This window comes from Phoenix dactylifera, chromosome 1 (assembly GCF_051530095.1).
Source record: "Phoenix dactylifera cultivar Ajwa chromosome 1, Ajwa_hap1_PhDact_Kaust_v1.1, whole genome shotgun sequence".
In the NCBI taxonomy this organism is placed as follows: Eukaryota; Viridiplantae; Streptophyta; class Magnoliopsida; order Arecales; family Arecaceae; genus Phoenix; species Phoenix dactylifera.
In genome coordinates, this window is record NC_143190.1 from 40,158,855 (window position 1) to 40,230,943 (window position 72,089).

Consider the following 72,089-nt stretch of genomic DNA (forward strand, 5'->3'; position numbering starts at 1 on the left):
GAACGATTCCTCGACCAAGGTCGGGATGCCCCGAGGGTCGACCGTAGAGAACCAGACTCCCTTGACCTCGGGAAGGCGCCGTAAGGGGTGGAAAGGGTGGCTCCACCTGGGGCGCCACGAAGTGGACCCCCAGGGGCGGTCGACGATCCCCGATCCCCGAAGCGAGCGATCCCTCGACTAAGGTCGAGATGCCCCGAGTGTCGACAGTGCGTGCCCAGACCCCTCAACACTTCGGGAAGACGGGGTAGTACCTTCGCGGCCCCCCGTGGCGCTCATCATCAACAACGGGGTAGTACCTTCGCGGTCCCCCGTAGCGCCCCCTCGACTAAGGTCGGGATACCCCGAGGATCGACCGTAGAGAACCAGACTCCCTCGACCTCGGGAAGCATCGCAGGTCGGTAGAGCGTGCCCAGACCCGCCGACCTGACGTATGATCCCTCGACTGAGGTCGGGATGCCCCGAGGGTCGACCGTAGAGAATCAGACTCCCTCGACTTCGGGAGGTACCACAGGTCAGCAAAGCGTCCGCGGACCCGCCGACCTGACACAAGACCCCTCGGCCAAAGTTGAGGTGCCCCGAGGTCCGACCACAGGGTCTCAAACTCCCTCGACCTCGCAAAGAGCTACAAATCAATAAAGCCTCCCCAAGCCCTCTCAACCTCGGCGGGTGCTGTCGGGTCCGTGAGAAGCCCGAGCCCCCTTAAAGTCAAAAATGACTCCGCAGGTCGACGAGGAAGGGAAGCAGCCTACTCCACCATGCGAAGCATAACTCTGAGAATGAAAGAGGTACATTCAACTGGACGCCCTCCTTGTCAAATTTTATTTACATATTGCTGAACGGAATCTTAATGTTGAAGCCTTATCTCGCCCCAAAGTCGGGCCTCTCTAACGGGTCGGCTTAGGATCGACCTCCTAATTATATTATGCATGCACCGTTCGTCAAGTCTCCGAAACTGGTACAGAGGATTTCATAAATTAGTGCCCGACTTGGCTCTTCGACGTAAGCTCCTACGTCCGGCTAAAAAGTGGTCCCGGCCACGAATGCGCCAGCCAAACACGGGTACCAAGGCAATCTCTGGAAACCCCAGCCTTGCTCACCGAAGCCTCGGCAGAGTCCGAGAACAATAACTACGAAAACCTTCGGTAATAACCTGCCTATTGGCCCGCGCTCCCTCTGAGGAGTTTGGAGTTAAGTTCGGAGACCCAACTAAACTCCCCGATTAGCGGCACATACCGACCTAGTCCGGTCTTAGTTAAAGGGCTAAGGCCCGACCTCGACACCTTGGGACTTCCCTAAAGGCTAAACGCGATGACCTCCACGTCTCCCAAATCCGAGCTATAGGACTTAGGGAAATTTTCTAAAAAACTCAAGACTCGGAGCTCCTCTTCGTCGGGATGACTGGAACCCGAGAAGGCTAAGACGTAGCCCGGGAAGAAGGGCAACTTCGTTAAGCAGCCCGGAAATTAAAATGCAAAGCTAGGCCATCGAGGCTGTTCGCTAAGGCCCTGGCCTCGGTCACGACAACAGAGGGAAAGATGAACACGGAATGGCAAAAATACTTTTTCATTAACAAAGGGCCGGAAGGCCAATTACAAAATTGGAAGTCGGCCGCTCAAGGGCCGACCTCGGATACAATGAAAAAGAAAGAAAAATACGCTAAGTCCTAAGCGGCGGGAGCCACATCCGGGGGGTCGTCCGGCACATTGATGACCTCAAGACCTTCCTCCGGAACAGGCTCGGGGTCGGGAGCAGGAGCTTCGGGCACCACCTCCGGGACAGCGTCCGTCTCGGCCGCCAGAGCCACCTCCATGACACCGTCCGCCTCGGCTACCCTCGTCGAAGGCTCGGCGGGGTCTTGCTCATATATTCCCGCCTCGGATGTCAGGATGGTGGGAAGGGCTCGCACGTCAGACCCCCAGCCCCGGTCCTCCCTCGGACGGACCGTCGAGAAGTCATACTGAGGGCAGTACAGGCGCACCTGCTCTCGGAAGTTCTCGAAGCCTCGAAGGAAACCGTCGACCGTCTCCTCCTCCAACATGTCGCGGAACTCTTGCGACTCTTTGAAGAGCTCCACGGCGTGCTCGGCTCGTTCGAGAGCCCTCCTCTCCCGGGCCTCAAGTTGCTCGATTCGGAGGCGAAGGGCCCTCTCCTCATACTCGAGGGCCGCGACCCTGGCCTGGACCTCCCCCAAGCGCGCCTCCGTGCCGCGCATGGCTGCCTTGGTCATGGCGTGAGCCGCCTTCTCCTCCTCAAGCGCCCCCACCACGGCAAGGCGCTCGGCCTCGGTGGCCGCCCACGGAGCCTCGGCCGCGGCCGACACCGCTTCTAGCTCGGCGATTCTTTTCTTGGCCGGCTCCAGCTGCTGGCCGAGCTGCCGAACTTCTTCTCGATACCCGTGGGCGAGGAACGCCATGGTGTCGAGCTCGAGAATATGCTGAAAAAAAAAAAAAAAAGGAAAAAAAGAAGAAGCGAGGGTATTGTGAGTTGAAAGGCACGTATGCACGCTAATAACTCAGGAAAATTAAGAAGGGAACTTACCCGGGCGGTGCTGCAGTAAGCACTGCCGGCGACCTCCTCCAGCGAAATCCCCCGGAACGCGGCCCGGTCCGCTGGGAGCACTGCACGCCGCAACATGGAGCGTGCGACCTCGGCGTCCTGAAGGGCCGAGCTCCCCTCAGGAACGGAAGAGTCTGGCTCAACCGACTCTTCTCGGAAAGCTCGGGAAGAGCTCGGCACGATCGGACCCGAGGTCCCGGAGCCGCTCGCCTCGGGGCCTCGGGCAGGCCCGGGTCCTGGCTGCTGCGGCCGGGCCACGAATGATTCCCCCCGCTGGGCAAGGGGGGCAGGGCAAGGAGGGGCCGATGGGCTCGCACCACTGACCACCCGCTCCCGCCTCGGGTCGGCCGCAGGGGCCCCCGCCTCGGGGCCACTCATCCCGGCCGACGAGGAAGCGCCGTCCGTCCTCGCCCTCCTCCGAGGCTGGGGATTAGCCCCCCCGGCCTCGGCCTCCCGCCTCCTCAGGCGGGAAAAAAGCGACGTGTTGCTGGTCGGCATGCGGGAAATATCTGAAATCAAAAATTTTGTTAAGTGTCAGGCCAGTGGCAGTAAAAGCGAAAGACAAAGAATGAAAATAACGTAGCCGCCCTTACCCTCGGGGCGCGCCGAGCTCAGACCCACGCTCGCCAGGGCGCCCTCCCGCAGGAGCTCGGTCAGGTCGTTGCCCCTCCCGAGGGCTCGCACAGAGTCTAGGATCCTCAGCTCCCTCCCCGTGGGCTCGGAGAGTCTGTTGAGGGCCTTCAGCCGTGGGTGTCCCCACCTCGGCTCAAACCCCCAAGGCGCCGCGGACGCCAGGAAGAAAAACTTCACCTTCCACTCGTGGATCGAGGAAGGGGCGCCCCGGAAGAGTGACATACCGCCCCGAAAGGCGAAATATAGCCACCCTGCGTCCGCCGGGTTCTTCTTTAACAGAAAACACCGGCGGAAAAGGCCTACCGTGATCGGGATCCCGTGCCCGAGGCACAGGGACAAAAACCCGATTATGGTCCTCCATGAGTTCGGAGCCAACTGCGCCGGGACGAGCTGGTACTCGGCCAGCAAGCTGCTCACGAACTCATGGGTGGGAAAACGCAGGCCCGCCCAGAGTGTCTCGCGGTAAACCGCGATCCGACCTGGGGGCGGCTGCGTCACCCTGTCCCCCGGCCCTGCGGTTTCAAGACGAAACCCGGGCTGGAAGAAGAAACGGGAGCGGATTGTCTCCAGTTCCTCCTCTGACATATTCGACCCAACTTCTTCGGGACCGAGACTCATTCTCACAGAAGAATGGAGTAAAAATTAAGAGCAGAAAATGGAAGTTGGCAAGGAGAAGAAAAGAGGAAACTCTAGAGAAAACAGGAAGAAAACCTACTGGACATTGCCAGAAATTGCTCCGAGCACCGCCGGCAAAATTCGGTTGAGGGAGAAAACAAGGGAAAAAAGACGACGAAAATGAGGGGAAGCCAAACAAGACCTTTAGGGCAGACTCGTGGGGTTTATATAGACCCCCCTGACGGCCCAGATCGATGGGGTCGGTTCCCATCCCCCGATCGGGCTGCGCCACGTGGCGACCTCTGAGGCCGAGGCACTGCATCCACTCCGGATCAATAAATCGAATACGAAATCAAAGTGTTGTCCCATCGGATCTCGGGACCTCATTATGGGTCCACAGGACCCCATCGCCTCGAAGAATGAGCGGACGGCACCCCCGCTCCCCTCGTTTAATAAAATCTGGGACACGTGGAGCCCCGGTGTGGCCTCCACTCCTCCGAAATTATGACCCGGTAACACGAAATCGGAAGCGTCCGACCCCTGGTCATGCCGCGTGTCCGTTTTGAAACCCAAAATGGCACGCTCATTGATGAGCGGGAATTCTCGATTGTGGGGCCGAGGCGCCACCCCGTCGAACCCGAGGACCCTCATCCTGGGTCCGCCTCACAAACCAACCTCGGTAATCCAAGAGACACCGCCCCCGCTATAGTCGCCTTGAAAGACGTAGGGATATGGACCCCATCATTAATTCGCCGAACAAAGTAACCTCGAAACGCCCAAGGGCGCAGGTCCTACCACGAAAATTCCAAGAAACATGAGGGTGCGGACGAAGTTCGCCCCCCAACTTTAACGATGGACTTTACTTCCTACGTCCGAGCCCACAAGCCGCTCGAACTCGGAAGTCGGGGGGTAGTGTTGGGGGAATAAGGTTTTTCCCCCAAATGACACGAATGCCCCAAAGAAGCCGCACAATCGTCGACCCTGGAAGGCCGAAGTCGGCACCCGAACTCGGAACCTCCGACCTAAGAGAAACCCCAATGCCCGAGGCCTACTTTTGTCAGCCACCTACTACGGCTATACGTCTCCGAGGTCCGGCCAGAGACCGTACTATGACGCCCCTCCGGCATTTATTGCGCATGACCGCTGTGATCCTCCGGCACACTCCACAATAAATATGGATCTCCAGCTTACTCCACAATGAATGCGGATCTCCGGCTTACTCCACAATAAATGCGGATCTCCGGCTTACTCCACAATAAATGTGGATCTCCGGCTCACTCAACAATTAATGCACGTGACTCCTGTCATCTACGGACTCCCAGCTCTCCGCGGCAAATAAGCCCAGCAGAGTCTAGTCAACTGTGATAAGTCTCTGATCTCGGCCATACCTCCGACACTGATGCAATAAATTCGCCTGGTAGCGTGCTAGTTCGGGTTGTACAACGCCCTCATCGCCGACATCAGTGCAATTATTCGCCTGACCAAGCGCCGACCTGAACGACATGCCGAGCCGTACTACGGCTTCGCCCCGTTACATCGCAGGTAAACCGACCCCCGGTCTATAAAAGGGGGTTGGAAAATCGATACTGAAGACACGCACCGTTTACCTCTACTCTACACGATTTGCCCCCTCCCTGACTTGAGCGTCGGAGGGCCGGCGCCGGGAGACCCGGCCACCGGCTCGTGTGCAGGCACCCAGACGGAGGACGCCGCCCACTGTCGGATCGTCGCCCAGCCGCGGGAATCAGCCGCTCCTTCTCGCCGATCGCCCCAGACGGAGGACGCCGCCCGTCGACGAACCACCGCCCCACCGTGAGTAACCACCTCCCGCTCCCTCTCCTCGACCGAAGATTGCCCCCGGGTCCAATTTCCAGCAACACAACCCATCACTATTTTTTTCTAATTGATACATGAATGATGCCATCTTATTGTATATATGCTGCAACACTACATGTTATTAAATCACCTGTTAGATGAGGGGTGTATACTACCATATTTCACTATTTTGCAGAAAATTAATCTATCAATTTTCTTTTAAATACTGAAACCACCATATAGACATCCACAAGAGCATTTGAATAGGAGCATCGATGCCGATTCCTAGTAATTATAAACATTTGAATTTTTAAAAGTAAAGTAAAAAATTTTACCTTGTTTTCTGTTCTTCTTCCATAAAAATAGACAAAGGCATACCAATAGGAGGAGAATCGGCACCAAGGTTGTCACTATGACAATCTTCTTCTTACCAAAATCATCCTTTGTTGAATCTGCATAACATTTCCTTAAAATCAGGGTTCTCACCTGAGTTATGTTTCTTAAATTTTAAACTCAAATTTTTATAAGGCGGAAAAAAGTAAAACGAGCTATGCAAGTCTCCACCTGAATCTATAGTCCATACAAACACGCGGAAACATGCATGCGTGGTGTGCGTAGGTATGCATGTATTTAAATATGAACAATATTACAAAAACTTGGAATCATCTGTTATCAACGTACAAATAAAAAGCAGAAGGTTTACCATAGTGATGATCAAACGATTGACTTTATTATTAAAAGCAAAAAAGAAAAAAAAAATCTTGAGACGACTTGGTTGGTAATAAGCGCTTTGCTAAAAAAAAAAAAAAAAGCAAGGAAAGAAAAACAAAGAAAAAAATAAAAAAAGAACAACTATATTCTTGAATTGCTGAAAGCAATATTGAAAATTTGCCCTGAAATGAACCCAACAACATCCCTATGGATATGAGCTTACGGTGGCCGTACGTGGATCAGTAATTGGTGGTCCGGGTGGAAAATTCAGCAGGAATGCACGAGGTAAACTTACCCATGGGTACTTTGACGAAAGCTTTTCGGTCCACGTAGTCGCCCATCTTACCATTGGAGAGAGGGAGCCTTTTCTTCCAACAATTACGACCTTCATACTGGTAAATGGCTACCGCACAGTTGCAATCGCCCAAGCATCCTGTTTTGCATCTGTCCTCATCTATAGGAGCCAGGTGCTCGTAGGCAGATCCGGGCCAATCGACATTGTTCATCTCCCTCAACGTGAACTTCCCCTTGCAGCTCTGGGGTGCAAAATTTGGAGCACACCCTTTGTACTTCCTATCTGGATCCTGGAAAGAATAGTCGGGCGGGCACACGCAATTCACACTCTGATTCCCACCACCGGATATACAGTAGCTATTGAACCCACATGCACCGCTGCCAATCTTGGAGGTGAGATTCCGGCAGATGTCTGGAGGCTGGAAACCCATCGCAGTCCAGCCGGCACCGCTCTTCGCATTCTTTGGGTAGATATATCACCTGAAGACCCCATCGAAATCGAGGGTCGCCCTCTGATAGAAATCTTTCATGGAGTATATCCTCTCTGGCAAGAGATTGATGTTGGTGTTATTTAGGGCCAAGTAGATTGTTCCGGTGGACTCGTTGAAGACGAGCCGTGATCCATTTCCAGGGGTGTTGGTAGCCCAGTAAGGATCATATTCATAGCCGGTCATGATATTGACCGGATAAAAGGTTAGATTTCCGTCGCTTTGAACGCTGAGCTTGAACCGTCCGGAGGAGTAATCGGTGTCCATTAGACGGGACCGGAGCCCCTTGCCTGCACCCAGTACTTGGGAGGGCAAGATGGTGTCCGAGGGGTGGTCGAAGCTTTGCCATCGGACCGAACCGTCGCTGCTTGCTACAATGAAGTTGCCGCTATTAAGCATGGCAGCATATGCAACAGTGACGTTAATTCCGGCATTCCACACCTCTTGGCCGTCATGATCCGTGAGCGAGAGCTGCCCGTCGGCGGCGAGCTCCACTGTGGCTCCAACTTGAACCGGTTTGTTCCCGTTTGCACACCAAACAACAATTTTGTTATCTGTCTTGTCGAACCAGATGGCGAGGAGAAAGTGGGTGCCGTCAGCTTCCAGGGGCCGAAATCCGAAGGCGAAGTCGCGAGAAGGTGAGAGCCAGGCGGTGGTTTGGCCGGTCCGAGCAGTGAGGGAGGAGCGCAAGCTTATAATATGGCGGTGGGTTATGGTTTGAGCGCAAGTTGTGCTAATTATTAGCAGTATAATTTGGAGGAGCAGCGGCCGGAGGAGGTGGTGGCGGAGGAGACAAGAGGATGCCATTGTTTTCAATTCGAATGTTTTAATTCCACGTTTGCAACCTTGATGACTCGGGCATTTTCAAGCACTAACGGGTAAATGTATGCCAATTCCAGACAATAAATTTAACATTCATTAACAATGGTAACAATTCCAATAACTCTAATGGAATAGTGTATGGAAAGAGAGAGAGAGAGAGAGAGAGAGAGAGAGATTTTAAGAATAAGAGTATGAGGTCGCTTTTGTGGAACTTGAACCTAGGTCAGCTAAGACCGGTCAAAGTATTGACGGTTCAGACTATTGGGCCCCATGCCAGCTGTGATGGGACCCGGGACTGCCGGGCGTGTAGACCTCAGAGTAAACTAGATTTGGACGATACTAATGTGGTAGGTTCAGGGTCGGACTCACCAAAGACTGGGGCGAAGCGACCAGTCTCTTTCAAATACTTGGCCCGAAGTGTAACATAACTGCAGTTATAATGGCTTTTGGTGGCCTTTCTTAGTATATTTATAACAACAAAGAATGTAAATAACAACCATTCCTTGGCCGCTTCTGTCATGTACCAGCTAGTTAAAGTAATCTCTCCAAACTTCAAACTCCATATCAGCAATAATTTTTTTTTTTAATGTCCCTAGTAGTGTCTTCAATGAGTAACATTGCTTTACCAAAAGAATAAGTAACATTGTTATATTTATATAGTAATTAATGAATTATTACCCATTAAAATGATTACTATTACTGGTCCAAGAAAAATCTAGCCAGCCGTTGAGCTAGGTAAATAGCAACAATTGTTTCCTTTATAACTATTACTTTGGATATTAGAATGGTTTGATGCTTCTTTTCAAATCTTTGCTATTTTAAATGAGACCAGAGGGCTTTTATATGGAGGAAGTTGAAAAAATGAGCAGGGAGAGGGAGCAATAGATACGGTGTGCAGTATGGGGACTGTGGTTTGGTGAATAGGAAGGTCGTATAGGAGAATCTATCAAGGGGGGAGGCAAACATGCCTTTCCGCAGATTCCAATCATATTTCCTCCACCAACTTTCTTGGACAATGCGAGTGGGGCGAGCCAGGGAAAGGGGCTGCGGACGAGGGCAGGAGGGGCTGTGGATGGTGGGAGGGACGAGGGTCAATGGAGGACTGCAACAGGGGCGATGGAAAATCAAAGAGATGAAAGAATAGGAGAAGTTGGGTGTTGTTAATTAGTTTTTTCAGAACTATTTAAGTAGGGGAGGAACCTGGATCGAGTTAGAGAGATATTGAAGCCTGATCCGGGTGTTAAAGTCCCAGTCAACATGATTAAAAGTTGTAATCCCAGCCTACCAAAGGGTGGCTATCAATTTGTGCAAAATACTTACACATGGAAAAAGGAGGCCGATAATGACATTTCCACAAAAGCATGACGATGAACCGTCAGATCATGACCTTAATTTCAATCTGCGACAAGAACATGCTGCACCCTTGCATTCATATTTCACTCCTAGCTATCATTGAGCAGGAAGTTTTGCAGCCTCACAGAGCACAAGCAAAAGATCTATCGTGGGGACGAACCAGCCATATATTTAGGGATAATTTATTCACATGAATAAAAAGGAAAATTCGTATTAGATCTAATATTCAATGTTTCTTACCACGACCAAGAAATAAAACAAGAAAGTCTTAAAGTCAGTCTCAAAGAGGAAAATAGGAAAAGGAGAATTAGCATGGATTGCAAAAGTTTCCAAGATCCTATAATTCCAACATCTACGCATTATGGTGATTGAGGTCCCATAGATGGATGGAGCTGCAAACTCCAACTAAAAGTTGATAATCATATTGTATTGCAAATGCTATATTCAAGGATGTTGTAGCTAACCATAGTTGACTACCTATAAGTACATATACATCAACTAATACTATACATAAAAAAGAGGGGACATACAATGATTAGTCAATTATACAGGTTACTGATGGAGAGTTTCATTTAGAAGAGTTCTATAGAAAACAAGTATCTAGTACACTTCTCCCTCTATTACAAGCTTCAAATGTTCGCTCATCGCATTCACAAGAAACTATAGAGCAAGGGAGAAATTAGGCTTTTACACTCCTTTTCTGCAGATGAAAGCAAATCCTGCAATTTAAGATTCAAATAGTGCTATCATAGTCCACCTCTACAATAAAATAAGCTTATCTGTAAATAACTAAAGTCTGTAAATTGCCCATAGAGAAAGAAATGCTTATTTTGATGAGTGCCTTATCGGCCTTCAGGCATTGTAATTGTGACTTCGTTTGGTGTAACTGAATATTGTTCCCAGGAAGATGAATTTTGTCCTCTTAGAGGCATTTCTATGCAGAAACCAGGCCGTTTAGGTTCTCGTAGTGCCACGCCTTCATTGCTCAACATCAGAACCACCTCTGCCATTGTTGGCCTTTCTTCGCTTCCTTCTTGCATGCACAACAATCCAACTTGTATACATCGGAGCAACTTAGATATAGGATATGAACATCCCATATCTTCATCGAGTAGCTCCATGCATCTACCTTCCACCCATAGTCTCCACACCTATAAAAGGCCAAATACATATAAAAATGAAATTTCAGCATCGACAATAATATGAAGAACAAGGAGCACTATAGCATTTGAATGAATACTTACATGACCTATAAGGTTCGTAGAATATCCTGATTGATACACCATTCTATTTTTCTTACCACTTAAGATCTCTAATATTAGAACTCCAAAACTGAAAACATCAGATTTCACTGAAAAGGTGCCATCGGTAGCATACTCTGGAGCCATGTATCCACTGCATGCCATTAATTAGCACTTCAGTAAATTATTTAATGAGGGTAACACATAGATACAATTGCATTGATATGCTCACAATGTTCCAATCACCATCATTGTTTTCTCTTGATTTTGATCTCCTTTGAAAATTCTTGCAGTGCCAAAGTCCGAAATTTTCGGATTATGTCCTTATCAAGCAAAATGTTGCTAGCCTTGAGGTCCCTGTGAATTATTGTTAACCTTGAGTCTTGGTGAAGGTAAAGAAGACCTCGAGCGATTCCTATAATAATGTCGAGACGCTTTTGCCAATTCAGCAATGCCCCTTGTTTTTTATCTGGTCCAGCATTTTATTCTATATTAGGATTGCAATAATAACACCAAAATTCCAATTTAACAAGTTGATCATTATAAAGTAATCTATTTGATCATTCATATGAGTGGCAGATATAACAAAATTTGTTCAGGAAAAGCTACTTCTTCTAGTTTGAGGTCTTGATGTAAAATGAGGGATGACTCGAGAAGTCTGATAGATACGGTTATTGGATGTATACAGTTTTTCTTTAACTAACATTAATTTTTGTATGTCAAGATTCTAATTTAAATTAATGTAGCTAACATTTTAGGGTGTAACTAAAAAGAGTTTTAGACAATTTGATGTCCAAATTTTCCTAAAAAGGAGAAAAATTGGAGTCATGTCAATATTTGTTGCAAGATTGTCAAAGAGTTTCATCATTCTAAAAGATTAGAACTTCATATTACATGCATACATTTATGAAAAAATATTATTATGTTCCTAGCTTTTTATGTAATTATCAGCATTTAGGGTACAATTAAGCTATATTGGGTTGTTGGAGAATGCAAACCTCGTAAAAGTTCCTGGTGCTCGCTTGACACGGTCTCCGTATTCTTGAAATTAAAAGGTGAAAAACACCTCCTACTTCCAATTTTGAACTCATTCAATTGATAAGATAGGTCTATTCTTAATTATTATCAAATTCAAATTACCTCATCATTATCTTCTTTTTTTATTGTACGGTACATCCACAGGATATGTCACGCTCAATTTAGTTCAACATGCAATCAACTTTGCAGTGCTAAGAAGTGTATAAAGGAGTAAAATCATATACGTACCAAAAATGAAGGCATCCAAGCTCTTATTTTGCATGTACTCATAGATCAACATTCTTTCATCTCCATGAATGCAGCAACCAAGAATCCGAACGAGATTTTTGTGCTGCAGTTTAGCAATTAACATAAGCTCATTTTTGAACTCTGTCACACCCTGCACAGAATGCTTGGACAACCTCTTAACTGCAATCTCTTGTCCATCTTCCAATTGACCCTGAAATTTGCTATCTTAAAGATTTAATTTACAAAGAAAAATTTGTTAATTAAATGTATAATGAAGGAAAAAAATGTCATACAAGGAGATGATTACCTTATGAACTGGGCCAAAGCCACCCTCTCCAAGTTTATTGTTAACTGAGAAATTATCAGTGGCACTTTCAATTGTAAACATGTCAAATAAATTCAATTCCACTTCCATTCCTTTACTTTTTTTGGAGGAGATAATTGGTACACCTAACGTGGGAACTTCAAAAATAACCAAGTCAACAATTAGAAAATTGATCAAAGTACTTATACTCCAATTTTGGTTACATAATTTAAATGGAGTAAAAATTTGCAACAAAAACATGAAAATTTTTTCTAATTAATTGAAAACTACCATATATGGACAAGAGCATAGGCATCATTGAATTTTTGGACCTAAAAGAAGTTACAGATGAAATGCCACCATATATAGGCATATATTGACATGTGCATGTGCCCTATGCACATGAAATCTAGTATTATACAAATTTTAAATGGATTGGGTCGGGTCGGATTGGGTCGGGCTAGAATTCAGAAAATCCAAATTCGGTCCCGAAAATAAAACAGGTCCAATTTTAGAACCCAACCCAGTCCCACGGATCCTTTAAAATGGATCGGATTATGTTTAATCGGATCGGATCACGAGTCTACTTGACCCATTTACACCCCTAGCTAGCCCAATTAGCATGCACACAAAATCTAGTATTACCTTGGATTCTATGTTATGGTACTACAATCTTGTAAACGATAATATATAAATGGACGAAATATTTTTGCCTTTGAATGGAAGCTGTTATACTTTAAATACTTGTTTACGGAGGACCCTTAATTGTCGAGAAGGCTTCAACGATTGACATAGGTGATAGGTACGTATTCAATATGCGATGCTATATATGCTTAGGAAATATTGAATTCCTTTAGAGAGAGTGAGAAGGCCCGGATGATGTAATCTTCATATCCGGGTCTTAGAGATTCACCTCACAAGGCTTGAACCTGGAAACTACACCACATGGAGGAGGGATACGACCAGTACGACATTGCCCAGTTTACAATTACAAAATGTTGATCAATAGATCCACGAGACAACTTGTGAAAAGTAAAAAAGAACTATAATGTATAAGCAAGAAAACCTCGTGAATATAATGATAAATTAATCAGATAACATCTACAACATAAGAAGATGTTTTTAAACTAAAAAAAAAAAACTAGCCTTCTGTACTATACTTCTTCAGAATTACATAGGGCACAACTTCATATTAACTTTTAGATTAAGATATTCATTTGTACGATCAGACGAGAGTAACTTTTTCCTTGCTTATTAATAGTGTACACTGCATATAGCATGCCCTGTATACCAATTTTAGAAGAATACTCTCCTGATGGGTTATGCAGAGTAGGTATACCCAAATTAAACTATCTCGCTTAGAAGACGAAGGCTAATGTGAATTGCTAGTAATTGAAATTTAATTGATTTACGTTACTAAAGGCTGATGCCGTATGGGCATCTTATATCTTAAAATGGTTAGTTGATGCACTTTGGTAAGACAACCCATCACTAATTTTTTCTAATTGATACATGAATGATGCCACCTTATTGTATATAGACTGCAACAATACATGATATTAAATCACCTGTTAGATGGGGGGTGTATACTAAGATATTTCACTATTTTGCAGAAAATTAATCTATCAATTTTCTTTTAAATGCTGAAACTACCATATAGACATCCACAAGAGCATTTGAACATTGATGCCAATTCCTAGTGTTGGGGGAAAAAATGGGGTCCCCAAAACACATGGATACGCGGCAGCATGTGATAGCGGGCACGACGGCGGCAGCTCTCAAGGCGCCCGACCTCGAGGCGTTCGACCTCGAGGCGCCCGACCTCGAGGCACCCGACCCCAAGACGTCCGACTTCAAGGGCGCTCGATCTCCGAGCACACAGCCTCGCGGCCCCGGTCTCGGTCAAACTAAGCCCGATCGACCCCCAGTCCAAAGAAGGCCCGATCAGGGGGTGAAGCAAACTTCTCCCCTCCACCAAGAATTAAGCTCCTCCTCTTCTCGACCGGGATATAATCCCGCGATCTCCGCCTGAGCGACTGACAGCAATTAAATGCGCATGATCTCTCCAGACCTCCAGCTTACTCAAAATCTCAGGCCATCTACGGCAACTTGTTGACTCACTCCATCTCGTTTAGTCGTCCACGGCAACTCATTAATGCGCCACTCCATCCCATTCGGTCGCCCACGGCAACTCATTAATGCGCACGATCACGCCTCATCATGACGATAACCTACTGATTCGCCCAGTCACGTCTCAGGTAACCCTATACCCCTCCTATAAAAGGGGAACTCCTTCCCCTTGAAAGGGGCCCCCCTCTACTGATTTTCAGTGACAATATATATTCATCACCTTCTCCAAACTAAGCCCCCTCTGACTTAAGCATCGGAGGGCTGGCGCCGGAAATCCCGGCCACCGGCTTTTTGCAGATCCCTGGAGGACGCCGCCCGCCGATGCGCCACCAACCGGAGCTCTTCCTTCTCAGCCAGTGGTCACCCCCGGGTCCAATTTCCAGCAACATCTAGTAATTATAAACATTTGAATTTTTAAAAGTGAAGTAAAAAATTTTACCTTGTTTTCTGTTCTTCTTCCATAAAAATAGACTAAGGCATACCAATAGGAGGAGAATCGGCACCAAGGTCGTCACCATGACAATCTTCTTCTTACCAAAATCACCCTTTGTTGAATCTGCATAACAGTTCCTTAAAATCAGGGTTCTCACCTGAGTCATGTTTCTTAAATTTTAAACTCAAATTTTTAAAATGCGGAGAAAAGGAAAACGAGCTATGCAAGACTCCACCTAAATCTATAGTCCATACAAACACGCGGAAACATGCAAGCGTGGTGTGCGTAGGTATGCATGTATTTAAATATGAACAATATTACAATAACTTGGCATCATCTGTTATTAAGGTACAAATAAAAAGTAGAAGATTTACCATAGTGATGATCAAACGATTGACTTTATTATCAAAAGCAAAAAAGAAAAAAAAATCTTGAGACGACTTGGTTAGTAATAAGCACTTTGCTAAAAAAAAACATGAAAACAAAAGCAAAAGAAAAGAATAAAAAAAGAACAACTATATTCTTGAATTGCTGAAGGCACTATTGAAAATTTGCCCTGGAATGAACCCAACAACATCCCTGTGAATATGAGCTTTCGGTAGCCGTACGTGGATCAGTAATTGGTGGTCCGGGAGGAAAATTCAGCAGGAATGCACGAGGTAAACTTACCTATGGGTACTTTGACGAAAGCTTTTCGGTCCACGTAGTCGCCCATCTTACCATTGGAGAGAGGGAGCCTTTTCTTCCAACAATTACGACCTTCATGCTGGTAAATGGCTACCGCACAGTTGCAATCACCCAAGCATTCTCTTCTACATCTGTCCTCATCTATGGGAGACAAGTGCTCGTAGGCAGATAGAGGCCAATCGACATTGGTCATCTCTGTCAACGTGAACTTCCCCTTGCAGTTCTGGGGTGCAAAATTTGTAGCACACCCTTTGTACTTTCTGTTTGGATCCCGGAAAGAATAGTCGGGCGGGCACACGCAATTCACACTCTGAATCCCAACACCTGATATACAGTAGCTATTGAACCCACATGCACCGCTGCCAGTCTTGGAGGTGAGATTCCGGCAGATGTCTGGAGGCCGGAAAGCCATCGCAGGCCAGCCGGCACCACTCTTCGCATTATTCTTTGGGTAGATATATAGCCTGAAGACCCCATCGAAATCGAGGGTCGCCCTCTGATAGAAATCTTTCATGGGGTATATCCTCTCTGGCAAGAGATTGATGTTGGTGTTATTTAGAGCCAAGTAGATGGTTCCGGTGGACTCGTTGAAGACGAGCCGTGATCCATTTCCAGTAGTGTTGGTAGCCCAGTAAGGATCATATTCATAGCCGGTCATGATATTGACCGGATAAAACGTTAGATTTCCGTCGCTTTGAACGCTGAGCTTGAACCGTCCGGAGGAGTAATCGGTGTCCATTAGACGGGACCGGAGCCCGTTGCCTGCACCCAATACTTGCGAGGGCAAGATGGTATCCGAGGGGTGGTCGAAGCTTTTCCACCGGACCGAATTGTCGCTGCTTGCTATAATGAAGTTGCCGCTATTAAGCATGGCAGCATATGAAACATTGACGTTAATTCCGGCATTCCACACCTCTTGGCCGTCATGATCCGTGAGCGAGAACTGCCCGTCGGCGGCCAGCTCCACTGTGGCTCCATCTTGAACCGGTTTGGTCGCGTTTGCACACCAAACAACAGTTTTGTTATCTATCTTGTCGAACCAGATGGCGAGGAGAAAGTGGGTGCCGTCAGCTTCCAGGGGCCGAAATCCGAAGGCGAAGTCGCGAGAAGGTGAGAGCCAGGCGGTGGTTTGGCCGGTCCGAGCAGTGAGGGAGGAGGGCAAGCTTATAGCATGGCGGTGGGCTATGGTTTGAGCATAAGTTGTGCTAATTATTAGCAGTATAATTTGGAGGAGGAACAGCCGGAGGAGGTGGTGGTGGAGGAGACAAGAGGAAGCCATTGTTTGATATTTGGTTCAATTCATTCATACAATTCTAATACAAATACATCTAAAAAACTTTAAATATAATAAGTTACAAAACCTCCTAGATAGGTCTTTTTTATCGGTCGAAAAAATCTTCAGAATGATTTATAACAAAAAAGGCCATTGTGGCCTTTCTATAGGTATGCTTTGCTTTCAGAGTAATGCCGTCGAATAGTCCGGACATTTGACGTCGCTGTCATGGATGGGGCCTGAGGTTGGACGAATGCTTCCAAAGAATATGATATGATTTGAATATTTTTTTTTACTTTTCTTACATGCCAAACCAGTTGTTTGCATCTCGAGGTGGAAGGATATGAAGCTTTGTTTAGTCCACTTGCAGTGCATCTGACAACACCATGTCCACAAGGAAGTTGACCCAAAGCCCGTCATTTTCGTTTTTATTTTTTTTGGTTTTTCCTATTGTGTGACTATAACATTACTGAAAAATCATACAAAAATTAAAACCAAACAGAACCGAGCTTCTTTTAATTCCAATTATCCATATTTATTCAGGCTCCAAAATTGTGTGGACTCATTTTATTTTTCAACAAGCCAAAGCCTGTCTCAAATAAGCTGATTCGATGAGCAGCTTGAATCATTTGCAACCTTGATGACTCGGGCATTTTAAGCACTAACGGATAAATATAAGCCAATTCTAGACAATAAATTTAACATTCATTAATAATGGTAACAATTCCAATAAGTCTAATGGAGGGAGGGAGGGAGGGAGAGAGGGAGATATTTTAAGGATAAGAGTATGAGGTCGCTTTTGTGGAACTTGCACCCAGGTCATGGTAAAGTATTGACGGCTCAGACTATTGGGCCCCATCCTTGCTGTGATGGGACCCGAAGCTGCTGGGCGCGTGGACCTCATAGTAAACTGGATTTGGACGATACTAATATGGAAGTCGGTTCAGGTCCTGTTGGTTGACGGGCTCCCGAAAGACTAGCGCGAATCTACTAGATTTTTTTTTTTTTGGTACAATAACTGCTCATATAGCTCTAATGTAAGTATAACCGGTCAAAGAATCTCTCTGGAGTATTGGGCAATAAAGGAAGCGACCCAGTTAGCGGTTCTATTTGCCTTCCGATACCCATGAGCAGCCTAAAAGAAGCCCAAATCCCTCGCCAATTTGTGGATCTCACGAACCAGCGGATGACCATCTTCATACCGGTTCTCGCCCCGTATCCATACTCCAGTCAATCACCATGGCGGAGTCCCCCTCAAGACATACACTGTCCGCACTGAATATGCGTCTAGCAAATGTGATACCCTTCCAGACTGCTATAAGCTCCGCCTCAATAGCAGTCAAACCAAAAGTACGTTGTCCCCTACAGCGATCAACCTGGAGGCGCGATCCTTAATCACAAAACCCATACCTCCATAAGCTCCATCAACCGAGGCATCACCGTCGAAGTTTACCTTAAGATGGTCCTAGAAAAAAAGGACAAACCTGGGCACTGAACTAGTAGAGCGGGGGTCCTAGATGTCTGTAACCATCCCAGATGAGATCATAGTGGTAGCCAAGATAATCTGCACAACATTAAAAAAAGGCTCTCTCCATCACTGCGCGCACTCGGAGTCGACCTTCTGCCCTCGAAAAGGTTGGCATTCCTATCTAATGAAATGTGATAGGTCAGGTATGCACACAAGATCCCCCACTCAGCAGTACTCGGTCTCCTCAAGAAGTCCCTCAGGTAGCAAAGCAAGTCCTCTGTCGTCATCAAGGCCCGTGGATAGGGAAGGGATGCCCATCCCTAAACTTACGTTGCTCTGGGACAACCAAGGAGGACATGGTTGATAGACTCCTCGGCATTTGAGCACACGTCGCAGAAAGGAGTGGTCCGAACACCTATCTCAGCAAGCATACTTCTGGTCGGAAGGCAGCTTCAAGTCATCTTGCAGATAAACAAGGCCACTCGAGGGTGTACCCACATTCTCCAGATCCAACCATCCTCAATCTGCCTGGCCAACTTCCTGCTGATCAGAGCATGAAGAACCCTGACTTGTATCCTCGACCGCCCTATCGGCATCCAGACTAGTCCGTCTAACTCTTCCGCGGAAGGAATAGGTAAGGCCAAAATCCTCTCTTCCAGTAGCTCTCCAAAAACCTCCCGAACCAAACCCTCACTCCACTTGCCCTCTCTAAGAATAAACAGGTCGTTGATCATGCACCCGACAATCCTCATTGTATCCACCATCGTAGGCAATCGACAGAGTGGCAACTCGGTCACCCAACTATCTTTCAGGACATTAATAGAACGTCCATCACCAACAACCCATCTGATCACAGGAAGCACCAACGAACTGTGCACACAGATCTCCCTTTAAATAAAGAAACAGTGGCGCCCAACCTGGACATCCGCCATCATCGAGAGGGCCCCATACCACTACAAAAAAAAGGAGCTTTGGCGACGCTTTTTGAGGCTTTTACCGACGCTTATAAGCGTCGGTAATTTTCTTCCCGATGCTTTTCAAAGCGTCACCAAAGCGTCGGCTATGTCGGAGTGGAAAAAAAATTGCTGACGCGTTTGAAAAGCATCGCTAAAGGTTATTTTTAGCGACGCTTTTAAGCGTCGCTAAAATTCCTCAACCAGTTCAATTAGCGATGCTTTAAAGCGTCGTCATAAATTTTTTTTACAGAAAAAATATAAAAATACCTAAGAAAACCGCCGCCGTCGCCATTGCCGTGGCCGCCGTCGCCTCCTCATGATCCCCACCATCTCCGCCTCTGCCGCTTCTGGATTGTCCGCCGCCGAAGCACTCTGCACACAGCCCTCGCAAACGCCCGGTGCGCTTCCCCGAACCTCTTCCATTTCTTCCTCTTCGTCTTCGAGATCGAGTTTGAGTGCTGGATGAGCCCAACGCAGTCCCCAAACCTCTTCCATTTCTTCACCCCGATCGCCCCACAAACCAAGCAGCTGAAGTCTCCCTTCTCCCGGTTCTTCTCATAATACTCCCGCAACTCCCCAACGCTCTCGAAAAGCCCCAAGAAGAACTTGAAATCTCCCTCCCCGACCTCCTCGTCCTCATCCATGGAGTCCTCCTCCTCTTCCCCGTCGTCGGAGCCGTCCTTCTTGGCGAAGAAGTCCTTGCAGGCCTTCAGGCCCCTCTGCTGCGCCCGATCCGCCGCGGCCTTCGCCTGCTCCTCGGCGAAGGATGGAGGACGTGTCTAGGTGGCCGCCGGCGTCAAGGCAAGATCGGCCCAGGTCGCCGGGGCAACATCCTTTTCTGACGGGGAATCGCACGGCCATTCGCCCTCTTTGGGCGGCGGGTTGGCCGGGGGCTGGTCGGAGGCAGCAGCGGAGCCCTGTTGCTACTGCTGCTGCTGCTTCTTCTCCCACTTCGACTTTGACTTCGACTTCCTACAGAGAGAGAGAGAGGTGATGGGTACCTTGGCGGGGGAGAAGGAGGAGGGATCGGGGGCCTGGGTGGCCTGAGAAGGCATGAAGCCGACGCCGGAGAAGAGGGAGGAAGCTCCATCGAACTCCATCGACGCCGGAGAAGAGGGATCGGGGGCCTGGGTGGCCGCTCTCTCTCTCTCTCTCTCGCTTCTTGGAAGGAATCTGATCGAGAATCGGGAGGGGGTTAGAGATTTGTAAGGGAGGGGGTTTGAGGGATCGGGAGAGGGGAGGGGATTTGTAGAGAGGAGGGGGGAGGGGGCGAGCGGCGGAGAGAGAAGGGGAGGGGGGCGGCTGGATGGGTTAGGGATCGGGAGGAATTTGCAGGAAGGAGGGGAGGGGGGGATAATGGCCTCCGACGACGCTTTCTAAAGCGTCGTTGGGAGGAAAAAAATAAAAAAAAGGAGATTTTTGCTTCCGCCGACGCTTAAAAGCGTCGGCCCAAGCTACGGGTTGCGACGACGCTTATAAGCATCGGCGGAAGCCAGACTTCCTAAAAAATTACCGACGCTTCTACTTAGCGTCAGCAGACAAAAGTCGGAAAAGATAGTTTTTCTTGTAGTGTACGTAGCCCTTAGGAGAGAGCAGTGGTGACCTGACTGTTTCAACAATACTTGGCCCGAAGTGTAAAATAACTGCAGTTATAATAGTTTTTGGAGGCCTTTCCTAGAATACTTACAACAACAAAGAATGTAAATAATTTAGCAGTCTTAGTGGTATAATTTAGAGGAGGAGCGGCTAGAGGAGGTGGTGGTGGAGGAGACAAGAGGATGTCATTGTTTGATATTTCGTTCAATCCGAATGTTTTCATTCCACATTTGAATTATAAAGGTTTTCTTTTTTCTACATCGGACGATTCATACAATTTTAGTACAAATATATCTAAATAAAATCTAAATACAATAAGTCACAAAATATCCGAGACAGTACTTTCTCACGTGATATACTACAAAAAAATCACCCAGTTTACAAGTCTATTGATCTTTCTATATGCTTTGTCTTGAGAGTAATGCCGCAACTAGTCAAGGATATTTGATGTTGCCGCCTTGCAAGGGGCCTGGGTTGGACTAACGTTTCAGAAGAATAGGATATGATCTGAATATTCTTTCATACTTTTCTCACATGCTAACCAGTTGTCTGCATCTCAAGGTGGAAGGAAATCAAGCTTAGTTTAGCATCCACTTGCATTGCACCTGTCCACATAGAAGCTGACCCAAAGCCCGTCATTTTCGTTTTTATTTTTTTTTTGTTTTCTCTATTGCTTGACTATAACATTACTGAAAAATTCGTACAAAAATTAAAGCCAAGCACAACCGAGCCTCTTTTAATTCCAAGTATCCATATCTATTCAGGCTCAAAAATTGTGTGGGCTCATTTTATTTTCCAACGAGCCGAAGCCTGTCTCAATTAAGCTGATTTGAAGCCATTCATAAGCAGATTGAATCATTTGCAACCTTGATGACTCGGGCATTTTCAAGGGCAAATGTATGTCAATTCCAGACAATAAATTTAACATTCATTAACAATTGTGTCACTTCCAATAAGTCTAATGGAATAATGTATGTGGAGAGAGATATTTTAAGGATAAGAGTATGGGATCAGTTAAGACCGGTCAAAGTATCGACGGCTCAGTCTATTGGGCCCCATCCCAGCTGTGATGGGACCCGAGACTGCTGGGCGTGCAGACCTCATAGTAAACTGGATTTGGACGATACTAATGTGGCCTATTAGTTGACGGGCTCGCCAAAGACCAGGTCGACCAGTCCGTTTCAACAATACTTGGCCCGAAGTGTAAAGTAAGTGCAGTTATAATGGTTTTTGGAGGCCTTTCTTAGTGTATTTATAACAACGAAGAATGTAAATAACAACCGTTTCTTGGCCGCTTCTGTCATGTACCAGCTAGATAAAGAAATATCTCTAAACTTCAAACTCAATACCAGCCATAAAAATATATTTTTAATGTCCCTAGTAGTGTCTTCAATAACATTGTTTTACCAAAAAAATGAATAACATTGTTGTATTTATATAGTAATCAATTATTATACATTAAAATGATTACTATTACTGTTCCAAGAAAAAATATATATAGCCTGCCGTTGAGCTAGGTAAATAACAACAATTGTTTCCTTTATAACTATTACTTTGGATATTAGAATGGTTTGATGCTTCTTCATAAAACTTTGCTGTTTTAAATGAGACCTGAGGGCTTTTATATGGAGGTTTGGTATTGGGTAAGTTCAGAAGGTGAAAAAATGAGCAGGGAGAGGGAGCAATGGATACGGTGTGCAGTATGGGCACTGTGGTTTGGTGAATAGCAAGGTTGTATAGGAGAATGTATCATGAGTGATATTGAAGCCTGGACCGGGTGTTAAAAGTTCCAGTCCACACGACTAGAAGTTGTAATCCAGTCTACCAAAGCGCGGGCTATCAATTTCTGCAAAATACTTACACTTGGAACTACATTGAGGCGACAACATACGGAAAGAGAGTTCGATAATGACATTTCCACTGTTAGAGTAGAGGAAGATGAACCGTCAGATCATGACCTTAATTTCAATCTGGGACAAGAACTGCTTTAAATGAGCCGTTGGTAGTACGGCCATGTCATCTTCCGGATCTGGAGCATGACATTTCACACCTAGCTATCATTGAACAGGAAGTTTTGCACCCTCGGAGAGCACAAACAAAAGATCTATCGTGGGGACGAACCAGCCATATATTTTGTGCGAACATGGGCAAGCCACAATTTGCATCATTTGGTATGTGTGCATTACTAGGATCTTCTTGAGGGCAATTAGCCACAAGTTAGGAATAATTGATTGTTCAGTTAGAGAATCTCTCTTCCTGCCTATTTTCTCTCTCTTTCTCTCTCCTCTCTCTACTTTTTCTCTTTATTTTCTCTCTCTAGAAAATCTAAGGAATCCAGAATTGGGTCCTGTCGACCTGACCAACGAACCCGAGTTTACTCTTGAAAAGAGGCCTTAAACTGTCCTAGTATTTTGGTTGCCTATTGGACCGATCATACGGTCTTGTCAAGTGTCCATAGAATCCACTAATAATGAACTATGTTAAATGACCTTAGCTGTGATCGAGTCCATGTCCTATAATTTATTGATCAAATCGCTCGGGCCTGACCCACTCAAAATTGTCGAACGCTCGTCCCTATTTCTTATCATTTTAATTCAATTAAAATTGTTAAACAGAAATTAATTTTCTCTTTAATATTTTTATAGGGTTAACTGGATTTTCTAGTAATGTATGATAATCTAAGACGAAAGAGATAAGTAATCTTATACTCCTTACTAGTTTTTGAACTTGCAAGCAAATCTTGCACTTCTTATTATCTTTCAGATGATCATGTTTTCTATGCATCACTAGAGTGTGTTTTGTACTGTAATCATTTTGGGCGTACTCACAACTGATGTAGTGAGTTGCCGGTACAACAAAAAAAAAGAAAAATATCATGCTTTTCTTAAAATTATGGATTAATATGTGTTATGAAAATCGTGCTTTTTTATGAAAAATAGATTCAGCAATGATTTGATGAACATAGCTTTGTTATGAAATATGAATCTGATCATGCCATTCAGTATTTTTTATGTATATGTATATGTGTATGTTTGAAAGAAAAAAATTATAAGTTTTCTAAAGGCTCTCAGATTGCTATGACCGCCCCTAGAAATGGGGGTCAATCGATACCCTAAGCTAGCATCCAATGAAAATGGCCCTCTGCCAACGAGTTAAAGTTGGTAACGAATACAAACTATGATATCTTGTGGATTACGAAGATGGCCCTATCACGAATTATAGTGACCATAGCAAGAATATTTGTGAGCAATGTTTTGATCCATGATAGGATTAAATGACATGAAGAACGATTTACGAATTTATTTGCAATAATAAACTTGGTACTATGTTTATGAAAGGCGGATGTTTTGTCCATGCATGATTTGCTTTGACTTGTACTATGAAATACTTATTTTGGCATATCTAATATTTTTCTTAAATGATGCATTGATATAAAAAAACTTATGCTTGATCCGGTATGGGGACTGTGGTTTGGTGAATAACAAGGTTGTATGGGAGAATGTATCATGGGTGATATTGAAGCCTGGACCGGGTGTTAAAGTTCCAGTCAACACGACTAGAAGTTGTAATCCTGTCTACCAAAGGGCGAGCTATCAATTTCTGCAAAATACTTACACATGGAACTACATTGAGGCGACAACATACAGAAAGGGAGTTCGATGATGACATTTCCACAAAAGCACAATGATGAACCGTCAGATCATGACCTTAATTTCAATCTGGGACGAGAACTGCTTTAAATGAGCCGTTAGTCTATGCACATGGAACAGGAAGTTTTGCAGCCTTGGAGAGCACAAGCAAAAGATCGATCGTGGCGACGAACCAGCCATATATTTTGTGTGAACATGGGCAAGCCACAATTTGCATTATTTTGTATTTGTGTATTACTAGGATCTTCTTGAGGGCAATTAGAAGCCACAAGTTAGGGATAATTTATTGTTCAGTTTACACACCTATAGCTGATAAAACAAAGACAGTCCCCTCTAGAATCTAGCCTTCGTGGTCTGGGACTCTTTTGTTAGAAATATTAAGGATCTTGGGTTTATCTTTATAAACCATAAATAATGTAAAATATCTTGAGCCATCGACAAAGCAAGTCAATGCTGACAAGAACCTCCAATCGTCAAACAAAAAACTTTTAATGATGAGTATAGAATCTACAATATTGAACTGAAACCTTAAGATCACGCATAAATAGTGCTACTTGATCTTCTCTCTCCTGCCTTTCTTTCTTTATGCTTATGGCTGTGATGGGAAACCTTACAAGCTTCTATCAAGTGGAGAGAGGAACCAAGAGCCTCCCTTTTTTTTATAGTACCTTAGGTGATTCTTTCCATCATAAGTCACAATGTTTGGCTCTTCATCTTCCTCTTAGATTCAATGTATTACATTGAATATCTTAATTGATTCCAATTAAAACCATTCTTTATATCACAAAAAACTCTTTATGTACCTCATAGAGTTTTGTGATGATATTAATGTGTGGTCATGAAGGCCACTAATTCTAATATTAAAATTATTCTTTATATCACAAAAAACTCTTCATATACCTTATAGAGTTTTATGATGACATTAATGTGTTGTCATAAAGGCCACTAATTCTAATATTAAAATTATTCTTTATATCACAAAAACTCTTCATGTATCTTATAGAGTTTTGTGATGACATTAATGTGTGGCCATGAAAGCCACTGATTCTAATATTAGAATTATTCTTTATATCACAAAAACTCTTCATGTAGCTTATAGAGTTTTGTAATGACATTAATGTGGTCATGAAGGCCACTAATTCTAATATTCTCCCATGTAGCCAAATGACCACTTGATGAGTCATTAACCTTCATTGGATTCAACAAGTGGCCACAAATAAACTTTACACACTCAATCTAAATAACTTACTAACATGGATCATGGCGGTATCACACCATTTGGCGGTATAATTCCTTCCATGCATCACAACATTAGCAACCTATAAAGATAAGTCTTAAATGAGGAAGATTATGGACTATAGAATTGCTAGCATGCCCATATGCAAAATAGTCTCACTGTATGTCAAATTGATGATTCGTTATGTCAAAATGATGATCTTTATGTTAAGTTGACGAAACTTGATGTCAATTAACAATCGGTACCGAATTTCTTTATCCTTCAAAAAATGTGCACATAGGATAAATAGAAAACAAAATACTAAAAGTATATTTATGTATATTCGTATACATCAATTACAATCACTCAAGCAATATTAGTAAGACCCATGGAAAATACATGATCCATATGTATCTTAGGCGCCAAAGTTTTAGTCATTGGGTTTGCAAGCATCACTTTAGCACTAATATATTCAATTGATACTTGGAGATTGTGAACTCTTTCTCTAACAGCAAGATACTTTAACTCAATATGCTTTGACTTACTTGAGTACTTGTTGTTCTTAGAGAAGAAAATAGCAGCAAAATTGTCGCAGTACACCTTTAATGGCTTAGATATAGAATCTACAAGTCCAAGCCCTAAAATAAAATTTCTTAACCAAATAACTTGTGAGGTAGCCTCATAGCATGCCACAAATTCTGCTTCTATAGTAGAAGAAGATGTGAGTGTCTGCTTTACACTATTTCATGATACAGCTCCTCCTGCTAGCAAGAAAATATAACCTGAAGTGAATTTCAGACTATCAACGCAACCCATGAAATCTGAATCCGAGTATCCGACAACCTCAAGGTGATCATTGTATTTATATGTGAGCATATAATCTTTGGTACCTTGAAGATACCTCATCACCTTTTTGGCTGCTTTCTAATGTTCCATACCCGGATTACTTTGATATCTCCCAAGCATTCCAATTGCAAAGCTAAAATAAGGTCATGTGCAAGTTTAAGCATACATTAAACTTCCAACAGTGGATGCATAAGGAACATTTTCCATTTCTTTCCTTTCAATGTCATTTTTAGGACATTGGTCTTTGCTAAATTTGTCACCCTTAACAATTGGGGTTGGACTTGGTGAACAATTCTGCATTTGAAATCTTTCAAGAACCTTGGTAATATAAGCCTCTTAAGATAAGCCTAGCAGCCTCTTATGCCTATCTCGATAAATTTCAATACCAAGAACAAAGGATGCTTCTCCCATTTCCTTCATTTCAAAGTTCTTGAAAAGAAAATCCTTAGTTTCATGCAATAGACTAAGAGCATTACTAGCAAATAAGATATCATCCACATATAGGACCAACAATATAAACTTGCTCTCACTAACCTTCAGATATATGCATTCATCAAAATTGTTTTCTACAAATCTGAAGGACTTAATGGTATCATGAAACTTGATATACCATTGTCTGAAAGCTTGTTTAAGCCCATATATGGATTTTCTTAATTTACATACTAGTTGCTCCTTGCCCTTTTCAATAAAACTTTCTAGTTGTTGCATATAAATCTTTTCATCTAGATTTTCATTCAAAAAAGCTGTTTTTACATCCATTTGATGCAACTCCAAGTCATAATGAGCTACTAATGCCATGAAAATCCGAAATGAGTCTTTCTTTGAAACTGAAGAGAAGGTTTCATTGTAATCAATTCCTTCCCTTTGGGTTAATCCTTTAGCAACGAGTCTAGCCTTATATCAGTCTATATTACCTTTCCCATTCCATTTGGTTTTATAAACCCATTTATCCTTAATCAGGATAACTCCTTTAGGTAGTTCAACCAATTCCCAAACATCATTTTTCTCATGGATGCCATTTCTTCTTTCATTGCATCCTTCCATTGTTGTAGACTCATGACTTTCCATGGCTTGTAAAAATGTTATTGGATCATTGTTTATTCCAATATCAAATTTTTGTTCCTGTAAGTACACAATATAGTCATCCGTAATAGAAGATTTTCTTTGTCTTTTAGATCTTCTTAAATCAACTATATTTCTCTCATGTGTACTTTCTTTATTGGAATCAACAAGTGCATGGTCATGTTCTTTATGAAGTGGTACCTCTTCACTAGATTGCTCCATTTTTGGAACCAATACCACCTCTTTTGTATCATGACTCGCACTATCAATTCCATTTTTAGAAACTTAGCCGTACCCGTTTCTATTATCCTAGTGTAATGATTAGGATAATAAAACTATATCCTTTGGATCTCTCTGAATAACCAACAAAGAAACAACTGATGATTCTTGGATCCAATTTTCTTTTATGTGGATTGTAAAGCCTTGCTTTAGCTGGACAATCCCATATATGTATACGATTTAAACTCGGTTTGCTTCCCACCCATAATTCATAAGGGGTTTTGGGAACAACCTTAATAGGAACTCGGTTTAAAATATATATCGCAGTCTTTATGGCTTCACCCCACAAGAATTCAGGCAATGTAGAGTCACTAATCATACACTTTGTCATATCTAATATAGTACGGTTATGCCTTTCAGCCACACCATTTTGCTAAGATATTCTAGGTATTGTATATTGAGCCACAATACCATGTTCCTGAAGGAATCTAGCAAATGGTCCCATGTTGCAGCCATTCTCATCATATTTTTCATAATATTCACCACCTCTATCTGACCTTACAACTTTTATTTGTTTATCTAGTTGTTTCTCAACCTCTGCTTTGAAAACCTTAAAAGCATCCAAGACTTGAGATTTTTTTCTTAATTAGATAAACATAACCATAATGTGAGCAGTCATCAATAAAGGTGATGAAATATTTGTCTTCGAATATGGATTGAGGGAAAAATGGTCCACATATATATGTATGTATCACTTCAAGTAGTCTTGAACTTCTTGTGGCATTTTTCTCGGTACTTTTAGTTTGCTTTCCCTTAATGCAATCTATACAAGTACCAAAGTACGCAAAGTTAAGAGTTTGTAAAACTCCATCCTTTACTAATCTTTCAAGCCTCTCTTTCAAGATATGGCCTAACCTTTTATGCCACAACCTCGATGAAGTTCCACTTTTATGACTACGCTTGGTGCCAATATTCATATTTACATGCAGGGTAAGAAGAAAATGAAAAAATGATGTATCAAGATTCATTTTGTACAAACCATCATATAAAATTCTATTGCCAATGGATACATTGTTTTTCATGATAGAGAAGGTTTTATTCTTGAATTCAAAAGTGTATCCTTCTACATCAAGGTGAGACAAGGAAATCAAGTTTCTAGAGATAGAAGGAATATAAAATATGTTTGGTAAATCTAAACAAAAACCAGAACAAGAACAAGTTTGTAGGTTCCAATAGCCTTTACTTTAGCTTCCAATTTATTCCCCATGAAAATGGTTTTCTCATTTCTATGTGGGCTATGGGTTGTTAGAAATCCCTGCATAGAATTACACATATGAATTGTGGCACCAGAATCTAACCACCAAGTATTAGAAGGAACGTCAGCTATATTGGCTTCAAAACACGCTAATGAAAGGAAATTATCTTTCTTTCCAAGCCATGCCATATGCTTTTGACAATCTTTCTCATATGTCCCTTCTTTTTACAAAAGAAACATACCACAGTTTTCTTATTTGCACTGTTAGATGCAGTAGACTATGTACCGTTATTTGGTGGCCCTTTTCTTTTAGATTTTCCTTTGCCAGGTCGTTTACCTTTATGACCTTGTGATACCATGTGGACAGATTGCAATCCTTCTCTTTTTAATCTCTTTTCCTCTTGCACACACATCGTAGTAAGTTCATTCATGGTCCACTTATCCTTTTGTGTGTTATAATTGATCTTAAATGGACCAAACTGTGGAGGAAGAGAGTTGAGAACGAATTGCACCAAAAAAGGCTCTGAAATAGTCATATTCATAGAATTAAGTTGTTCAGCCAAGTCATGTATTTCCATAATGTGCACATGCACACTACTTACCCCATCATACCTTTTAGTTATTAAGGTAGCCATAAGAGTCCTTGCAACTGCCTTGTCAGAAGCCTCGAATTGTTGCTCAATAGATGTCAAGAATCCACGAGCCTTAATATTAGCAGAAACTGATTTGCGAATATTCTTCGTAATTTTGCTTTTCATGATCATAAGGCTTAGGTGGTTGGAATGCTCCCAATTTTCATAAAGAGTTTTCTCTTCAGGAGAACTTTCTGCAGTGGGTTTGGTAGGCTCATCAATTCGTAGGCACAGGTCCAGATCTAAACATCCCAGTGTAATTAGTATTTGCTCATGTCATTTAGAAAAATTGGAACCATTCAACTCCAAAATGTTGGAAATGTTTCCTGAAAGTGCTTGAGCCACAACTGATATCACACAAAAATCATGCTATAATTTATCCTTAATTCAGACTTATTATATATAAAGCGCTATTGAGCAATCTAATGCATCATCGCATCCCACCTTTGGGTCAAGAAAACGACATGTGATCGATTCACTCTATAAGCAATCGTATAAGCAATCTATTGCATCGCCACATCCCACCTTTGGGTAAGAGATTATGACATGCTAGTGATTCACTTAATAAGTCTGATGAGTAATCTAGTGCATCGTCATATCCTACCTTTGGGTTAGGATAATGACCCGCTAGTGATTCACTCACTAAGTGATGTTCCTTTATTCACTTATATAGCCTTCATATTACTAATATTGAATGGACATCTACCTTTGGGTATAATGAACAATACAATATAGTAGCCTTTATTTTGAATACATCACCTTTGGGCTAATTTATCACCTTATGATGGCAAACCTTAATGCTTAATCAACTCTGCCATAATATCATCATGATTGGGCCACTTTGGTAACTACCAAATCAATTTGATATATATATATATATATATATATATATATATATATATATATATATATATATATATATATATATATATCCTTTATAGTTCATAAGCAATAAGAATATTTCAATATCAAGCAATTCAAACAACATTAAATAATTGATATAACAGAGTCTCAAAATAATTTTAATCAATTCTTTAAATAAACCAATATGAAATGCTCAATAATTGAAAATTGGTATATAATGTTTAAGAAAGTTATCAACAATTAGTTAGTTTCAAGTAATCACCATATAAGCATATAACATGTCTCCATAAAAATCAATGGCAAACTTGATTGGTTTTATAAAAGTACACCAAAAATCTGGCTCTGTTACTGGATGTTAGAAATATTAAGGATCTTGGGTTTACCTTTATAAACCATAAATAATGTAACATATTGCCTTGAGCCATTGACAAAGCAAGTGAATGCTGACAAGAACCTCCAATCGTCAGACCAAAAACTTTTGTTGATGAGTATAGAATCTACAATATCGAACTAAAAAAAAACTTTTGATGATGAGTATAGAATCTACAATATTGAACTGAAACGTTGAGATCACGAATACATAGTGCAACTTGATCTTCTCTCTCCTGCCTTTTTTTCTTTATGCTTATGGTTGTGATGGGACACCTCACAAGCTCCTATCAAGTGGAGAGAGGGACCAAGAGCCCCCCTTTTTTTATAGTACCTTAGGTAACTCTTTCCATCATGAGTCACAATGTTTGGCTTTTCATCTTCCTCTTAGATTTAATGTGGTATATTGAATATCTTAATTGAATCCAATTAAAACCATTCTTTATATTACAAAAAACTCTTCATGTACTTTATAGAATTTTGTGATGACATTAATGTGTGGTCATGAAGGCCACTAATTCTAATATTAAAATTATTCTTTATATCACAAAAAACTCTTCATGTACTTTATAGGATTTTGTGATGACATTAATGTGTAGTCATAAAGGCCACTAATTCTAATATTAAAATAATTCTTTATATCACAAAAATTCTTCATGTACCTTATAGAGTTTTGTGATGACATTAATGTGTGGTCATGAAGGCCACTAATTCTAATATTAGAATTATTCTTTATATCACAAAAACTCTTCATGTACCTTATAGAGTTTTGTAATGACATTAATGTAGTCATGAAGGCCACTAATTCTAATATCTTTCGCTTACAAACTTGGCACGAACTCAAGGATTGGCATCACCCCTTCTTCAAAGGTACTAATAGTGTTTATACCTAATACACTGCAAAATCTCTGGGCCCAGGCTCAGTAAGGTGGGTTCTTACAATTAATGACCTCAATCAGTCCAATTAGCCGAAGTCACAAGCCTGAAGGCCTGTTTCTGCCATCCCTTAACCATTAGATTTGCCCAGTGGATACAAATAGGATGCAAGAACCAGATGCCGTGGGTACTGCACTCTCAATATTTAACAACACTGAAAAATGCAGCTGGTAACGAGAATGCTCCAGCACGGTTCGTCCCGTAGCCCGTAGGGATGCATCTTCAGTGCAAGGTTGCACACCTCTCATCCAGTGCGCAGCCATGCGTGCATGCTTGATGCCTGGGCTCCGAGCCTCGTGTCACAAAGCATACACAATCTTTTGTCCCATGTTTGGTTAGGGCCATGAGAGGGAGGATAGATCCATCCTCGCGGTAAGGAAGGATGGATGGAGCATGTGAGGAGTAGATTGCTACATTAACAAAATTATCCCTCATTAATTTCTTTTAACAAAACCCTATCACTTCTTCACTTTTTCATTATATATATATACACATGCGCGCAATACATACATATACATATATACATATACATACATGTATATACATATACACACACACATAACCTATACTATTAATCCTCTACTCTTAAATTTTATTACTATTTATTTTGATTTTAGAACATAATTTCCATAATTATAAGTAAATAATTATAATTATCTTATATTTTTTATTTATATTCAATTTTTTTAGTTAACTATTTTATATAAAATTAATTAAATATTTAAATGAAGTTAGAAAATAATTTATTGATTAAACTAAATATTTACATAATTTTTTATATAATTATAAGTTATAAAGATTATAAGTTTATATAAGATCCTACTTTTTTAGTATAAATAAGTGTTATAAATTGATAATTATAATACTTTTTTATTGAAAGATGGTTTAGTAAAAATGTCATCCAAATATCACCCATACTCTCTTTTATTTCTCCTACATCAAACAAGGGAGGGAATCATTCCCATTCATTCTTCCATGTTTCACCAAATAAATGGGAGGATAGATGGAAGACCATCCATCCTCTCTCTCATCCATCCTTCCTCCTTTATCCATCCTTCATCCAATCCATCCTTCATATCAACTAAAAGGGCTAACTCGGTTGCATAATACAGCTAATCTTTATCTAAAGATCTTCTTGAGGTGATTACAAACCACAGTAAAAGCCACAATCTCACCTTTCATCTTTCTAATGCCGGAAACAAAAAAGTCAACCCTGAGGACTGGATGTACTGGAAAATGCAAAACACCAATCGAAACTCTTCAAATGAGTATAAAAAATACCAAGAGTCCTAAAAAGTTCTGACAAGGTCATATTTATCGATCCTGGAATCAGCCCTTCTTGTTCTATATTCACCCAATTTTTACCAATGATTTATTCAAACACAAATAAACAATTTTTTTCTTTTGCTGTTTTCCTTTTTGCACTAGAATTACCTTAAGAAATCATCTTTCATGACTACAAGCAGCAAAGCGGCCGGGCAATTCCTTCATTGAACTACATATACCACGCATGGAGGATTTATTTTCGTTTTACACCATCTTAATTGATGCGCTAACATAAGGTCTCTAGTAGATACTCATTAATCATACTCCTATACAGAGGAAAGGTTCGTTCTAAACCATTACTCACCAATGAGAAGCAACTTGCCATATATGTACCTTGATCTGCAAAACGAGTGCTTATTACATAGTATCTACCAACCCTAGAGAAAAGGCCACTGTACCATGAATCCTACAAAAGAGAGAGTTCACCTCTACTCAACATTTCTGTAGGTTGATGAACTGGATGAATTTCCAGACAAGGAAAATCACTTGCAGATAGCTCTAGCAACCTCCAATTGTAACTGTTATTTTGTTGGTCAAAGGTCAATCTCCTCCAACTGAAGGACTTGCTACGCAGAAACCACGTCATTGAGGCCGAAGTAGCATTCCACCTTCCCGGCCTTGCTTGAGAACCACATCTGCCATTGCTGGTCTAAGACTGACTTCCTGCACGGACAACAGAAACAAAGATACTTTATGATACTCCAGACACAGCATATGAGCATCTCATTGCTTCATCAAGTAGCTCCAAGTATTTACTTTCCATCCACAGTCTCTATAACTAAAATGATTCATATACATGTCACGAAACATTGAATTAAAAATAGTTTTAGACAAATTTAATAGCATTCATTTGACTACCCACATGTCCTAATTTAAAGATTTAAGCAGAGTTCTGTTTGACTGACCATTCTAGTTTGTTGCAACTTTAAATTTCCAATACTAAAAGAACAAAGCTGAAGACTATCAGGTTGCACTGAAATGGCACCATTCATTGCATACTCTGGCTACATATGTACACTGCATGTATAGATATGCACGTATCTCTAACTAGAAGATATAAGTGGAACAATATTACAAGGTTCTAGAACATAAAATACAGATGGAAGAGGCCACTGTATTTGGAATTTTAAGACTTGACATTCAAGATGATTATAGAGAACATAATTACAAGTCACGAAACATCCGAGACAGCTCTTCCTCACATGATTTGCCACACACAAAAAATCACCCAGTCTATAGGTCCATTGGCATTTCTATAGATATGCTTTGCCGTGAGAGTAATGCCACGACTAGTCAAGATATTTGATGTCGCTACCATGCATGGAGCCTGCGGTTGGACGCACGCTTCAGAAGAATATGATATGATTGGAATATTCTTTCATACTTTTCTCAGTTTAAGGAAATCAAGCTTAGTTTAGTATGCATTTGCAGTGCACCTGTCCACATGGAAGCTGACCCAAAGCCCGTCTTTTTCCTTTTTATTTTCTTTTGTTTTCTCTATTGCTTGACTATAACATTAGGCTTTTCCCTTCAATTTTCCCACAAAAGAGTGAATGTATTCCAACACCAAACTCTTCTCTTGAGAATGCAAAGCATTATTAGAAAGATCACAAAGAATTATTCATGCATCAAACTAATTGTAGGTCATCCACATATAGAAAAAGATAATTCTGCTAATCAGCATTCATGCACTAGAACTTAGGAAACATTCTTGAAGGTTTCTTACGAAGTTTGTTGGTTTCAGAAGTTTCGGATAACTTGCTAATAAAAAATGTAGGTACCCAATTCCAAAGCAGTATGGATAGCTTCATCCAACATAAGCATTAGTGAATAAGCTAGTATTCTCTATGTGAACAAGTTGTGCATTCATGCACTAGAACTTAGGAAACATTCTTGAAGGTTTCTTACGAAGTTTGTTGGTTTCAGAAGTTTCGGATAACTTGCTAATAAAAAATGTAGGCACCCAATTCCAAAGCAGTATAGATAGCTTCATCCAACATAAGCATTAGTGAATAAGCTAGTATTCTCTATGTGAACAAGTTGTGGTTAGGAAAAAGGGGGGGAAAAATCTCAAGAGGTTTTTTATTTTTAAATATACCGTGAGATCTGGGCTGAGGGATTAGGTAGATTTGGTTTGGACACAACCAAATCTATCAGCCCACAAATTCGTGCAGGATCGAACCCAAACAGGTCTTAAAAATGACTTGAGGCAGATCCCTGTTTACCAGCGTAGATAATGTAAAGAAAACTCTTTTCTTTCTTCACCTTTTCTTGAGGAGTACCCCCTCTTTAGGACCCGAACCAGCGCTACGTTTACCGAATAGAAAGCTTTCCATGCGTGGCTAAGTGCTGTCAACTCTACATCATCCAAGCTCTGCAATTATTAGAATAAGGATTTCCGTCCAAAAAAAAAATTATTACAATAGCTATATGGATTACGTATTCAACTGATCTCCTTCGATTTTGAAGGATGGAACAAGGGGATACCACCATCAGGGCACAGACTGAAGGCCCAACTGAAGTTGTAAAGCCATCACCTGACCATGAAGATGAAGGATTATTTGAGAAGTAAACGAGGCATTACTTCAAGACAAAATCTATATTAAGGCATCTACTCCAAAAACAAAAGAAAAATCTATATTAGAGCAGAAATGCCTTAGGGTAATTGCTAAAAATTATTTTATATTTGTTCAAATGCTGTACTGGACAGTGTTGCAAAATCTATGTTTTCTGGTTCTTTCTGATCTTATGCATTTGCTACAGTGATCTCCTCAAGGGGTTCAACATTAAATTAAAAAATTAGTTGTTTTTCTATTGCAAAGTTTTGCGGTAATCAGCTGAGAAACTTCTGCTCCATCTAATTACCATAGTTCCTTGTTCTAATCAACCAAAGCTCCTCTATTTTGTAATTGGCACTGCTACAAATTTTAAGTTGCTTGATATGCCAAGATATTGGAATCCTTGGATTTCAAAGAACAAAAATAACTCTAATGCTTAAGAGTATTGCTATCTGGTCCAAGGCAGTTCCCCAATGTTTGTAAATCGCATGGATTCTCCTTTGAATTGCAGAAATCCCTTTCATGCCATATCAGATTGGAAACTAGGTTGGAAGCTGCCCTCTCTGCACGGCTATGCGCTCTTTTTGTTTATTATTATTGTTCAAGGGGTGGGGTAGTTGATGTAACAACAATCATATTGTAGAATTAAACTAGTAATAAGAATTAGTACCTGGCGACTTGGATAAACAAAGTCTATTTCTAATTCCTACCACTGTTATTAGTTATTAAAAGGTCTACTTCGGCTTCTTGTTAAAGATAGAGACCTTCTAGGCATTTGGGTATAAAAATTCCTAGCTAATCGGAAAACGATGTAAAGGTTCTGCAGCTTCTTATTGTTCCGTAGGAAAGCAGCTGGCTTATCACAAGACAAATGGTACAACTAGATGAGACTTTCTGGGTGCCAGGAAGCAAAAGAGAAATGGCGTTGGTGGAATGGGTTCTAGTGCTTGGAATCTCGGCAGCTGCAGTCCTGGTTCATGGCCAGCCAGGTATGAATGCTAGTGTGTATGCAGAGCTTACTGTTCCCCTGCTTCCTTTGATACAGAAAGCACAGTTTTTTTTCCCTTTTTTTTTTTGATGTAAAGAAAGCACAGTGTATACTGGTATGGCATCATGCCAACCGATCAATTTCTTTGGTTAGATGCTCCATATAGTTGATAGAACGATTTTCCAAGGGCAATAGATAAAAGTGCATCCGATGATGTATGTGCCCAATTATAGTTGCCTGTCTTACCTTTTCATTTATTCTTTCCTTCTTTCATCAATTCATTTTTAAATTCCCAGAGTAAGCCTGTTGAACGATTTTGAAAGCATTATTATTTGCATACAGTTATCTTTATGTGATCCACGAGAATCCTTACACTCAATATAGACCATTTTGGTTGCTACGGATAGGGTTGAACAGAATTTAGAAGCAACATCCACCATATCGAGAAACCAAATCGCAAGCTAAATTTCCGAAGATCATAAATTGATCATACGATGCCTGATTAAGATCTTTTTTATTTTAAATCGGATAACTTTTCAAGATCTATGACGTAATGCCCATCCTTTTAAGAGGTAGTGCCCTTAACTATTAAACCCAAATTCCATCATATAAACCTAAAATAGGTTGGTCAAACCAAAAGTTTTCTTTTCTGATAAGATTTTGATCGAGCATATTTCTCAATTCGAGAAAAATTAGGCAGAGCGACATAAGCAAAGATGATGTAAAAATCGAGATCTACCTTCTAAAAATTTAGCTTTTTTAAGTTTATTTCTACTAGTCATATATATTTTTAGGAAAGAGAGTCCAATTAGAACTAGAAAGAGAAATCCGATCCAAACTCTGCAAGAGCTAAAGCTGCAAATGGGTTTGGTTGACCCGTGACCCGACCCTACCCGACCCGAATTGGAGGACCTGCGGGGCTGAGTTGGGTCCTAAAATTGGACTTGTTCTATTTTTCGAGTCGGATCTAGATTTACTGAATCTCGACCCGACTCGGACAGGATCCGTTGTTTTTGGGGTCAATTTTGAATCGTTTACCTATCGACCCGACCGGAGCCCAAATTACCCATTTGGGCCTGCAGGCTCACAGGCTGCAGCCGCAGCAGGGGAACTGGATTACCCATTTGGCCATTCATCGCCTTGAGCTCGGCCTCACGTCCTCCGCTCTGTCCTTCGTCAAGGGGAACCTGCAACAGGGGATTACCCGTTCGTGTCCGATGGCTATCGGCATCACGTCCTCCACCGTTCTTCATCGGGACATTATCTAAAGGAAGAAGAATGGATCGAATGAATCAGAACGGTTGAATCCTCGCCAAGAAAAAGGAAATCGAAAGAGAATGAAGAGGAGAAGGACCAACTAGATTCCGAGGAGAGGAGCAGGGAGGTCTTTCCGAACGGCGAGGTGGTGATGGAGGTGAGGGCCCGGCTCTACTAGTATCTTGGGTAGAGCGGCGGGGGAGCTTGGGGACGGATCACCGCCATGGGGCCACGAGGGTTTGGAGGTGGGAAGTAGCCCTCCGTCACATCATCTCTCACCGCCGTCGTAGGAATTCTCAGGTCACTCCGTATGTATGCTCTCTTTCTCGCTCGCTCTCGGGGAGCGCTTTATGTCGACCAAGAAAGGGAGAGGCGTCGCCGATCTCACGAGAGGGGACCGAGGGGTTGAGGGTGTTTCTTTCGCACGAAAGAAATTTAGAGTGCTTCGAGGGCTACCAGCAAAGGACTTTTTTAGCCAAAAAAAAACATAAGAGTTCAGAGTTCTTGGAGATTTGTGCGGACTAAGATCCAACGGTCCATATCACAAAATGAGATCATCATTCTTTCATGCGATCCGGACCTGACCCGGACCGGAACCGTATTGGATTCGAATTTTTTGAATTGGGTCCATGTTATACATGGACCGATTCGACCCGAATGATCCGTTGGGTCAAAAATTGTAGCTATGGACCCGATCTTTAATCGGGTCAGGTCTAGGTCCAAAATTAGAATCCGAACAAGAAACTAGGTCGAATTGTGGTCACTTAAGATCCGACCCGACCCGACCCGTTTGCACCCCTAGCAAGAGCGGATCTCACTACTATAAATAAAGACTGTGTATCTCGGTTTTAGATCATCAATGAAAGAAAAGGGGATTTAAATCCTACTTTCACAATTCTTCTATCTTCTTCTCGTTTTTTTTTTTGTGAGATTCCAGTTGAGTAGATTAAGAAGATTTTTCCTTCTCCTCGATCGGATCATTGCAGAAAAATCATTATAAGCTGTTATAAAAATAATATAATCTAAAATACAATCGTAATTATTTAAGAGATGTTAATCATTTGCAGGATCCTTATTCCTTAGCTAGTGTTGAATGAAGTCCTGATTTTCAAGTCTTGGTGAAGAAATTCCTTATTCTCAAGGACTCCACAGTCACGGTAATTGAGTTGTGCTTCTCTGGCCATTTGGACTCCTTCGTTTTGTGGAGAGAAAAAAATCACTATAATATTTTTTTTTGAAAAAATAATTTCTAAGAATATAATGACTGAGAAAGTAGTTTTAGCATATTTAGTTAATCATAAAAAAGTAACACATTCCATAGTGGCTTATGTTTAGTTGAGTATCTACTTTTCTAAAAAAATTATATAAAATATTTATTATACTCTTAATAAAAAAAGAGACACTACCCATGAGTTTTGATGGCTTAAGAATACCTTTAGGAAGAAAAAAAAAACTCAATTCTTAACCCATGAGAAACTTGCTTCCTCCTGTCCTCTATGAATATTTCTTTTTCATAAAACATTAGAATCTTAGTTCCATAAAAATACTATTTTTTTCATTTTTTTTCTTTGAAAACTCCAATCAAATAAAACATATTTTTTTTATTTTCTCGTTGAACATACTTTTTTTTTTTTTCTCGCAAACCAAATGAGTCCTTTACATAAAATCTAAAGCAAATATGTTGAGGAACTAGACCCATTCGATTATTCTTTGAGGACTTTCTTAGCAACATTGGAGTCTTGGAGTCCTAGAGACTACAATTGTAACTAGAGATCAGGTTTCTTGAGCAAACTGCCTCAAGATCAGTCAAGTGATTAAACTCCTCTGTTTTAGTAAATGTAGCATCTTTTGGTAGATTACCAAGCCTCAAATACCCATATTTTCGTTCTGGTTTCATTTTCTAAATCACATGGTTAAATTTATCTTTTTATTTCTTTCCTTTAATCTCTTCACTGTGTCCATTGCAGGAGACACAATGACGCCGACCAAATCCATTGGAGATGGACAAACCTTAGTCTCGTCAGGTGGGACCTTCGAACTGGGCTTCTTCAGCCCTGGTGACTCGAAGAATCGGTACTTGGGGATATATTACACTCCAGATAAAATAGTTGTGTGGGTTGCCAATAGAATCTCTCCCCTCAGTGGCTCCACGGGGGTTCTCAATCTCACAGGTGATGGAACTCTGGAAATTGTAAATAGCACCGGATATATTTTTTGGTCCGCAGGCACATCAAATGCAATCAATCCCGTTGTACAGCTCCTGGACTCGGGAAATCTCGTCCTGCTTGAAGGAACTTCGAAGACTTTATTGTGGCAGAGCTTCGATCATCCAACTGACACACTTCTGCCAGGTATGAAGCTTGTACGAGACTTCAGAACCAATCTTGACACGTATCTCACATCATGGAAGAGCTCCTCCGACCCTTCACCAGGGGACTACTCCTACAAGATAAATAGCAATGCAGCACCAGAGCTTTTCTTATGGAGAGGATCTGACCTAATATATCGCACTGGACCCTGGAACGGACGTGGATTCAATGGCATTCCAGAGATGAAAATAACTAATCTGTTCAGGTTTCATCTAACTTCCAATAAGTCTGAGGCCACCTACAGCTTCGAAATACTGGACAATTCTATTCTATCTCGTCTTGTGTTGAACGAGACTGGAGTGGTTCAGCGTTTCGTACGGTCTAAACCAAACCTTGGATGGGACCCTTTCTGGTGGCATCCAAAAGACCCGTGCGACGAGCATGCTAACTGTGGAGCTAATGGCATATGCAGCACAAACTACTCACCCGACTGCGATTGTTTGAAGGGATTCAGTCCCAAGTCTCCTCAAAATTGGAGAGTGAGAGACAATGCTGATGGTTGTGTGCGCAGAACAGCTCTAAATTGTTCGTCAGGTGATGGTTTCTTCGGGCTGCAGCAAGTGAAGTTGCCAGATACATCAAATGCCACCGTGCACAGCAACGTAAGTCTGGAAGAGTGCAAAGACTGGTGCCTGAAGAACTGCTCTTGCAGTGCCTATGCCATCAATGAATGGAGTGGATGTATCACGTGGACCGGAGATCTGGTAGATATCAGAGTGTTCACTGAAGGAGGGAAGGATCTATACCTTCGGCTTGCATCTTCTGAATTAGGTAACGATTATTTCCTGAGAGGGGAATTTAAACCAGTAAATATATAGACCACAATTGCAACTCCTGAAGGACCTGGATTTGGCTGTTGGGTTGCATCGGATGACTAGAGAGAGTATCGCAGACCTCTTAACATCAATTTTCTTTTCGCAACTTTTCTCCTTTTTTAGCCCCATTTAGCTTAGCGTGCTTATCAGAGAACTGATGGTCCAGGTTCCAATTGTAGTACCTACATAAGCTTAGGTGGGAAACGATTAGAATAACAATGTGGCTTTTCTCTGTTCAAAATAGATGGAGTCCCAAACCAGAGTCATGTTGAGAAGTTCCTCCATTTTGCTTGAGTATTGCAGTCTTTCATGGTAAAATTTCCTCCCTTTTGCTGACGAGGTCATGATGAAGTTTATTTGCTTTAGATAAATATGTTGTACGTTACCAATTAATCAAAATAATATCTAAGTTATATAAGTGCAATGACAACTCCGTGATATTAAACTTTTCCTGTGATTGGCAGTAAGGTCCATGTCCTCCCTATTACTCATCTTATTCTTATGCAATGCTAGGACTTTCTACAATTGGTTTTAACACGCCAGTATTATGAACGCACTCTTTTCAATTAAAATTTATGGTAGCCTCCCTCTTTTTCCAAACAAACATCCAATATTTGTAAGGTAAAAGAAAGTAATTTTGCTAACATAATGTCTAATGAGGAGGATTTATCTTAAAATCATTGAAATAAACAATAAATTAATAGTTAATAACTAATCCTTTTGCCGAATCACATCCCTTTCTCACTGAAGGGAACACCAAGAGATACTTTTCTACATTTTTTGAGAGAACATATTTTTCTACAATTAATATTGCCGTACATTTCTTTGTTGCTTTATATGGTTCTAAGTGAACCTGACTTGGTGATATAGTTCTGTTAAGTTTGTAATTGTCCGCACATGCTGAATCTAGGAACATTTTCTCATGCAGAAATATAATTATATACCAGTTCTAACATACATGTCACAAAACACATTTATATGATAGGTTAGCGTAGAACAAAACATATAACTGATATTCCATATCATAAAAAATGTACCCAAGTCAAAGTCCTAATTCCAAAATATTGTTGTGCAGATCATATAAGCGGTAATTATGGTAAAAAGAAGCCTGTGATAGCCATAATCATTTCTTCATTGGTAGCGTTTCTTCTGTTTGTGTGCTTGCTTCAACTCCTGTGGAGGAAGAACAGAAAAAGAAAGCAAGGTACTTACCCCTTTACCTACACAAACAGACATGATCTATCACTTATACCAGCTATTATATAAAATGATGAATTGTACTTCTAGTATTAGCATTGATTTCTTTAACATTTCTCAGAACAGATTTCATCAACATTTGGCACTAAGAATCCATCAAATAATTTTATGCCTACTAGCAACATACAATAGTATTCAATGCTCAAGCTAACAAGTACTATGATTTCATTCAGGTTGTGCAATACATAGAATAATTAAGTTGACATCTCTCATGAGTCCATTAGAAGTGCAACGTATTGGTCCTGTGCACCAAATAGCATTCTTTAGATAACTTAAGGCACAAACGACCACTTCATCTATGTCAAAGAATTTTGGTCAAATTACAAGCATTTCACTCCTATCTTTATTCTCTAGTTTATTTCTATAGAGCTAGTTTGTGGATGCCTTGATACATCACAATCCTTCTTGGAATTGATGTCTAAGAAAAGCTAGACAAGGAATGAAAATTCTCTTCAGAACCAAAACATATGAGCAAATGTCAAGCTCATTGTAATTAGAGGTGGCAATCGGGCCGGATCAGCCCAATTACGGGTCTGGTCGGATACAAAATAGATCAAAAATCTGTCTATTCAAACCCGACTTATTTATTAAACAGGTCAAAAATCCAGACCCATGCTTAACCGTTTTATTAAACAAGTAATCCAAGCCAACCTACAACAGATTGAATCAAGTTAGATAGGTTAAGGATTGCCACCACTAATATTTGCAATGGAAGTGTTTTTTAATGTTCTACAAAAAGGTTCAGTTGAGCATTTCCCTTCTAGAAAAAGTTGTGGCCAAGAAATAACAATCAGTGAACATATTGATTAGTAAATGATCCCTAGGGATGAAAAATGATGCAATAAAGACCAATATGGTGGAAAGATGCTAATTCTCTTGTTCTCTTCCTCCATCCATTTAACACCTTAATGTTGAGTCTGACTTGGCTCAATTTTAGTTAAATAAGGACTAATTTCTCCCATGATTCTCCATCTACATTTACATTCTGTAGATATTTTTTTTGGTTTAGCTTTTGTGTTTATTGTGTCTCAAGGGGAGAAAGCTGTAGCTGCGAATGGTCGTTGGGTATCCTCTAACATGTTTTTGGTATCCAAAAGCTTGTCTAAGACAAGTCGTGTGCATATCGCTTTCTAGAGCTGCCAAAGCTCTATGGCCATTACGGATGGAAGATGCAAGATCTTTAGGCGTCACCTATATTCAGATAACAGTTTAGAAGTAACTCTAAGAAGAATTTTATGTAAATAAAAAATCAATACAATATATATTCTCAAAAACCAAAAAGAAATCTATTAGAAAACTTTCAAAATTGTTTTAAGCAAAAAAGGAAAGCAATATTATACAAGGATACATATGGTATGACGTACTAGAAAAGACACATAAAAGAAATCATGACCTGGACCGAACCATGTGAATCCAATGCCCCAAAAACTGCATCACCACAGCACAACCCAATGCCTCCCCAATGAATATGGTTCTGGTGGAGAAAATAAAGCCCCTCATTTCACACCATGCCCAAGATAGAGAATAATACAGTGGTTATTCAACACTAACAGCTGGTAACTGAGCTAGCTGGCATCCATCTCTCCAAGTGAGAGGTCTCGTATTCAAACCTGAGTAGTGGCAAATAACTATCTTATTCTCAAAAAAGATAAGGGAAAGATAAAAAAAATCCAAAGTAGAACAATCAAGAGAGAAGCTCGTACTGCTATTAACAACAGAGAAAACAGACTTGAGAATGTGGAGGCTCTAAACAAGAATGGAAATGAGAGAGCCAGAAGCTCACAAAGCCATCGATCAAATGACCAACAACTCCTTAACAAAAACAATACCAACGGCTAATTAAATCATGTTCATAGTTGTCCCATGATCCAGTATTCACCCCATATACAAAATATGCATATATTAGTAGTTGGTAGTATAATATTATAAGCTCCAGAAAAATCACAGAAAATATATTATAGTCAGTCTGGTTGTAAGAAATAACTAACATGTCCCAATTGACGAGCATTTTCAATTGTATTAAATGCCTTTGTCTTGAATATATGTATTCACATATGATATTCTGATATATTTCTTCACAAGTTGCCCTTGGTAGTTGCAACTCTATCCATCTACATTTGTTGCCCTTGGTAGTTGGTAACTCTACCCATCTATATTTCCTTGGCATATTATTTGAAAACAAACTTGCATGGCTTGTTGCATTTGTTTTTATTATGTTCTGCAGGCTTGTTCTACATTGATAATGACTACATTATTACCTCAATATTGTTTAACATTAATATGCTAATTAGGTACATGTACATGTGTGTGTGTAATGAGGAAAGACAAGGACAGGGCCCCCATAATCTATTAGTATAAATGACATTTGCAGGCTAATAAAGGAAGAAATTACAATATATTCGATAATCTCTACTGAACCATGGCATGACTTTCAGCTTTCTTTCCAGTGCAGAGTGACCCCCAAGGTTAAAACGATCTAAGCATGGTTTCTAGAACAGACCTTGCTGAGCCCTGATTGTTACCTAGTAGATTCTTTAGCTCTTGATACCTAGCACTCTGTCAACCATAAATTCCACATTTGTACCCATGTGAATACATACTTGTAAATCAATTAAAATAATTGCTGTCTTGAATGAAATTTTACAAGTATTATTTTTGTTTACAAGTATTATTTTTTTGGGATGGAGATGCAAGTACAGTTGAATTCAAGAATCTCACATAATTGATTTTGTTATACTAAACTTTCATGCTAGGTAAAACAATTAGTACCCACTACAAGGAAAGCAGAGGAAATGAGCCAGAGTTACCTTTATTTGATATACATACAATAAGAACTGCCACCAATAACTTTTCTGATGATAATAAACTTGGAGAGGGTGGATTTGGCCCCGTTTACAAGGTAATTTTTTTGATTATACGGCATACTACTATTTGATCCTACAGTTATGCAAGATATAAACTCTTTGAAAAAAGAGCATTGTGGAACTCACCTAAATATAGCAATTAGCAGGGTCAGTTGGAAGATGGAGAAAATATTGCTGTCAAGAGGTTGTCCAAAGATTCTGTGCAGGGCATACACGAATTCACAAATGAGGTGGTGCTGATAGCCAAACTTCAGCACAGAAATCTTGTTCGCCTTCTCGGCTGCTGCATTGAAGGAGAGGAACGATTGCTGGTGTATGAGTACTTGCAAAATACAAGTTTGGACTGTTTCATATTCGGTTTGGTCTTTATCCTTGCACCATTTGACTACTTTATGCTCTATATACAATGCAATGTCTGATGGACATCTAGCAAGCTTAGTGACTATATTTGATTTAGTTGATCATCATGCATTCTCAGACTTCTGCTTAGCTCTTCTAAGTAGGTAAACTATGCAGGATTTTAGAAAACTAAGACTGGATTATGAGGCAATGATTAACAATTAAGATGGATATATTTTTCTTCCATATCAGGTTAAATTATTTCAAACATAATAATTGCTAATTAAGCTTAGACCACCATGAAGAATATCTATCTAACTTTTCAGACACTATATAGATTTTTATCATTCAAAAAAAAAGGGTATATGGCATGAATTTGTAGGGACTGAAATTATCACAGAATGCATTTTAGTTAATCAAGTTGGTTATTTTAAAAGATCAAAAGAGGTGGTGGTGATGGTGGCTGTAGATAATCTGACTCGTCTAACTTGGCACTTACTTTACGCTTAATCTCACCACCACGTATTAGATCTCCTATTGAAATGAAATGGGCAGAATCTCAACCTCACATCATTGCTAATAAACTAAGGTGCAAAATTATTTTATTTCATCTAGTATAACGATTAGCATATAAGGCATTCTTCCTGGTGCTAAATATAAGTTCAACTTATGATTATAAGGTTAATCAAGGATTTAAAGAGTATAATATTTCTAAATGATAAATTATGTTTATTTGAAATATGTAGTGGACTTATCTCAAAGGGGAAAAGGTAAAGAACAAGTAGCTAAGTTGAATTTCAGACTACATTTGTCAAACTAATAAGAAGTGTAACTTTGGACCAGATAGGACAAGAAGTGCACTTTTGAATTGGCAAAAGCGCCTCGACATCATCTTAGGAATTGCTCGAGGACTTCTTTACCTTCACCGAGACTCTAGGTTGAAAATTATTCACAGAGATCTGAAGACCAGTAATATTCTTCTTGATGAGGAGCTGAACCCAAAAATCTCAGACTTCGGCACTGCAAGAATTTTTAAGGTTGACCAAATTGAAGAGAATACAATCAGAGTTGTTGGGACATAGTAAGTACATAAGTGTATCAATTCATAAAGTATAAACCTGAGTGCAATATCCTAGATGCATAAACTAATTTTGTTAATGACATGCAGTGGATATATGTCACCGGAGTATGCAATGGATGGTATCTTTTCAGTGAAATCAGATGTCTTCAGCTTTGGTGTTCTAGTGTTAGAAATCTTAAGTGGTAAGAAGAACAGAATGATCAATCAAGCAAAAGCTCGTTTAAACCTTTTAGGACATGTGAGTACTCGAATGCAATAATGTCATCATTCTAAATATAACTTCTAGTTGTTCATTCTAAACATACATGGGTTATCACAGGCATGGGGACTATGGACAGAAGGTAGATGCTTGGAAATACTTGATGAAGCAGTGGGATGTGCATATCCAGAGTCTAAAGTATTACGGTGTATCCAAGTGGCTCTCTTGTGTGTGCAAGAAGGGAGTGAAGATAGACCGACAATGGCAGAGGTAGTGCTCATGTTAGGCACTGAAAGTGCACTGCTACCTCAGCCTAAAAGGCCAGGCTTCTGCATAGCTGCTCCTTTGATGGAAAGAGATTGGTCTTCCAGCAATAAACTTACAGTTACAATTGAAGGTCGATAGAAATCTCTGACATGAGTTTTTTTTTTTGTGTGTGTGTGTTTGTGTGGGGGATTCTACAAATATATTAGTCAGGCACGGTTCAAAGTATCTTACTATGATTTTAATTGTTCGTATGCCTTTTCATTATCTCTATAAATCCAACTAGGGATTTCATTGAAAAAATGTTCAAAGTAGCAAATTCTCCTCAGTTTCACGGAGATAAGATTAAGAGATTCAGGTGTAAGAAAGAAAAAACAGTGCTTCCAGATACAAACATAGTTCGCACTACCAATGCATTTAAAGAACATAATATATGCAAAAACTGTTCCTACACAAACAAGAATAATAAGTGAAGAAGAGCAAAAACCAAAATCGATTTTGCGATTTTAGGTGACAGTGAGTGAATAGGAATAAAACTTCAAAAATATTATCCAGAACATTATCGCAAATGCAGTAGTGATATTAAAACTAGTTCACTGGCATCAAAAACATTATCTTTGGATTTTCTAACTATAAAATATTAGAACAGAATACATTTTCACCTGAGGTATTCCAACAGAGTCCCCTGAGTTGGAGAATTTGTCATTAGATAATGCTAAAATAAACAATATATAAACAAATGAAATTTTCACACATCTTATATATCTTCTTACAATATACTATTCCTTACTTCCTTCCCATCATCTCTTTCCACCACCACACCCCAGATCCTCTCATCATCAGTTCCGTCAGAGTCCCCCCCATGCATCTAAGCCACCATGGTCCCTACTACCTTCACCCTTTGCCCTCCTTTTGATTAGAATTTTCATTCATATTTGGTTAAAGGAAGCAACGCTGCACCATATTTTCAGTAGCACTGTGAAAATTTTAAAAAAATAAACACCGAACATGGTCCAACCTACCGTTATGTCCATTGGCACTGCACCAAGATCCTCTCTTTCTTCATCATCTACTCGGTTAAGTTACCGCCCTTCTGTCACTTCCCTTAGTTTCAGTTTTTGAAACTAAAACAGAAAATATTAATGATAATACGAATCAAGAAATAGAAGAAACTAACGATGAATCAAAACCCCACAAGCTCAAACCCTCTAAGAATTGATGAAAACCCCCACTGGAACAAGAACCAGTTAATTTCCTCTGGAACTCAAAAAAACAAGTGAAGCAAAAATCGAAACCCTAGGTCAGAAACACTCGGCATTTGTTCAAAACCCTGAAAGGACCAAGGATCTCATGAAAGGAAGAACAAGAAGAGTGAAGGGGAGAAGAAAGAGAGGAGAGATGAGAGATAGAATGCCGAAAGCACCGGTGAAGATTCGTAGTGGATAGGGGATCATGAACTTCCAATGGCCACACCTCCCGTCCACACGAGGGGGCTCCATTGCTTCGACTCTCTCTCTCTCTCTCTCCCCCTCTCCCTCTCCCCGTCGTGTTCTGGAGTGGAAGGGGAACCATTGAGTTGGAAAGGTGGGGCCCAATCTATAAGGCAGGAGATGCGGTGGGTCCCATTCGGGATCCATGTAATGCCAGCCGTTAGAAGACAACCTGCATAAACATTACGTATAATACCGCACGCGTGTATGGCATTCTTTTAGCAGATCTACAGTAATCAAACATAGCATACTTGTGCGGTGTTGCCTATTTAAATCTGAGTATGCATTTCTCTTTTCAGAAAGGAAAACACAATGCGGAGACTTCTTGGCTAGCACAACAGTTGCACTTGAGTGATTCTTAGAATGTGTTTTCTAGGATATATGACCAACAATTCTCTAGTGGAATCAATGTGTTGTTTTTTTGTCCATGTAATGTTTTTTTGAGAAACAGATGTAAGAATCTATGTGTGCATGTATTTAATTCCACATCAGCTATGTATTGAGTAAATCTGAAGTACTTATAAAAGATCATGAAATTCAAATAATATTTTTTGGCTAGTCTTTTTAGATGATGTCCAGAATTATTTTAAATTGTATCAAAAGGGACCCAGAACATAGCCCATGTGGTCTAGAAGACACTGCAGTATGAGTTTTTTTAGACCGATCATAGGTTGATTGTAGTACTTATGATTGGATTTGACTAGATGTAACCCTTGTCTGGTGTCTAATGATAATACTAAAGCTTAAATAGGAAGAGTATGTGAGGACCCATACTACTATATATTTAATCTCATATCGCTATATATTGTATAGATTTAGATATTTATACATAGTCAAAGAATATAAATAATATCTTTCGACTATTTTTTTTTAAGTGAGATCCTGAAAATAAGATAGAAAATTTTAACTGAAATTGAGCTGACAATGGGTCTCTAACCCAAATCCTTCATGCTAACTTTCAAAGATTTTACCGAAAATCTACATACATGTCAACTATGCCATCAAAAGATTCAAAAGAAATACTAAAATCGATTTTTAGTTTGCCCTTTTCTCTTCGGACAAGGATTGGATTTAATAGGTTATTTTTTGTAGGGTCTCCTTATTCGCTATTAGATCAGTAGTGAGGCATTTTTAATTTTCTTTTATTTTTCCATGAAGCCAAAACCAAAATGGCAAGTTATTAGAGTGTCCTTTTTCACGACCTTGGGGAACTCCTTGGCTCCTAAACCCTGTTGTGTGGTTTTTATTCATTTCTCCCTCAAATCATATACAATATACAGTATGCAATGATCCCCAACCACGCACCCTCTCCTTAGCTGACTGATATGATGGGAAAGTGTTCGGTTTGTCTGTTCTAAAATTTGGGTGTACAAGCATTGAATTTTTTCATCTACATCGACCTTTCTCTGCGTGGTGAGAATCTACCTCCCATATAATCATGACAAAAGACAGAGGCTTTCGTCTTAACAAGAATGCATGAAATATATAGTTATTCTGGATTTTCATGGGATGCCATGACTAGGAGTGTAACATCAATTGGCCTGAATCAAAAGGGATGGTTCAACGTATAAGACTCCCACCATTGCGGGGTTTGAAAGGGTGAAATATGGCGACTTACCTACATGTATAAAGAAGTTCTTTCTATGTTTCAAACCTATGTCCTTCGGGTTGCAATGAAGCAACTTTATTGTTGCGTCAAAATTCATCCTCGGCTGAGTCCAACAATATGCATGTTTTGTTAGATTGCTACAGAGTTTTTATAAATTTAAGTTGGGCTAGGCTTGAAAATCTCAACCCTATCCCAATTAAAAACGGGTTAGGATCGTGCTTAAAACCAAAACCCAATCCAATCCAATCCCATTTATAAATAATTAAGTTTATATCATATTTTGAATAAATATTTATATGTTTCATTTAACCACATCTTCGATTCTATTAGGTTATAAACCTAGATAATGCATATAAGATTTCAACCACTCCAACATTAACGTAATACGAATCTTAAAATTGTTTTGCCATTCCTGAATTACCTATATGACTTGACCTAACTCAATAAATCTAATCCAAACCAATTCAACTAAATACTAACCCATTCAATCAGCTTAAGGTGTGACCAGGTTGTATTGGATTGGAGAAATCAAGACACAAGATTGTGTTGGCTTTGAATAGAGTTGGGAGATATATTTTGGTTGAGCTAGAGTTAGTTCTCAACTCATGAGATATTTCAGTGGCCTCAATTCAAAATTTAAATCCAAAGTACTTCTAAATGCAAATAAAATTGGGTTTTATTGTGCTTAAGTTTTTGCCGTCATTTTACAAAAATATCTAAAATATCCTAGACTTTTTGATAAATGCCTTTAGCTCTTCCATTCAAATATTTTGATCATTCTTGTATAATTAACTTGTATTTTTAATTAATTAAACTATTAAAGTATGTGTTAGTTATACACACCATGTCATCTTCTTTCCCCTCACCTATTTCCCTTCCTCTTATTTCTCTCTGTAATTAAGTCACATACTAATTAAGAATATGGATGTAATTTTATTTTCAACATCCATCATTTAGAGATTGCAGAGAATAGTCTATAAATAGTTGAAGGCCCATTCATGGATTTTCAAGTAATTTTTGTGACTCTATTCTTCATAAAGAAACTATTAATTCGAGTTAGGGACTTATAAAATGTTGAAGACGTCCATGGATAAATATTTTTAAAATCATAGTTGAAATATCTATATAAAATGAACATGGGCCTTACAAAAATTGTTATTTTTCATTAAAACGGTCATAATAACCATTATGTGTTGTAAAACAACCTTTTAGTATTAAAATAAGCACCAAAATAATGATTATTACTATAAAATAATACTATTTTTTGGATCATAAAATTCTTATTGGAGGGAATTTTGAGATAAAAAATTGAATTTCGGAAAAAACATTTTACTTGTAAGAACTTAGAAGTGAAAAGAATAGTTGTTATTAATATTATGACAATTTATTGTAACAAAAAATAATGAAAGATAATAACTAATATTTATTTCTTTATTATTTATCTTAAATATTTATTAGGGGTGGCTAAAACCATGGTCTTTGTATTGGGAAACATCAACATCCGTCGTGACAGTTTTTATAGGGTTCCACCGGTTATTAAAATAATGTTGTTCAAAAATCGATATTTTTTATTAAAAAATTATTATTTTAATTTATTTTAAGTAACATGAAGGTGAAGCTGACGTCGCCTAGGACCCTTTTTCGCAACTTTTATCTTCCCTCTCACTCTCCCGTTCTATCCCAACGATCCATCAGGATTCGGCGATCGAGAACCTGAGATTATTTCGGCGTTCGCGCGAGAGGCTTGAAGGGTTATGTGGGGACTTTTATCCTCCCTCCGACGGTCTCCCCTTCTCTCCCAACCAGGATCTGGCGATCGGACCGCCTTGATATGGAGAACATGAGCTCTCTTTCGCGCGAGTGGCTTGAAAGGATGGCGAGCCGGGCAGTCACAACCCTGGAGTCGGCCTTTTTCTTTGCGCCCCTGCAGCGGCGATCCCGCTATCAGCCTCGGCCACCTCCGGAAGACGAGAACGGCGACGTGGAGGCAAGCGATCCGTTCCCATTTCGTATCTTTTCGCCTCTCTTGCATTCTTGATTCGGCTACTGATTACTTGTTTCTTGTTTTCAAGTTTGGTTTCGGCGTTCTTTGTTTTGCTGAGATGGTTCTTGGTTTCCGGTTCGGTTTTAGTTGGTTCTTGATTGCTAGTCTGGTTTTAGGGTTATATCTTCTTGTTTTCTAGTTTGGTCTCGGTGTTCTTAGGATTCCAGTGATTGTTCTTGGTTTCGAGTTCGGGTTTGGTCGGTTCTTGATTTCTAATATGGTTTTAGGGTTAGGCGGTGATCTCCGTGTTATTTCGTGTCCTAGCTATGATTTGTTGGGTTCTAGTTTTGTGATGATCATCTAGTTCTAGTTTTGATGATTTATTTTCGTTCTTGGGGTTTGTTTTTATGCCAATTTCAATAGATTTTGCTGAACATGGTGTTAGATCATTTTCCTTATGAATAGGTTGATAGAACTAATTGTTCCTATGATTTTATAAAAATTCCTTGTTTAGTTTCGATTGAATTGTTAACATGTCTGATGATGTTTGCATTCTTGTGGAGTTTCTAGTCTCTGTGAGATATTTTTTAGTGATTGAAGTGGGTTTACTTTATTGTTGATATATCTTTCATATTATTCTCTGTTTTCCCCTTGATTTGCATCTGGCATTCAAAAGGATATTTCTTTTTGATCTTTTGACAGTTTTTGATTTTAATCTTCTACACTATCACGTGATGATTGGGATGAATTCTCAATGTCTTTGCTGCTTTTGCTTTTCTTGGCTTGAGTGGGATTTGGAGTTTAATTTATGTGTTTGAGTGGGGTTTTGTCTATTTGTTCTGTTGTTATGCAATCATTTGGTTCACGCAGAGGTGTAAGCAGTGTGGTTAACTGGGGAATTTCTATATGCTAGTGTCTGTAAGCATTTTTGTTTTGTTAATTGTCTGCTTCCATTTGTTTGCTGATACTTCTTTGAAACATTTGGTACTTGGGTTGGTGAATGAAGTAAATACTTCTTATTTGTGTTCAGATGGCTTCATCTGTGTATTTATCTTTGTTTGCTTCACCTAGCTTGCTTGTGAATGCAGTTATTGTAATTTTTATTATCTGCTTTATTTTTCTGGCCGATATACATGTGCAGTCTCTTACAATAGTTTGATTTCATATTTCTAATTAGTATCCAAGGAAAAGATTCTGTAATTCATGTATCATGAGGTCTGCCTTTGTTATTAACTTTATTTAATGCAGATGTTCAATGTGATTTTCGTCGTTGAATCACTACACTTTTGGATGAGCGGTGCTCTCTTATTGCACTTGTTGCTCCATGAAATCCCACTTATTTTTTTCCAAGATGCTGAAGTTATGTGTTTGTGTTTGAATAGGAAAAATTAGATTCATCCATTTTACATCAATGCTTGTCTCTCATACACACACACTTAATGCAGATGGCAAATTAGGACTTCTGTAGAGAATTTTGATGATTTGTTGCTACAAGAATCACTGGCAATCTTATTCAATGAAGGTGGCTGCAGCTTTTGATGTTGTAGAATCCATATCTCTTTCGAAAACGTGGCAAGTGGGATTCAAATATGATGTGACTTAGTTTTAGTAATTTGGATAATAATCATATTTAGATGCTTAAAATATTTTTTTATTAATATATTGGTGGGTGATGAGGTTGTGTTATTTGTATTTTTGGTACCTATGCATATCTGCCAACTTTATGTTATTGTAAATGGTGTCTACTCCTTGATAGGCATATTTAATGCACCATGCTTTTAAATACAGAAAAAAAGAGAGATACTATAAAAAACAGAGGGGAAAAGGACCGAACATATATTGTTGAACATATTTAAGCCTAGAAACACAAATCAAGACAAATTATTTATTTTACTAAATTTTTAGTGCTCCTTCATATTTTTACTCTTAGGAGTCCAGCTTTCTTTATTTCCACTTTTTTAAATCAATTAGTTTTTCATCTTTTCATGTGTGAATCAGTTTTAAGTTTATTTTATTTTATTTCTGATCTGTTCTCTAATAGGGCTTCAGCAATCTGGTCTTTTATGCTTTTCTTAAATATTATTCTATTTTGTTTACTAAAATTTGATTTATTTCTCTTTTATAGTATAATATTTTCTGTTTTTTGCATCTTTTTTTTTCACTTTTGAAAACTCAGTTTTTTTTTTTGAGCTTATGTTCTCTCATGTTTATTCTATATTTCATTTTACTTTTATATATTTTTTATGTTTTCACTTTATCTTAATTTATTTTTAATCTTTTTTATAACTAGTTTCTGAATATTCCATTTTGTATGTTTGTAGAGGGATATAGAGAACTGAAGTTATGATCTTGTAGGAGTCATTTTGCTCTTGTAGTTTGAGTTTGTCACATGACACATGATGGTTAGAGGAGTGAAATCTATGAATTCATATTGTTAGAAATGCTCTTTTTTTTTATAAAAAAAATGGCTTGTTTGTTGCGACACTGTGCTCAAATCATCCTTTCTTGGGATGGCTGCTATGTGCTGATGTATTATTGAATGCTATTTTTACTGGGGATATTTTGTGGAAGATAAAAAGCCATTTTTCTCTACCATATTATGATTTCATCATTATGTCACATATTGTTAGATTCTTCTTGCAGGGATGTTTGATAATTAAAAAATGTGCCAATATATCAGTATTCACTGGATGGCATGATTACCGAACTTTCGGTCATTTATTAATCCAGTCACTCAAAGGTAACCTCTTGATGATGCAAGTCGTTTTCTCTACCATATTATAATTTTACTATTATTCTGACCTGTCTTTTGTGATATGTTATGTTATTCCAAAAGCATGATCAGTGGTAGTTTTGATTATCTTATAATCTTGTTTATGTCCAGCAGAGATTATGAATTATGCCACTTGGACTCTTGGTATATAGGATTCACATTACGCAATTTCTTTGAAAATAATATCCTCTTCTTGTTTGAGCTATCTTTCTCAAGTCTGTGTATCAATCTTAAGGAGTAGAATGTGTGGAAGAATGAGTAAGGGAGACCCTTGCTAAGCAATTGGAGATTATATTCAAAATAATGACTCTGATGGGATCATTCATGAAGCTAATCTGTTATGTCTATTACTTGGTCAAGTAAGCATACTCATCGAGCAGCAAGACTTGGCCCTTCTGTCAGATTCTTGTGTGGGCATTGAAAGAAATATGATCTGCCAATAAACTGTGGATAAATGATTTAATGCATTTTCTTCTGTTGATATTGTCATTCATACAGACTAGTGCTTGAGACAAATCACTAGCATACATTTTGGTCTTCTAGCAAGACAAAATGTGAAACATATACTTAATAGAGGCAGTCATGTGCAATTATAAGTTCAACCAAGCATGATGTGGAGAGATAGGCTTTTACCAAGCAAAGCAATGTAGTAGTAGAGGAGGAGATATGCCAACAACAATATCTGCAAGTCTTATGAATGTAATCTTTGAAAGATAACCATTTTTCTGTAGTTCTGTCTGTGCCTTGAGATGCCGTTGAAGTTGTCGAAAGGTTTTCCCTTTCTCTTAAGTACTAGAAAAAATTGGCGCTTGTGTTGTGATTGCACCTCACATTTTTTGGCTGGTGAGTTCCTTTCAACTTGTAGGAGTTGCTTTCCTTTTTGTATTTTTTTGGGGGAAACTTTGGTTGCTGATGACAATGAATTTTTGCAATCCGTAAGTTCTAGCAGAGAACTATCAATGTTAACACTTCACTTTTTTTGGCTGGTGAGTTCCTTTCAACTTGTAGGAGTTGCTTCCCTTTTTGTATTTTTTGGGGGAAACTTTGGCTGCTGATGACAATGAATTTTTGCAATCTGTAAGTTCTAGCAGAGAACTATCAATGTTATTACATGTATGCAAACTCTGATCTAGCTATTACCATTGAATTATTAAACTTGTGCTTTCATGGGTGTTTGCTAACCGAGCTATTCTTCTTCTTCTAGCTGTATGTGTTTCTATGGATAGGTTTCCTTCCGATTTTTTGAAATATAACAATACAAGAATCTTTGCTGCTTTGCTCTCAGATAGAAGCCAATAATTGTGGTACAATTTTTGCTGATATCTGAAATTTTTAATCATATATTTTTTTTGAGTAAATTACAAAAACTCCCTTGAGATTAGGGATAAGTTACACTTACACCCAATAGTTTGGAAAACCTAAGCTTACCCCCCCTGAGGTTTATTTTTATCCAACACTTTAACTCATGACTTAACAGAACATTAGTCAAACCTTTAATATTATGGGACCCAAATGCCTTGCCAGAAAAAAAATAAGAATTGACTAAAATAATCTTAAGTGACGTAACAATCATCCAAGAATATAAGTAAACGGGTGCACCCTCATTCCCACCCAAGAGCAACTATGAGTTTTTATATGAGGTTAACGGTTTCACTAATACCATTAATTTAACTGGGTGTAAGTGTAGGTTCTGCAAACTATTGGGCGTAAATGTAATGAACATAAACCTTGGGGGGGGGGGGGGGGAGGGGGTGAGGGGGGCGGTTTGTAATTTACTCTCTTTTTTCTTTCATTTCCTTAATAGTTCTCGATGGTTCAGGCCATGAAGCCTATGGTTCATGTAACTTTGTTTTTTCAGGGGAAGGTTCTTGAAGCTTTTAATTGCTAAAAGCCTATATTTATAAATGATTGTAAATATCTAATAGATCCCACTCTTATGATCTAACTGTGGTATTAATCAAACTTCTTCCTAATCGATGACCGGTTTTCACTTCACGTTACATGATGCATCTGTTTCTTTGCCTTTTTTATTCCTGCAAAAAAATAGTGATGTTTGGCCACAGATCACAACAAAAATCAGCTTTTTGTGCTTTTAGGAGCTTATTTACCTTTCATTTTGTGATCATGATTCATATGAAATCTGAACTTTTCCAAGCTGTTAACATCTTGCTATATGATGAACAGAGGTAACTGAAGTTATTAATCTCATAATAATAGTCTGATCATTTGATTTTAAAAATAAATGGCATTTAATATTTTTCTTGTAGGAGTTAGTTCTGTTGACATGTGGATCTTGTTTGCTCATTCCCTAGTGGGTTTCTGAGATGTTTTTGAGGGCGACACGCAAAATTGGTCTTCTGCTCCTGTAAAGAGTCATCTAGTTTCTTTTTCCCCTCCATTTGTTGTCACGTGTCATTTTTTACTTTCTTGTAGTGCTTTCTAAGATGAGTAGTGTAAAAGTTACATGGCTTTATTTGTTAACACGGTTGCAAATTATACAACATGTGAATTTTCCTGCAGGGTTTGTAAAATGGATGGAAGGAAGTTCGCTATGAGCTAATTTTCACTTCAGTGGGTGCATATGAATTTTGATCATTCCTTCTAGGCTTTTATCCTCCTCCAGATCTTTTCTTGATTTTTTACTAACATCTGTCTTTCATGTTTTAGAACCCTTTTTTTTTTTGGGTCAGGGGTGGGGTGGGGTGGGGTGGGGGGTGGGATATCCGGTGGCCTTTACAAGGTTATAAAGGAAGACGATGTATTTGTTGCTCTTCTGGCAGCAGAATATCTTATTTCTTTTATATGGCATGATTTGTGGTAATTTCTAAGTTCTCATATTCTTGTTCACGTCCATTCAGAGATTATGGATGATGATGGTTGCTGTTGCTTTCCTGGTACTTCTCTATTTTGTGGTGGTCAAGGTTGTGGTGTATTATATGTTTTCAAACAGCATTATGTGTGGTAATCTTGAATGATAACTATCCTACTGTGCTCTGCCTTTCCGGTTATTTTGTGTTTCTTGAATTTGTCTGTGCCATGATATTTGATTTTTTCCCTTTTTTTCTGTGCAGACAATTTAGGTTCAGTATTTTGGTAAAATGTTTTGATATCTAATTTATAATAGTTATAATAATATGTATGATGTACTATAAAAATGGTCTTTGCTTTTGGCATGCAATATTTGTGTGCTGGTTTACTAATAATAAAAGAAAGTAATAAATATATTATAAAAATGACACTGTTTTGGCGTTAATGTAGTATTTATTTGAACTTGTTACATTTTATGGGGTATTGGATCTTGTCTGCTAGGCATTTCTCTGATTGATCGAGACAACCAGTCTATGATTAAGAATTATCTTGTTGTTTTTGTTTGCGTCAATTTCTATGCTACTTGGTGTGCGATCTCTTCCTGTGGTAATGTCTGAGATGGATGGAGGGAATGGAGCTAAAACCTTTATGCATAATCATCTGGATTTTCTTTTCTCAATTATATACTGATTACATATACTTGATGTTTGATGTTAAATTTTTCTCTATGGGCTTTTGAGATGAATAGTGGGAATCAAAGTAGACACCTTTCAAGAATTGATTGGCTCTATTTGTTTTTGTCTCTGTTCGAACTTGTCAACAAGAGTTTCTCAAAATGTATGGGAACTAATTGATTAAAGCCTTTTTGCAAGGTTGTTTCATATTGAATTTTGTGGTCACTGGATGGTAAGTTTACTGGACTTTACTATATCATACTTGTACTGCTATTAAGCTGACCTGTCTTTTGTTGTTCAGGTGTTTAAAAGTATTCTTTTTCTCTGCGAAGTTGCAACTGATGTTCTTGAGGTATTTACTTTGATGTCTTCACGGTTTTCAGATTTTGATTATTTCTATGCAAGTGGTTAGTCTTTTAAATTATTCTTTTATTTGAACTTTATCTTTTTGTTATTTTAAGCTGTTATGAGCACGGAGTTTCTATCACCATGTTATATACCAAATTATTTGATTCTATATGTTGGAGCATTGGGTGAGCAAAAAACATGGCATTCATGTATTTGAGTAGGAATAGTTTGGCATCTCTATTCAAAGTTCAAACTCCCTAAACAGGAATATGTCGTGTCTGATGGCCATCTAATTGCCTCATGTGGGGTGATCAGTCTCCTTAAGAAAGGATCACATTGAATTCAGAATTGGAGGCCACATTTTGCACTTTTGTACTTTATCTGGAATAGTTAGAGGTTTCCTAATTTGTTAAAGAATTATTTGGTTTATATTTTAGAACCATTTATATGAATTGCAAAATGCATGTAGTAATACTGCTTTAAAAATATTATAGTGTCATTAAAATTAAATATTTTGATATTCTGTAATACTTCGATATGCTGCTATAAAACCTTTGGTTACTATTAATGTTCGCCGGGTACCGAGACTCGTACCGGTCGACATCCGGTATGGGTCGGTACCGGTTCAAACCGAGTCGAACTGGACGAAACCGTCCGATTCCATCCGATTTCGGTCAGAGCCAATCAGGTTCCAGCCTCTTAGGGGCCGAAACCGTTTTCTACTGTCGAACTGACCCGGTTCGACTGGGTTAGCTCGATTCGGGCTGAACTGACTAGTTCAGCTTGGTTTAGCTTTTCTTGGTTACTATTGAAAATTACTATAAATTTTGAGTAGTTGTATCACTTATGTAGATTCACTGGGAAATAGAAACAAGGAAAAATAAACAAAATCTTTGGAGCTCACATGGAAAACATCTTAGTATAAAAAGATAATCCTAAATGATCCATTATAACCAACATGGGTGCGGACACTAGTGCTAGGTCACCGGTTACTCGGGTCTACGGGCGTCACAGGACGATGGTCCAGCCAGTTTGATTTTCTTTTGGAGTGATTTTATATTATTTGGGTTTATTAGGGTATTTTGTTATTTGACAGTCTTTAGGGCTTATTTTGGTATTTTGTTATTTTTGAGGGTCTTTGTGAGATTAATTTCTTTTTAGGGGCCTTTTTGCATTTTCTGGGCTTTATAAATATGTTGGATCATACACCGTTTAGGATATGCTATGAATGAAATTGTGATTCCTTTCTTTTAGTTCTGGTGTGAAGCCCTGAGCAGGATTAGGTACGAAGCCTAGTTCTAACTTCCTCCTCCCTCCTCTCTCCTTTATTTCTTATTCTCTCTTTCTTCCCTCCCCTGCTGTCCGACATCTGCATTGGTATCAGAGAAGGGCATCAAAAGAATTTTTCTAGGCTCTTGTGACGTTCTTCATGTGAGGGCTCAGACTTTACACGTTTGGGCGACTTCTTCCTCAGCTGAGAAAGGGTTTTGATCCCTCCTTCGTTTGAAGCGTACTGCCACGTCCTCCTCAGTGGTCGTCTCGTGGGGATCAAGCCTCACAAGGAAGCAACACCAAAACAATAACAACAAAAAAAAGAAATCCTTCCTTCCTGTGGACAACCCCTGTTCCTCCCCCCATCGCCTCATCCGTTGCCCCAACGCCGTTGCGAGGTTCGCTGCCGAGAGCTTCAACCGCGCGCCCCACGATCTGACGGAGGAGACCTCCTCGAGCCACTGGCCAACTGTGGTCATGCCTGAGTAAGGAGGATGTGCTCGGCCCCGGCCACATCCCTGTCCCATGGCCGGATCCGGAAGAGGAGCCCCACCACCTCCAACCGCCGCCTTGCCCCACGTGCCGATCACCGCGGAAGCCGGCGTGGCCGACAGCTGCAACCTGTGAAGGAGAAGACCTAGCGGGTCCGTATTGGGTTAGCGAAGCGGGTCGCGCCCGTTAATCGGAACCCACTCAGCAAAAAAAAAAGGAAAAGAAAAAAAAAAGAAAAAAGAGACGTGCGTGACTTGCATGTGACGGGCCCGTAACGGGTTATCGGAGCGGGTCACGCCCGATAACCCAAATTCTAACGGATCCTAGTTAAAAAAAAACCCTTACCTGTTCATCTTCTTCCTCCGATCGCTCGCAGCACCATCGCCACCTCCGCCTTCTTTTTTCGATTGCACGCAGCACCACTGCCACCTACGCCCTCGCCGCGTCCGCCTCCACCGACGCTGCTTTCGCCTTCGACGCTTCTGCCTTTGCCTTACCGCCGTCGTGAAGCTTCCCGGAACCCTTGACCCGTCACGGGTTCCCACTGCCAAACTCTGCTGACTTGAGCTCTTCCGCCGAAAAGCTCTGCTCCTCCCTCACCTTCCTCCTTCTGCCGCTTCCTCTTTTTTGGAGGGATTTTCTTCCCTTCCTCACATATCTCAGCGTCCTCTCCGAACCTTCCCCTCTTCAACAACAAGGGTCGGCACCTAAGACCACCGCCTGCAACTATCCACCCCCACCGTGCCCTCTTCCCCTCTCTCTTTGAAACCAGAGGGATCGACACCCTCTTCCCTCTTCACGGTTTTGTCCCCACCGCATACCACCATCGCCGCTTCCATCTCTGCCCTGCTGCCCCTCGCAGAACCGCCCCCTTCCGCCGCGCTCCGCCCCCTCCTTCGTCTTCCCCGATCGGCCCTCCCAACCCCTCTTTCATCCCACTCCTTGTCATCAGGCCACCGCACATCACCCTCCCCCCTAGTTATTTCTCATGGGCCCAAGTCCTCGGGCCCGCGCCACCATTGCAAAGCCCAATCCAACCCCCCTGCAACCCCTTCCCCCTTCTTCATTTCACGGGCCCAACTACACCACATCCCCCTTTATTTTTCAGTCCCGACAAGCTCTTTTTCACATCAGCCCAAACGCTCCCCCCCTAAAAGCCTCTCATCCGCAGGCCCACAGCCCGCAGGCCCGTTTCTCCCCCCCCTTTTTTTAGTTCGCAGGCCACATAGGCCCTAAGAGTTGCTGAGCTCCAGCCAGCCGAGATGCTGCGATCATTCCCGATTTGAGCCATTTGACGAGCCTACTTACTGTGACCGCGCTTCTAATTGTCGTCCCCAACCCAGGTCAGGATTATTCTCTTATTGGAAAAAAGCTATTTGCTCGTCTAAATTCTGCATCGATAAATTCTTGTGTGCTCTGTTGACTTATTTTACTGTGAATTTCACACATACACCCCAAACAACCTGAGAAACCCTTGTAGTAGTGGCCCATTTTCACCATTAACTGTAGGGCTGCCTAATCTTTGGGAGTTCTTCGAGGCTCCGTGCTACCCAGCAACACACGGAAGACTGGCACTATTTGACTGCAATTACTTGCTTGCACTTATTACATGATTTTTCTACATGATTTCATTTGCTAAAATTAGCTTTCCGTTTATATTGAACATATACATTGAGCTCTAGGTATCACTTTCATGCAGCATGTCTGCCTAGGAACCACCACTGTCTTAGCATTGTAAGGCCACACACAACTTTTCACACTCATTATATGCACCTTCATAGTGGTCGTATTGTCTCTCAGTTAGAATCCCAACTTGCTATGGATCCCAACATTGAAGCCTTGCTAAAGGCTGTCCAAGACTTGATCATAGTGTCCACCCAAGCTCACACCCGATTAGACTCAGTTGAGGCTTTCCTTCAGAGAATTATGGGATCCAAAGAAGGTAGTGCCTCCCATTTGGAAGGCCTAGAGATCGAAGATGAAACCCTAGACTACTTAGGATCTGTTCGACAGGCCCACTTTGACACTAATCTTTTCTTAGGCTGTCCACCAACCTACCCTCGTCACAGAGGACCGGGTCCAGTCCATAATGTCAATAGGGGTATCGCCCTAATGTAGAACCTAGATGATGCGGGGAAGCATGAGATTCAACCTCCTGTGGCCCGCTGCAAATTTCAGCAATAAAAAACATGGATGATTATGGGGTAGATCTGCTACAATCCCTTTTAATTCAAGGCGTTGTAACAGGGGTGTTTCTCTACTGTGAATCACGCTCCAAACCCTGTGGGTGAAGCCCAAAAACAGAGTTGGAAACAGAGAGGAAGATGATGAACTTCCCTCGATGAACCTGGTTGTAATCTCAGGAAAATGGGGGAAGCGTTGGGGCTCAAAACAGAGCTTCTGCAGATTTTGTTCATTCACGGAAAAACAATGGAAAAGAAGAAGAACAGCGGCCCCTTTACATCCTTTTTTATAGGGCCACAAACTCACTCTAAATTCCTAACAAAAGGACTCAATTCGTAATCAAATCCTAATCAAAACAGACTCCTAATTAAGTCTGAATTCAGAACTAAAACATAACTAAATTCAGAAACATAACATAAGAAAGACTCTTGACTTGACTAAACCAGAATTCAAATGCAAAAGAACTCTTAATCCAGCACTCCACGGTTGGGTTTCAATCACGATCAACCCCCAGGATCAACATCTTCATCCTTATCGCTTCCATCTTCATCGCGGCTGATTCCCTGTCCTGCATCAGTCCCCTCCACTTGAAAACAACTCGCCTTCGAGTTAATGTTTGGATATAGCTGCTTCTTAATCAATTCATCTATCTCCTTTGGTACAATGAGAAAAGACTTCCCCTCCACTTTAGAAGCTTTGGGGGTAGTACTTTCATTCCTTGGCACTAGTAGGATCTTCTTACCTTGCCAATGAAACAAATAGGTATTATCTCGACCCTGTATGTAACATTCGTATTATGCTGCTATGGACGCCCAAGTAGAACATGGCATGCGTCCATGTCCACCACATCAAACAAAATGTCGTCTCTGTAGGACCGCCCGATTGATAGTGGCACTCTGCAAATCTTGTCCACTCTCATTTCCGCACCTTTTTTAATCCAACCAATCTTGTAGGAAGACGGATGCCTCTCTGTCTTCAATCCGATCGCATGAACCAATGCGGAAGAAACAATTTTCTCGCTGCTACTGATGTCAATAATTACATGACACATTTTTGTTGATGGTACAGCGGGTTTTGAAGATGTTGTAGCGTAGCGACTCTTCTTCACTCTTCAGGACAAAACTGAATACGCTGAACCACAAAATAAGCTAGAGGCCCCTGATTAGGCATCGTCATCACGATGTCGTCGTCGTCAGTCGGCGCCTCCTCTTGTTCTTCCTCAAAAGGTGCCCATTCTTCTGCAGCTTCGACCACATTGACTGGTCGCCTCTTTGGACATTCATTGGATCGATGCCCAACCTTCTGACACTTGTAATATTTTATGGGCATTAGCTTTTGATAGGGATTCCTGTTACCTTTCGGGGTTGTCGACTGCTTGCTGAAATTTTCATTTCCTCTGGTCGTGGACGTTGGTGGCGGTTGGCCCGAAGTGGTGGCGACATCAACGGCCTTCTGCTTTGCCATGGGGGAGTCTGAGGAAACTGTCTGACTCGTGGGCTGGTTCGCCCTTCGTGCTGCCTGTGCCTCGAGCTTTAGGGCCAAACTTGTGGCTTCCGATAGGCTCCACACCGGATGTAAATCCACCTGATCTCGGATTGCCGGCTTCAATCCACCGATGTACCTTGCCACTTGCTGATTTTCTATTTCCGACAGGTTGTTGTAGGCATTGGGATGGTTGATTCATCAGTGTATTCGGTCACCGTCCGTCCGGGGGCCCTGTCGGCAATTCTGGTACTGATGGTAGAGTGCCTGCTCATGGTCAAGCAGGAGGAAACGACCCCACGGGTGCTGCTTCATCTTGCGCCAGGTGGAAATCTGCATCTTTTTCTGTCACAGGAGATTGTGCTATAGTTTTTCCATCATGCGGAGGCTCCACCCTTTAACTTGTATGCAACCAACTTTGCCTTTTTCTAATCTAGGATCTCTATGTAATCGAAAAATTTCTCTACCTCGGCTAGCCAATCAAAAAATTCCTCAATGTGAAGGTTGCTGCTGAATGCAGGGAGGGGTTCGCTTTCAATCTGAAATCAGGGGAGCTTCTGTTCCGAGTGCCCCAATTGGGCCTGTAGCCCACAGGTTCTGTGTTCCACTTGGGACGAAACTCGTGGAACTCGTCGAACACCCTTCTTTCATCTGGGATTCTTCGATCAAAGGCCATTCCTCCATTTGGGGATCTACGGTTTCGTTCGCCCCTCCCGCGTCTGCGATCGGCTGGGTTGACGTTCCACCTTGGGCGTGGTCCGTCGAACACGTTGAAGGCCACTGCTTGCTCTTCTTCCTCGTCGGACGACTCCGGAAGGGTTGGTTGCCTATGCAGGTGGGGAAAATCTCGTGCCGGTACCGAAGGACCTCGAGGGAAGTCCTCGTTGTTCTGCACACGGTCCCGATTGGGGTCGATCCGCATGCTTTGGAGCACTTGTTGGATGTTACGGACGTCTGCCCACAAGGCTGGCACCCCAGGTTTGCCGTCGCCGGGGTACACACTCGCCACACTATCATTTGCCATTGAACTAGGGGAATCCTCGCTCTAATACCAAATGATGCGGGGAAGTGTGAGATTCAACCTCCTGTGGCCCGCTGCAAATTTCAGCAACAGAAAATAGGGATGATTTTGGGGCAGATCTGCTGCAATTCCTTTTAATTCAAGGCGCCGTAACAGGGGTGTTTCTTCACTGTGAATCACGCTCCAAACCCTATGGGTGAAGCCCAAAAAACAGAGTTGGAAACGGAGAGGAAGATGATGAACTTCCCTCGATGAACCTGGCTGTAATCTCAGGAAAACAGGGGAAGCATTGGGGCTCAAAATAGAGCTTCTGCAGATTTTGTTCATTCACGGAAAAACAATGGAAAAGAAGAACGTTGGCCCCTTGACATCCCTTTTTATAGGGCCACGAACTCACTCTAAATCCCTAACAGAAGGACTCAATTCGTAATCAAATTCTTATTAAAACAGACTCCTAATTAAGTCTGAATTCAGAACTAAAACATGACTAAATTTAGAAACATAACATAAGAAAGACTCTTGACTTGACTAAACCAGAATTCAAATGCAAAAGGACTCTTAATCCAGCACTCCACAGTTGGGTTTCAATCACGATCAACCCCCAGGATTAGTGTCTTCATCCTTATCGCTTCCATCTTCATCGCGGCTGATTTCCTGTCCTGCATCACCAGAGAGCCTCGTGACCATGATGAAGATGTGATAAAAAGCATTTAGGTTGAAGCCCTCACCTTTGATGGTTGCCTTGACCCAAAGGTCTTCTCAAACTGGTTGCATGAAATGGACTACTTTTTTGAGTGGTATAATTTATCTGAAGAAAAAGTCCGGTTTGCCAGAATGAAGCTTATTCGTCGAGCTAAGTTCTTCTGGCAAAACACTGAACAACTCCTAGCTAGGAGACGTCAACCTGCCATAACTGACTGGATAGAAATGAAAAAAAAATTAGAAAAAATACTTGCCCTTTAGCTACCAAGATGATCTGCTTGACTGATGGAATAACTTGAGACAAGGCACCTGTTCAGCTACTGACTATATTGCCCAATTTGATGAATACATGATACGATGTAATGTGATCAAGGATGAGAGGATGGTCCTGAGCCGGTTCCGAAGAGGTCTGAATGATGAATTTAGGAAGAAACTTGTCCTCCGAGAGGTGTCGACTTTAGACCAAGCATATACATTCGTGCAGAACTATGAGCAGGTCTCCAAATTCATGTTTGTGAGGCGCTCTGACGATCGGGACACTTCCACTAATCCTCATTCTTCGGGGTCCAGACCTTCTATAGAGTCCTTTGCCCCTAAAACTTGTACCGCCTCTGTCCCAAGCCGAGACACTAAAGGCAAGAAAATTCTTGGTGAGCCTTCCAAACCACATTCTAGACTTCAGTGCTATAAATGCCAAGATTTTGGTCACGTTGCCTTCCAATGTGCTAACAAATCTCTCGTCATTGCTCAACAAGAGCAGAGAGGTGACATAGATGACTTGGAGGAGCAAGTCTATGAACCAAACATCGATGACATTCAGGACATTGATGAGAAAGCGTATGATGAAGGACCTGATATCCTAGGATGCATCTGCACTACACTAATATCATTTGCACTTTTAGAGAGAGTCTGACTAGTCCATCATGAGTGTAGTCAGATGTGCCCTCGCACAACCCAAAGAAATTGATGACTGGAGAAGAACCTCAATTTTTCATACTTATATTAAGTGCGGAGAGAAAGATTGTAAGGTCATCATCAATAGCGGGAGTTGCATTAATGTAATATCCTCCAGCATCATCTTCTGCCTAGGTTTGACTCTCGTTCTCCAACCACAACACTATAAGGTCTCTTGGATTGACAACTTCTATTCACATCAAAGAAAGATGTCTTGTGCCCATTCACATCCTTTCTTACAAAGACACCATATGGTGTAATGTAATCTCGAAGGATGTAGGACACCTAATTTTAGGGAGATCTTGGTTATTTGACCTTGATGTCACCATCTATGGTCGATCCAACTCTTGTTCTTTTGTGTTCGAGGGCAAAAAGATTAAGCTCAATCCTTTGCCGCCCAAGGCACCTAACAAGAATAAAAAAAATGAAGTGTCAAAGGATAAGAATCTCCACATCCTGCGTCCTGCTGAATTTGAGCGGAAAGTGTTCAGTGACTTTTTGGTGTTCGCTCTACTTGTCAGAGAAGTTCACCCGTACAATCATAGTGAACACACCTGTAATTGGGATTCAATCCTACCTGTAGCACAATTTGCATACAATAATTCAGTCAACAGGTCCGTAGGCATGAGTTCATTTAAGGTAGTGCATGGTTACACAGCTAGAAAACCTTTTGATCTCTTACCCATGTCACCACATGTTAAAATGTTTGAGTCTGCACATGCATTTGCACAACACATTCATGAGTTGCATCAGAAAATCCACAAGTGCATTAATGCAAGTAATGCTCAATATAAGATGCAAGCTGATTCCCATGCTAAGAAATTTCAAACTAGGGATTATGTAATGATCCGTATTTGACCTGAACAGTTTTTTTTTGGAACCGTTAAGAACTTGCAGGCTCATAGTGCTGGGCCATTCAGGGTGTTGCACAGGGTTGGCACCAATGCCTATGTCCTTGGCCTCCCCTCTGATTTTGGTATTAGCTCGACTTTTAATGTTGAAGATTTGGTTGCTTACAACAAGATTTGGTATTAACCCACCAACAATCCCTGATGACCCTTTTGTTGAGCCATCTCCTGAGCCCGATGATTTCCTTATTATTGATCCATACTTGCTTCGATTCATTTACCTCTTCACCGAGCACAACAAGAGCACATGGATACTATTTTAGACGATCAAACGATTTTTACTAGTGATGGAGGATCCAACGCTTTTTGGTTCATTGGCGAGGACAACTAGAATCCAACTCCACTTGGATCACACGCGAGTAGCTTTAGCGGGTTGACCCAGACCTATTGGAGTACTACCAGAGCTATACCGAGCCGCTTTCGCTGAGTCACCCATCACTCGGGTCTACAGGCGCCGCAGGATGGTCCAGCCAGTTTATTTTTATTTTGGAGTGATTTTATGTTATTTTGGCTTATTAGGGTATTTTGTTATTTGACAGCCTTTAGGGCTTATTTTGGTATTTTGTTATCTTCGAGGGTCTTTATGAGATTAATTTTTTTTAGGGGTCTTTTTGCATTTTTCGGGTCTTATAAATATGTTGGACCATACACCGGTTAGGGTATGCTATGAATGAAATTGTGATTCTTTTCTTTTGGCATGAAGCTCTGGGCAGGGCTAGGTATGAAGCCTAGTTCTTTCTTTCTCCTCCCTCCTCTCTTCTTCTCTATTTCTTCTTCTCTCTTTCTTCCCTCCCCTGCTGTCCGGCATCAAACATGGTAAATTTCAATAGTCCTCTAAGATATCTTGTCACCAGGTGCTATCTTGGGAGTCATAGGTGTTGATGCTAGGTGCCTAAAATGGAAGATACCATTCAAAAGTGGCCCAAGGCACTAATGATAAGGAGTGCATATACAACCATTCAAATACATGTAGCTCGAAGATGAAGTGTTGATATGGTGCTGGCCACAAACTTAGAGCACCACATTCATTTACTCATGCCAAATGCTAGTGCAGTTAATGCCCTTAAAAAGGGTTGCTGATTTTGGTACCATAACAATTTCTTTTATATGTCATCTTTTCATCTATAATCTTACATTAGCTGCAATGCATGCGAGATCTATTTTACTTGTGTGTATGTTTGTGTGCATTTACTAGAAAACTATATTTAAGTGGTATAAACTTGGAGCAGGTCACATGTTTGACAATGGCAAGTTTGGTGCTCTTGAGAAAACTAGAAGTGTGACTTCTTGTGCTTATTGGTGTAGATTTTGAGACTTCTTTTTGTGGAAGTTGTAGGGGCTTGTGCCTAAGTCTAGCGTGAGGCCTTTTTCTCCAATTTTCATCATCAGTTATCAAGATTCTTATAAGCCCATTGCAGTCATGAACCTCATGGAATCCCTGATTCTCATTCCATAATATATGGGGTTCCATATAGAGGGATTCACTTGTAAGGCACCAACAATGAGAAAGTATATAACATGTATGAGACACTAACCAACCAATTAGGATAAGACTCAGCCATATTTTAGTGTTGCTCGTCGTCATGGTATGTATAGGTAGCAGACCTTTAGCCTATGGTGTGAATGTTTTCATCGTACAAGTTGATAACAGGAAGTTTCACTTTCTTTGAGCTTGTAAGTGTGACTTTTCTCCCTCTCCCTTCATCTGTAATTTTCCAATTATGCTGCTCCACTTTGCAAAATCAATTGCGGGAAGAAGAAGAGAATGAATTTCTTAGTTGGAAACTGACGAAAACAAACCAGCTTAATAGAAACCGAGATATGATGTCACAGAAAACTGATGCCAATCTAAGAAATTTATGTTCTAAACTTAATATTCCCAAATAAAGAAAGCATATTTTTACAAAGTATCTTGATCGTTACTAGCAAATGATAATCTTTATTATATGCATTCAAACACCTGCGTTGCTTCCAAATTTATATGATCAATAATGGCTAGAAGCCACAAATCTTAATGGTTTGAGCTACATTTTTTTCCGTAGGGTACAGAAGAAGATCTCCAGAAAATAGTTTCCTAGCTGCGGCATGGTTACAAGAGCTTCTAGGGATCATGGATGTAAGGCATGCTTTTCTAGTAATCTGTTGTACCCCATTTCGACCAAGTTCCGGAACTGGAAAAAAGAAGCGGTTTTTCGCACAGCTTGCTCATAGGCTAGTAGCTTAATTTTTTTTCACGATGTTCTTATTTGAAATCTTTTTGTGCCCGAATAGAACTGCACCTTTGCTGATAAACCATTTATTAACTCATTGGTGGACTCACATGCACCACCATTTTAAGGAGTTAAGGATTCATGCAGTTCATGCAAGCTTTTCTTCATTGGTGTGGTATTCTCACTTGCATTTACATTGATGTTCTGTTCTGTATAATTGATAAATCTAAATATAAATAGTACTACCGACCATCTGGAAGTGTGATGGTCACATCTTCTGGACAAAAGCTTCTATTCATTTTTTATGTTTAATATCCTTCAGTTGAAATTCTAGCAGTGAAGAAACCAGGCTGCTTTGGATCTGGCAATGCTGCACTTTAACCAGTAAGCATAGGAATAACATTTGCCTTGGTGGGTCAATCAGTGGCATGCTCTTGCACACGCATTAGTGCCATGTGAATACATCTTGCTTCCGCATGTCTGGGACATTCATCAGCTAATTATGAATCTATAAGCTCCGACCACTTACCATCTTCCATGCCTGACAATTCCGTCACACTATTGGCTGATAAGTTATAACTAGATTTTGTTTTAGGAAGAAAAGGTAATAAAAAGGTGTCGATCAGCTCTGACACTCACACAGCCTAGGAAGTTAAGAGAGTTGCCATGCTGATGAAAGCCGGCATCTCTTTCCACTTATAATCTCTTCAAGCAACACACGAAAGCTAAAGACATCAGACATCATCCAAGAGAATGTTGCTGGCTTTCAGATCCTTATGGACAATTCACAGCTGAGAGTGCTTGTGAAGATAAAGAAGTTCTTGCTATTCATTCAATGATGTGGAAGCGCTTACCCCAGTCTAAAAGTGCTCCTCTGGTTGAGTCCAGGCAACATCAAGATAATGTGGGACAGAATTTACACAAATTGATGAAGAGGAATACAGAAAGTTGAAGAGCTGAAGTAGTTTGTTTATCTGATAACAAACCATGGAGGAAGAAAGAAAACCAAGCTTTTGTTTGGCATGTATTTATAGATGAGTATCTTCTCTTCTCCTTGAATGCAGCAACTCAAAAGTATTACCAAATTTCTGTGCTTGGCTATAAGCTGAATTTCATTCTCAAACCTAGTAGTCCTTATCCTGAATGGAATGAAAGCCTTTTAACTGCTATCTCCTGCCCCTCTGGCAACCAGACCTGGAATAGGTTATGGAAAGCAACCCAATGTAACAACTACATCAAAAGAAAATATTTGGCCACACATTGAGAAGTATAATTCAATTATGTGCTTTGTTCCTTCTTCTTATCAATATCATTTACCTGCACTTTGAAGTGCTTTACTTGGTGACTTCATCTATCACCTGGATCCCCATCTGATTTCTTCATATTGTTAGTAGATCATTACACATTGCTGTTCATTTTACATTAGTGGCTAAAAAAAGTTCCTTTAAATGCAGCTCAAAAGTCATAGAAACTACTTGCACTCTGTAGAGGTCTGTGATTGCTTTAGAGCAGTCGTAAGTAGTCTGCATCTTGAAAAAAGCGACACTAAAGAATTCCTGAACAAACTCTATGTGGAAACTATGAAGCCATAAACCAAGGTACTCCCCTTAGCAGTTATAACGATATAATTGCTAATTTTAGGGTGGAAAACTTGTTTTAATTCTTCATTTGCTTAGACATGGTTAATTGATGCAGATAATGAAGAGAAGAAGGTGGTAATTATAGTAATTTCGGTGGAAGCTGCATTCATGGCACTTCTATTAGGTGCCTTGATATGTTACCATTCATGGAGAAAGGCCAGTGTTCAATGTTCTCCCTAATATTTGTTAATTAACAATTGTAGGAAGAGAAAGGACATGCTCGAAGAAAGGCTCAGATTGTTCTTCCTTCAACATCACTATCATAGCACAACAGCAACAAAAAATTTCTCTGCTTCAAATAAACTAGGAGTGGGTGGTTTTGGGCCAGTTTATAAGGTAACTGACTTCCTTCCAGACCAACAGGGCTAGATTTGTAAATTTGTTGGCTTCTTTTTTGATGCAACAGGTTTGAAACTATGTAAGCTAAAAAAAAATCATAATTATGTGATCCCATTTTTTTCAGGTCGCACAGCATATAAGGTTTTAAGGATATAGCTCTCTGTACCACTAGATTACAGGCAGTTAGTGTCA

General features: G+C 40.6%; 1 protein-coding gene, 2 long non-coding RNA genes and 1 pseudogene across 4 annotated transcripts; 2 read left to right on the plus strand and 2 right to left on the minus strand.

Annotated features, from left to right (window-relative positions):
- Nucleotides 1-9,843: 9,843 nt before the first annotated feature.
- On the minus strand, nucleotides 9,844-16,738 carry LOC120110555 (G-type lectin S-receptor-like serine/threonine-protein kinase LECRK3; annotated as a pseudogene). Its single transcript, XR_015967251.2, has 7 exons — nucleotides 15,331-16,738; nucleotides 14,668-14,784; nucleotides 12,102-12,256; nucleotides 11,795-12,005; nucleotides 10,761-10,997; nucleotides 10,532-10,682; nucleotides 9,844-10,438 (listed from the first exon to the last, which is right to left on the minus strand). The product of XR_015967251.2 is annotated as a G-type lectin S-receptor-like serine/threonine-protein kinase LECRK3 (transcript).
- Nucleotides 16,739-36,421: 19,683 nt separating this feature from the next.
- Nucleotides 36,422-47,259, plus strand: LOC120110662 (receptor-like serine/threonine-protein kinase SD1-8). Its single transcript, XM_089923520.1, has 8 exons — nucleotides 36,422-36,563; nucleotides 39,787-40,959; nucleotides 42,079-42,207; nucleotides 45,014-45,159; nucleotides 45,271-45,481; nucleotides 46,307-46,544; nucleotides 46,632-46,782; nucleotides 46,864-47,259. Exons 1-8 carry the CDS (start codon nucleotides 36,446-36,448, stop codon nucleotides 47,146-47,148), a joined length of 2,451 nt encoding a protein of 816 aa, XP_089779646.1. The 5' UTR covers nucleotides 36,422-36,445; the 3' UTR covers nucleotides 47,149-47,259.
- On the minus strand, nucleotides 40,706-48,533 carry LOC149768655 (uncharacterized). Its single transcript, XR_016395573.1, has 4 exons — nucleotides 48,030-48,533; nucleotides 45,068-46,483; nucleotides 40,935-43,870; nucleotides 40,706-40,843 (listed from the first exon to the last, which is right to left on the minus strand). It is a non-coding gene; the product is annotated as an uncharacterized LOC149768655 (long non-coding RNA).
- A 3,208-nt stretch (nucleotides 48,534-51,741) lies between these two features.
- Nucleotides 51,742-70,085, plus strand: LOC120110557 (uncharacterized). Its single transcript, XR_015967255.2, has 4 exons — nucleotides 51,742-52,093; nucleotides 54,734-54,830; nucleotides 58,647-58,697; nucleotides 69,751-70,085. It is a non-coding gene; the product is annotated as an uncharacterized LOC120110557 (long non-coding RNA).
- The last annotated feature ends 2,004 nt before the right edge of the window (nucleotides 70,086-72,089 follow it).

Bases quoted from the DNA above. Each gene is read 5' to 3' on its own strand.
- LOC120110662 (XM_089923520.1), top strand. From the start codon at position 36,446: ATGGTACAACTAGATGAGACTTTCTGGGTGCCAGGAAGCAAAAGAGAA. The intron at 40,960-42,078 runs GTAACGATTATT...ATTGTTGTGCAG, and splicing joins GCTTGCATCTTCTGAATTAG to ATCATATAAGCGGTAATTAT. The intron at 46,783-46,863 runs GTGAGTACTCGA...GGGTTATCACAG, and splicing joins GTTTAAACCTTTTAGGACAT to GCATGGGGACTATGGACAGA.